Here is a 72089-nt window from a genome sequence, read left to right as displayed (position 1 = left end):
TCTAAAGCACCCGAGAGCGTTTTTTTCCATGCCAACCTAACCAGAGTGACGGGAGCGGCACAATTCAGAAAAAGTGCTCAGCTCGCCGAGAAAATGCGATTTAAGCAATAAAATTAAAAATGCTTATAAAACATAAACCAAACGTTGGAGGTGGTAATTTCTTCATGCGCAGTGATAAACTCGGCACTCTAAAGCACCCGAGAGCGTTTTATTCGATGCCAACCTAACCAGAGTGACGGGAGCGGCACAATTCAGAAAAAGCGCTCAGCTCGCCGAGAAAATGCGATTTAAGCAATAAAATTAAAAATGCTTATAAAACATAAACCAAACGTTGGAGGTGGTCATTTCTTCATGCGCAGTGATAAACTCGGCACTCTAAAGCACCCGAGAGCGTTTTTTTCGATGCCAACCTAACCAGAGTGACGGGAGCGGCACAATTCAGAAAAAGTGCTCAGCTCGCCGAGAAAATGCGATTTAAGCAATACAATTAAAAATGCTTATAAAACATAAACCAAACGTTGTAGATGGTCATTTCTTATTACGCAGTAATAAACTCGGCACTCTAAAGCACCCGAGAGCGTTTTTTTCCATGCCAACCTAACCAGAGTGACGGGAGCGGCACAATTCAGAAAAAGTGCTCAGCTCGCCGAGAAAATGCGATTTAAGCAATAAAATTAAAAATGCTTATAAAACATAAACCAAACGTTGGAGGTGGCCATTTCTTCATGCGCAGTGATAAACTCGGCACTCTAAAGCACCCGAGAGCGTTTTTTTCCATGCCAACCTAACCAGAGTGACGGGAGCGGCACAATTCAGAAAAATAGCTCAGCTCGCCGAGAAAATGCGATTTAAGCAATAAAATTAAAAATGCTTATAAAACATAAACCAAACGTTGGAGGTGGCCATTTCTTCATGCGCAGTGATAAACTCGGCACTCTAAAGCACCCGAGAGCGTTTTTTTCCATGCCAACCTAACCAGAGTGACGGGAGCGGCACAATTCAGAAAAAGTGCTCAGCTCGCCGAGAAAATGCGATTTAAGCAATAAAATTAAAAATGCTTATAAAACATAAACCAAACGTTGGAGGTGGTCATTTCTTCATGCGCAGTGATAAACTCGGCACTCTAAAGCACCCGAGAGCGTTTTTTTCCATGCCAACCTAACCAGAGTGACGGGAGCGGCACAATTCAGAAAAAGTGCTCAGCTCGCCGAGAAAATGCGATTTAAGCAATAAAATTAAAAATGCTTATAAAACATAAACCAAACGTTGGAGGTGGTCATTTCTTCATGCGCAGTGATAAACTCGGCACTCTAAAGCACCCGAGAGCGTTTTTTTCCATGCCAACCTAACCAGAGTGACGGGAGCGGCACAATTCAGAAAAAGTGCTCAGCTCGCCGAGAAAATGCGATTTAAGCAATAAAATTAAAAATGCTTATAAAACATAAACCAAACGTTGGAGGTGGTCATTTCTTCATGCGCAGTGATAAACTCGGCACTCTAAAGCACCCGAGAGCGTTTTTTTCGATGCCAACCTAACCAGAGTGACGGGAGCGGCACAATTCAGAAAAAGCGCTCAGCTAGCCGAGAAAATGCGATTTAAGCAATAAAATTAAAAATGCTTATAAAACATAAACCAAACGTTGGAGGTGGTCATTTCTTCATGCGCAGTGATAAACTCAGCACTCTAAAGCACCCGAGAGCGTTTTTTTCGATGCCAACCTAACCAGAGTGACGGGAGCGGCACAATTCAGAAAAAGCGCTCAGCTCGCCGAGAAAATGCGATTTAAGCAATAAAATTAAAAATGCTTATAAAACATAAACCAAACGTTGGAGGTGGTCATTTCTTCATGCGCAGTGATAAACTCGGCACTCTAAAGCACCCGAGAGCGTTTTTTTCGATGCCAACCTAACCAGAGTGACGGGAGCGGCACAATTCAGAAAAAGTGCTCAGCTCGCCGAGAAAATGCGATTTAAGCAATAAAATTAAAAATGCTTATAAAACATAAACCAAACGTTGGAGGTGGTCATTTCTTCATGCGCAGTAATAAACTCGGCACTCTAAAGCACCCGAGAGCGTTTTTTTTCCATGCCAACCTAACCAGAGTGACGGGAGCGGCACAATTCAGAAAAAGTGCTCAGCTCGCCGAGAAAATGCGATTTAAGCAATAAAATTAAAAATGCTTATAAAACATAAACCAAACGTTGGAGGTGGTCATTTCTTCATGCGCAGTGATAAACTCGGCACTCTAAAGCACCCGAGAGCGTTTTTTTCGATGCCAACCTAACCAGAGTGACGGGAGCGGCACAATTCAGAAAAAGCGCTCAGCTCGCCGAGAAAATGCGATTTAAGCAATAAAATTAAAAATGCTTATAAAACATAAACCAAACGTTGGAGGTTGTCATTTCTTCATGCGCAGTGATAAACTCGGCACTCTAAAGCACCCGAGAGCGTTTTTTTCCATGCCAACCTAACCAGAGTGACGGGAGCGGCACAATTCAGAAAAAGTGCTCAGCTCGCCGAGAAAATGCGATTTAAGCAATAAAATTAAAAATGCTTATAAAACATAAACCAAACGTTGGAGGTGGTCATTTCTTCATGCGCAGTGATAAACTCGGCACTCTAAAGCACCCGAGAGCGTTTTTTTCCATGCCAACCTAACCAGAGTGACGGGAGCGGCACAATTCAGAAAAAGTGCTCAGCTCGCCGAGAAAATGCGATTTAAGCAATAAAATTAAAAATGCTTATAAAACATAAACCAAACGTTGGAGGTGGCCATTTCTTCATGCGCAGTGATAAACTCGGCACTCTAAAGCACCCGAGAGTGTTTTTTTCCATGCCAACCTAACCAGAGTGACGGGAGCGGCACAATTCAGAAAAAGTGCTCAGCTCGCCGAGAAAATGCGATTTAAGCAACTAAATTAAAAATGCTTATAAAACATAAACCAAACGTTGGAGGTGGCCATTTCTTCATGCGCAGTGATAAACTCGGCACTCTAAAGCACCCGAGAGCGTTTTTTTCCATGCCAACCTAACCAGAGTGACGGGAGCGGCACAATTCAGAAAAAGTGCTCAGCTCGCCGAGAAAATGCGATTTAAGCAATAAAATTAAAAATGCTTATAAAACATAAACCAAACGTTGGAGGTGGTCATTTCTTCATGCGCAGTGATAAACTCGGCACTCTAAAGCACCCGAGAGCGTTTTTTTCGATGCCAACCTAACCAGAGTGACGGGAGCGGCACAATTCAGAAAAAGTGCTCAGCTCGCCGAGAAAATGCGATTTAAGCAATAAAATTAAAAATGCTTCTAAAACATAAACCAAACATTGGAGTTGGTCATTTCTTCATGCGCAGTGATAAACTCGGCACTCTAAAGCACCCGAGAGCGTTTTTTTCGATGCCAACCTAACCAGAGTGACGGGAGCGGCACAATTCAGAAAAAGTGCTCAGCTCGCCGAGAAAATGCGATTTAAGCAATAAAATTAAAAATGCTTATAAAACATAAACCAAACGTTGGAGGTGGTCATTTCTTCATGCGCAGTGATAAACTCGGCACTCTAAAGCACCCAAGAGCGTTTTTTTCGATGCCAACCTAACCAGAGTGACGGGAGCGGCACAATTCAGAAAAAGCGCTCAGCTCGCCGAGAAAATGCGATTTAAGCAATAAAGTTAAAAATGCTTATAAAACATAAACCAAACGTTGGAGGTGGTCATTTCTTCATGCACAGTGATAAACTCGGCACTCTAAAGCACCCGAGAGCGTTTTTTTCGATGCCAACCTAACCAGAGTGACGGGAGCGGCACAATTCAGAAAAAGTGCTCAGCTCGCCGAGAAAATGCGATTTAAGCAATAAAATTAAAAATGCTTATAAAACATAAACCAAACGTTGTAGATGGTCATTTCTTATTACGCAGTAATAAACTCGGCACTCTAAAGCACCCGAGAGCGTTTTTTTCGATGCCAACCTAACCAGAGTGACGGGAGCGGCACAATTCAGAAAAAGTGCTCAGCTCGCCGAGAAAATGCGATTTAAGCAATAAAATTAAAAATGCTTATAAAACATAAACCAAACGTTGGAGGTGGTCATTTCTTCATGCGCAGTGATAAACTCGGCACTCTAAAGCACCCGAGAACGTTTTTTTCCATGCCAACCTAACCAGAGTGACGGGAGCGGCACAATTCAGAAAAAGTGCTCAGCTCGCCGAGAAAATGCGATTTAAGCAATAAAATTAAAAATGCTTATAAAACATAAACCAAACGTTGGAGGTGGTCATTTCTTCATGCGCAGTGATAAACTCGGCACTCTAAAGCACCCGAGAGCGTTTTTTTCCATGCCAACCTAACCAGAGTGACGGGAGCGGCACAATTCAGAAAAAGTGCTCAGCTCGCCGAGAAAATGCGATTTAAGCAATAAAATTAAAAATGCTTATAAAACATAAACCAAACGTTGTAGATGGTCATTTCTTATTACGCAGTAATAAACTCGGCACTCTAAAGCACCCGAGAGCGTTTTTTTCCATGCCAACCTAACCAGAGTGACGGGAGCGGCACAATTCAGAAAAAGTGCTCAGCTCGCCGAGAAAATGCGATTTAAGCAATAAAATTAAAAATGCTTATAAAACATAAACCAAACGTTGGAGGTGGTCATTTCTTCATGCGCAGTGATAAACTCGGCACTCTAACGCACCCGAGAGCGTTTTATTCGATGCCAACCTAACCAGAGTGACGGGAGCGGCACAATTCAGAAAAAGCGCTCAGCTCGCCGAGAAAATGCGATTTAAGCAATAAAATTAAAAATGCTTATAAAACATAAACCAAACGTTGGAGGTGGTCATTTCTTCATGCGCGGTGATAAACTCGGCACTCTAAAGCACCCGAGAGCGTTTTTTTCCATGCCAACCTAACCAGAGTGACGGGAGCGGCACAATTCAGAAAAAGTGCTCAGCTCGCCGAGAAAATGCGATTTAAGCAATAAAATTAAAAATGCTTATAAAACACAAACCAAACGTTGGAGGTGGTCATTTCTTCATGCGCAGTGATAAACTCGGCACTCTAAAGCACCCGAGATTGTTTTTTTCGATGCCAACCTAACCAGAGTGACGGGAGCGGCACAATTCAGAAAAAGTGCTCAGCTCGCCGAGAAAATGCGATTTAAGCAATAAAATTAAAAATGCTTATAAAACATAAACCAAACGTTGTAGATGGTCATTTCTTCATGCGCAGTGATAAACTCGGCACTCTAAAGCACCCGAGAGCGTTTTTTTCCATGCCAACCTAACCAGAGTGACGGGAGCGGCACAATTCAGAAAAAGTGCTCAGCTCGCCGAGAAAATGCGATTTAAGCAATAAAATTAAAAATGCTTATAAAACATAAACCAAACGTTGGAGGTGGTCATTTCTTCATGCACAGTGATAAACTCGGCACTCTAAAGCACCCGAGAGCGTTTTTTTCGATGCCAACCTAACCAGAGTGACGGGAGCGGCACAATTCAGAAAAAGTGCTCAGCTCGCCGAGAAAATGCGATTTAAGCAATAAAATTAAAAATGCTTATAAAACATAAACCAAACGTTGGAGGTGGTCATTTCTTCATGCGCAGTGATAAACTCGGCACTCTAAAGCACCCGAGAGCGTTTTTTTCGATGCCAACCTAACCAGAGTGACGGGAGCGGCACAATTCAGAAAAAGTGCTCAGCTCGCCGAGAAAATGCGATTTAAGCAATAAAATTAAAAATGCCTATAAAACATAAACCAAACGTTGGAGGTGGTCATTTCTTCATGCGCAGTGATAAACTCGGCACTCTAAAGCACCCGAGAGCGTTTTATTCCATGCCAACCTAACCAGAGTGACGGGAGCGGCACAATTCAGAAAAAGTGCTCAGCTCGCCGAGAAAATGCGATTTAAGCAATAAAATTAAAAATGCTTATAAAACATAAACCAAACGTTGGAGGTGGTCATTTCTTCATGCGCAGTGATAAACTCGGCACTCTAAAGCACCCGAGAGCGTTTTTTTCGATGCCAACCTAACCAGAGTGACGGGAGCGGCACAATTCAGAAAAAGCGCTCAGCTCGCCGAGAAAATGCGATTTAAGCAATAAAATTAAAAATGCTTATAAAACATAAACCAAACGTTGGAGGTGGTCATTTCTTCATGCGCGGTGATAAACTCGGCACTCTAAAGCACCCGAGAGCGTTTTTTTCGATGCCAACCTAACCAGAGTGACGGGAGCGGCACAATTCAGAAAAAGTGCTCAGCTCGCCGAGAAAATGCGATTTAAGCAATAAAATTAAAAATGCTTGTAAAACATAAACCAAACGTTGGAGTTGGTCATTTCTTCATGCGCAGTGATAAACTCGGCACTCTAAAGCACCCGAGAGCGTTTTTTTCGATCCCAACCTAACCAGAGTGACGGGAGCGGCACAATTCAGAAAAAGTGCTCAGCTCGCCGAGAAAATGCGATTTAAGCAATAAAATTAAAAATGCTTATAAAACATAAACCAAACGTTGGAGGTGGTCATTTCTTCATGCGCAGTGATAAACTCGGCACTCTAAAGCACCCGAGAGCGTTTTTTTCGATGCCAACCTAACCAGAGTGACGGGAGCGGCACAATTCAGAAAAAGTGCTCAGCTCGCCGAGAAAATGCGATTTAAGCAATAAAATTAAAAATGCTTATAAAACATAAACCAAACGTTGGAGGTGGTCATTTCTTCATGCGCAGTGATAAACTCGGCACTCTAAAGCACCCGAGAGCGTTTTTTTCGATGCCAACCTAACCAGAGTGACGGGAGCGGCACAATTCAGAAAAAGTGCTCAGCTCGCCGAGAAAATGCGATTTAAGCAGTAAAATTTAAAATGCTTATAAAACATAAACCAAACGTTGTAGATGGTCATTTCTTATTACGCAGTAATAAACTCGGCACTCTAAAGTACCCGAGAGCGTTTTTTTCCATGCCAACCTAACCAGAGTGACGGGAGCGGCACAATTCAGAAAAAGTGCTCAGCTCGCCGAGAAAATGCGATTTAAGCAATAAAATTAAAAATGCTTATAAAACATAAACCAAACGTTGGAGGTGGTCATTTCTTCATGCGCAGTGATAAACTCGGCACTCTAAAGCACCCGAGAGCGTTTTTTTCCATGCCAACCTAACCAGAGTGACGGGAGCGGCACAATTCAGAAAAAGTGCTCAGCTCGCCGAGAAAATGCGATTTAAGAAATAAAATTAAAAATGCTTATAAAACATAAACCAAACGTTGGAGGTGGTCATTTCTTCATGCGCAGTGATAAACTCGGCACTCTAAAGCACCCGAGAGCGTTTTTTTCGATGCCAACCTAACCAGAGTGACGGGAGCGGCACAATTCAGAAAAAGTGCTCAGCTCGCCGAGAAAATGCGATTTAAGCAATAAAATTAAAAATGCTTATAAAACATAAACCAAACGTTGGAGGTGGTCATTTCTTCATGCGCAGTGATAAACTCGGCACTCTAAAGCACCCGAGAGAGTTTTATTTGATGCCAACCTAACCAGGGTGACGGGAGCGGCACAATTCAGAAAAAGTGCTCAGCTCGCCGAGAAAATGCGATTTAAGCAATAAAATTAAAAATGCTTATAAAACATAAACCAAACGTTGGAGGTGGTCATTTCTTCATGCGCAGTGATAAACTCGGCACTCTAAAGCACCCGAGAGCGTTTTTTTCCATGCCAACCTAACCAGAGTGACGGGAGCGGCACAATTCAGAAAAAGTGCTCAGCTCGCCGAGAAAATGCGATTTAAGCAATAAAATTAAAAATGCTTATAAAACATAAACCAAACGTTGGAGGTGGCCATTTCTTCATGCGCAGTGATAAACTCGGCACTCTAAAGCACCCGAGAGCGTTTTTTTCCATGCCAACCTAACCAGAGTGACGGGAGCGGCACAATTCAGAAAAAGTGCTCAGCTCGCCGAGAAAATGCGATTTAAGCAACTAAATTAAAAATGCTTATAAAACATAAACCAAACGTTGGAGGTGGCCATTTCTTCATGCGCAGTGATAAACTCGGCACTCTAAAGCACCCGAGAGCGTTTTTTTCCATGCCAACCTAACCAGAGTGACGGGAGCGGCACAATTCAGAAAAAGTGCTCAGCTCGCCGAGAAAATGCGATTTAAGCAATAAAATTAAAAATGCTTATAAAACATAAACCAAACGTTGGAGGTGGTCATTTCTTCATGCGCAGTGATAAACTCGGCACTCTAAAGCACCCGAGAGCGTTTTTTTCCATGCCAACCTAACCAGAGTGACAGGAGCGGCACAATTCAGAAAAAGTGCTCAGCTCGCCGAGAAAATGCGATTTAAGCAATAAAATTAAAAATGCTTATAAAACATAAACCAAACGTTGGAGGTGGTCTTTTCTTCATGCGCAGTGATAAACTCGGCACTCTAAAGCACCCGAGAGCGTTTTTTTCCATGCCAACCTAAACAGAGTGACGGGAGCGGCACAATTCAGAAAAAGTGCTCAGCTCGCCGAGAAAATGCGATTTAAGCAATAAAATTAAAAATGCTTATAAAACATAAACCAAACGTTGTAGATGGTCATTTCTTATTACGCAGTAATAAACTCGGCACTCTAAAGCACCCGAGAGCGTTTTTTTCCATGCCAACCTAACCAGAGTGACGGGAGCGGCACAATTCAGAAAAAGTGCTCAGCTCGCCGAGAAAATGCGATTTAAGCAATAAAATTAAAAATGCTTATAAAACATAAACCAAACGTTGGAGGTGGTCATTTCTTCATGCGCAGTGATAAACTCGGCACTCTAAAGCACCCGAGAGCGTTTTTTTCGATGCCAACCTAACCAGAGTGACGGGAGCGGCACAATTCAGAAAAAGTGCTCAGCTCGCCGAGAAAATGCGATTTAAGCAATAAAATTAAAAATGCTTATAAAACATAAACCAAACGTTGGAGGTGGCCATTTCTTCATGCGCAGTGATAAACTCGGCACTCTAAAGCACCCTAGAGCGTTTTTTTCCATGCCAACCTAACCAGAGTGACGGGAGCGGCACAATTCAGAAAAAGTGCTCAGCTCGCCGAGAAAATGCGATTTAAGCAATAAAATTAAAAATGCTTATAAAACATAAACCAAACGTTGGAGGTGGTCATTTCTTCATGCGCAGTGATAAACTCGGCACTCTAAAGCACCCGAGAGCGTTTTTTTCCATGCCAACCTAACCAGAGTGACGGGAGCGGCACAATTCAGAAAAAGTGCTCAGCTCGCCGAGAAAATGCGATTTAAGCAATAAAATTAAAAATGCTTATAAAACATAAACCAAACGTTGGAGGTGGCCATTTCTTCATGCGCAGTGATAAACTCGGCACTCTAAAGCACCCGAGAGCGTTTTTTTGCATGCCAACCTAACCAGAGTGACGGGAGCGGCACAATTCAGAAAAAGTGCTCAGCTCGCCGAGAAAATGCGATTTAAGCAATAAAATTAAAAATGCTTATAAAACATAAACCAAACGTTGGAGGTGGCCATTTCTTCATGCGCAGTGATAAACTCGGCACTCTAAAGCACCCGAGAGCGTTTTTTTGCATGCCAACCTAACCAGAGTGACGGGAGCGGCACAATTCAGAAAAAGTGCTCAGCTCGCCGAGAAAATGCGATTTAACTAATAAAATTAAAAATGCTTATAAAACATAAACCAAACGTTGGAGGTGGTCATTTCTTCATGCGCAGTGATAAACTCGGCACTCTAAAGCACCCGAGAGCGTTTTTTTCCATGCCAACCTAACCAGAGTGACAGGAGCGGCACAATTCAGAAAAAGTGCTCAACTCGCCGAGAAAATGCGATTTAAGCAATAAACTTAAAAATGCTTATAAAACATAAACCAAACGTTGGAGGTGGTCTTTTCTTCATGCGCAGTGATAAACTCGGCACTCTAAAGCACCCGAGAGCGTTTTTTTCCATGCCAACCTAAACAGAGTGACGGGAGCGGCACTATTCAGAAAAAGTGCTCAGCTCGCCGAGAAAATGCGATTTAAGCAATAAAATTAAAAATGCTTATAAAACATAAACCAAACGTTGGAGGTGGCCATTTCTTCATGCGCAGTGATAAACTCGGCACTCTAAAGCACCCGAGAGCGTTTTTTTCCATGCCAACCTAACCAGAGTGACGGGAGCGGCACAATTCAGAAAAAGTGCTCAGCTCGCCGAGAAAATGCGATTCAAGCAATAAAATTAAAAATGCTTATAAAACATAAACCAAACGTTGGAGGTGGCCATTTCTTCATGCGCAGTGATAAACTCGGCACTCTAAAGCACCCGAGAGCGTTTTTTTCCATGCCAACCTAACCAGAGTGACGGGAGCGGCACAATTCAGAAAAAGTGCTCAGCTCGCCGAGAAAATGCGATTTAAGCAATAAAATTAAAAATGCTTATAAAACATAAACCAAACGTTGGAGGTGGTCATTTCTTCATGCGCAGTGATAAACTCGGCACTCTAAAGCACCCGAGAGCGTTTTTTTCCATGCCAACCTAACCAGAGTGACGGGAGCGGCACAATTCAGAAAAAGTGCTCAGCTCGCCGAGAAAATGCGATTTAAGCAATAAAATTAAAAATGCTTATAAAACATAAACCAAACGTTGTAGATGGTCATTTCTTATTACGCAGTAATAAACTCGGCACTCTAAAGCACCCGAGAGCGTTTTTTTCCATGCCAACCTAACCAGAGTGACGGGAGCGGCACAATTCAGAAAAAGTGCTCAGCTCGCCGAGAAAATGCGATTTAAGCAATAAAATTAAAAATGCTTATAAAACATAAACCAAACGTTGGAGGTGGTAATTTCTTCATGCGCAGTGATAAACTCGGCACTCTAAAGCACCCGAGAGCGTTTTATTCGATGCCAACCTAACCAGAGTGACGGGAGCGGCACAATTCAGAAAAAGCGCTCAGCTCGCCGAGAAAATGCGATTTAAGCAATAAAATTAAAAATGCTTATAAAACATAAACCAAACGTTGGAGGTGGTCATTTCTTCATGCGCAGTGATAAACTCGGCACTCTAAAGCACCCGAGAGCGTTTTTTTCGATGCCAACCTAACCAGAGTGACGGGAGCGGCACAATTCAGAAAAAGTGCTCAGCTCGCCGAGAAAATGCGATTTAAGCAATAAAATTAAAAATGCTTATAAAACATAAACCAAACGTTGTAGATGGTCATTTCTTATTACGCAGTAATAAACTCGGCACTCTAAAGCACCCGAGAGCGTTTTTTTCCATGCCAACCTAACCAGAGTGACGGGAGCGGCACAATTCAGAAAAAGTGCTCAGCTCGCCGAGAAAATGCGATTTAAGCAATAAAATTAAAAATGCTTATAAAACATAAACCAAACGTTGGAGGTGGCCATTTCTTCATGCGCAGTGATAAACTCGGCACTCTAAAGCACCCGAGAGCGTTTTTTTCCATGCCAACCTAACCAGAGTGACGGGAGCGGCACAATTCAGAAAAATAGCTCAGCTCGCCGAGAAAATGCGATTTAAGCAATAAAATTAAAAATGCTTATAAAACATAAACCAAACGTTGGAGGTGGCCATTTCTTCATGCGCAGTGATAAACTCGGCACTCTAAAGCACCCGAGAGCGTTTTTTTCCATGCCAACCTAACCAGAGTGACGGGAGCGGCACAATTCAGAAAAAGTGCTCAGCTCGCCGAGAAAATGCGATTTAAGCAATAAAATTAAAAATGCTTATAAAACATAAACCAAACGTTGGAGGTGGTCATTTCTTCATGCGCAGTGATAAACTCGGCACTCTAAAGCACCCGAGAGCGTTTTTTTCCATGCCAACCTAACCAGAGTGACGGGAGCGGCACAATTCAGAAAAAGTGCTCAGCTCGCCGAGAAAATGCGATTTAAGCAATAAAATTAAAAATGCTTATAAAACATAAACCAAACGTTGGAGGTGGTCATTTCTTCATGCGCAGTGATAAACTCGGCACTCTAAAGCACCCGAGAGCGTTTTTTTCGATGTCAACCTAACCAGAGTGACGGGAGCGGCACAATTCAGAAAAAGCGCTCAGCTCGCCGAGAAAATGCGATTTAAGCAATAAAATTAAAAATGCTTATAAAACATAAACCAAACGTTGGGAGGTGGTCATTTCTTCATGCGCAGTGATAAACTCGGCACTCTAAAGCACCCGAGAGCGTTTTTTTCGATGCCAACCTAACCAGAGTGACGGGAGCGGCACAATTCAGAAAAAGTGCTCAGCTCGCCGAGAAAATGCGATTTAAGCAATAAAATTAAAAATGCTTATAAAACATAAACCAAACGTTGGAGGTGGTCATTTCTTCATGCGCAGTGATAAACTCGGCACTATAAAGCACCCGAGAGCGTTTTTTTCGATGCCAACCTAACCAGAGTGACGGGAGCGGCACAATTCAGAAAAAGCGCTCAGCTCGCCGAGAAAATGCGATTTAAGCAATAAAATTTAAAATGCTTATAAAACATAAACCAAACGTTGTAGATGGTCATTTCTTATTACGCAGTAATAAACTCGGCACTCTAAAGCACCCGAGAGCGTTTTTTTCCATGCCAACCTAACCAGAGTGACGGGAGCGGCACAATTCAGAAAAAGTGCTCAGCTCGCCGAGAAAATGCGATTTAAGCAATAAAATTAAAAATGCTTATAAAACATAAACCAAACGTTGTAGATGGTAATTTCTTATTACGCAGTAATAAACTCGGCACTCTAAAGCACCCGAGAGCGTTTTTTTCCATGCCAACCTAACCAGAGTGACGGGAGCGGCACAATTCAGAAAAAGTGCTCAGCTCGCCGAGAAAATGCGATTTAAGCAATAAAATTAAAAATGCTTATAAAACATAAACCAAACGTTGGAGGTGGTCATTTCTTCATGCGCAGTGATAAACTCGGCACTCTAAAGCACCCGAGAGCGTTTTTTTCGATGCCAACCTAACCAGAGTGACGGGAGCGGGACAATTCAGAAAAAGTGCTCAGCTCGCCGAGAAAATGCGATTTAAGCAATAAAATTAAAAATGCTTATAAAACATAAACCAAACGTTGGAGGTGGTCATTTCTTCATGCGCAGTGATAAACTCGGCACTCTAAAGCACCCGAGAGCGTTTTTTTCGATGCCAACCTAACCAGAGTGACGGGAGCGGCACAATTCAGAAAAAGCGCTCAGCTCGCCGAGAAAATGCGATTTAAGCAATAAAATTAAAAATGCTTATAAAACATAAACCAAACGTTGGAGGTTGTCATTTCTTCATGCGCAGTGATAAACTCGGCACTCTAAAGCACCCGAGAGCGTTTTTTTCCATGCCAACCTAACCAGAGTGACGGGAGCGGCACAATTCAGAAAAAGTGCTCAGCTCGCCGAGAAAATGCGATTTAAGCAATAAAATTAAAAATGCTTATAAAACATAAACCAAACGTTGGAGGTGGTCATTTCTTCATGCGCAGTGATAAACTCGGCACTCTAAAGCACCCGAGAGCGTTTTTTTCCATGCCAACCTAACCAGAGTGACGGGAGCGGCACAATTCAGAAAAAGTGCTCAGCTCGCCGAGAAAATGCGATTTAAGCAATAAAATTAAAAATGCTTATAAAACATAAACCAAACGTTGGAGGTGGCCATTTCTTCATGCGCAGTGATAAACTCGGCACTCTAAAGCACCCGAGAGCGTTTTTTTCCATGCCAACCTAACCAGAGTGACGGGAGCGGCACAATTCAGAAAAAGTGCTCAGCTCGCCGAGAAAATGCGATTTAAGCAACTAAATTAAAAATGCTTATAAAACATAAACCAAACGTTGGAGGTGGCCATTTCTTCATGCGCAGTGATAAACTCGGCACTCTAAAGCACCCGAGAGCGTTTTTTTCCATGCCAACCTAACCAGAGTGACGGGAGCGGCACAATTCAGAAAAAGTGCTCAGCTCGCCGAGAAAATGCGATTTAAGCAATAAAATTAAAAATGCTTATAAAACATAAACCAAACGTTGGAGGTGGTCATTTCTTCATGCGCAGTGATAAACTCGGCACTCTAAAGCACCCGAGAGCGTTTTTTTCCATGCCAACCTAACCAGAGTGACAGGAGCGGCACAATTCAGAAAAAGTGCTCAGCTCGCCGAGAAAATGCGATTTAAGCAATAAAATTAAAAATGCTTATAAAACATAAACCAAACGTTGGAGGTGGTCTTTTCTTCATGCGCAGTGATAAACTCGGCACTCTAAAGCACCCGAGAGCGTTTTTTTCCATGCCAACCTAAACAGAGTGACGGGAGCGGCACAATTCAGAAAAAGTGCTCAGCTCGCCGAGAAAATGCGATTTAAGCAATAAAATTAAAAATGCTTATAAAACATAAACCAAACGTTGTAGATGGTCATTTCTTATTACGCAGTAATAAACTCGGCACTCTAAAGCACCCGAGAGCGTTTTTTTCCATGCCAACCTAACCAGAGTGACGGGAGCGGCACAATTCAGAAAAAGTGCTCAGCTCGCCGAGAAAATGCGATTTAAGCAATAAAATTAAAAATGCTTATAAAACATAAACCAAACGTTGGAGGTGGTCATTTCTTCATGCGCAGTGATAAACTCGGCACTCTAAAGCACCCGAGAGCGTTTTTTTCGATGCCAACCTAACCAGAGTGACGGGAGCGGCACAATTCAGAAAAAGTGCTCAGCTCGCCGAGAAAATGCGATTTAAGCAATAAAATTAAAAATGCTTATTAAACATAAACCAAACGTTGGAGGTGGCCATTTCTTCATGCGCAGTGATAAACTCGGCACTCTAAAGCACCCGAGAGCGTTTTTTTCCATGCCAACCTAACCAGAGTGACGGGAGCGGCACAATTCAGAAAAAGTGCTCAGCTCGCCGAGAAAATGCGATTTAAGCAATAAAATTAAAAATGCTTATAAAACATAAACCAAACGTTGGAGGTGGTCATTTCTTCATGCGCAGTGATAAACTCGGCACTCTAAAGCACCCGAGAGCGTTTTTTTCCATGCCAACCTAACCAGAGTGACGGGAGCGGCACAATTCAGAAAAAGTGCTCAGCTCGCCGAGAAAATGCGATTTAAGCAATAAAATTAAAAATGCTTATAAAACATAAACCAAACGTTGGAGGTGGCCATTTCTTCATGCGCAGTGATAAACTCGGCACTCTAAAGCACCCGAGAGCGTTTTTTTGCATGCCAACCTAACCAGAGTGACGGGAGCGGCACAATTCAGAAAAAGTGCTCAGCTCGCCGAGAAAATGCGATTTAAGCAATAAAATTAAAAATGCTTATAAAACATAAACCAAACGTTGGAGGTGGCCATTTCTTCATGCGCAGTGATAAACTCGGCACTCTAAAGCACCCGAGAGCGTTTTTTTCCATGCCAACCTAACCAGAGTGACGGGAGCGGCACAATTCAGAAAAAGTGCTCAGCTCGCCGAGAAAATGCGATTTAAGCAATAAAATTAAAAATGCTTATAAAACATAAACCAAACGTTGGAGGTGGTCATTTCTTCATGCGCAGTGATAAACTCGGCACTCTAAAGCACCCGAGAGCGTTTTTTTCCATGCCAACCTAACCAGAGTGACAGGAGCGGCACAATTCAGAAAAAGTGCTCAGCTCGCCGAGAAAATGCGATTTAAGCAATAAACTTAAAAATGCTTATAAAACATAAACCAAACGTTGGAGGTGGTCTTTTCTTCATGCGCAGTGATAAACTCGGCACTCTAAAGCACCCGAGAGCGTTTTTTTCCATGCCAACCTAAACAGAGTGACGGGAGCGGCACTATTCAGAAAAAGTGCTCAGCTCGCCGAGAAAATGCGATTTAAGCAATAAAATTAAAAATGCTTATAAAACATAAACCAAACGTTGGAGGTGGCCATTTCTTCATGCGCAGTGATAAACTCGGCCCTCTAAAGCACCCGAGAGCGTTTTTTTCCATGCCAACCTAACCAGAGTGACGGGAGCGGCACAATTCAGAAAAAGTGCTCAGCTCGCCGAGAAAATGCGATTCAAGCAATAAAATTAAAAATGCTTATAAAACATAAACCAAACGTTGGAGGTGGCCATTTCTTCATGCGCAGTGATAAACTCGGCACTCTAAAGCACCCGAGAGCGTTTTTTTCCATGCCAACCTAACCAGAGTGACGGGAGCGGCACAATTCAGAAAAAGTGCTCAGCTCGCCGAGAAAATGCGATTTAAGCAATAAAATTAAAAATGCTTATAAAACATAAACCAAACGTTGGAGGTGGTCATTTCTTCATGCGCAGTGATAAACTCGGCACTCTAAAGCACCCGAGAGCGTTTTTTTCCATGCCAACCTAACCAGAGTGACGGGAGCGGCACAATTCAGAAAAAGTGCTCAGCTCGCCGAGAAAATGCGATTTAAGCAATAAAATTAAAAATGCTTATAAAACATAAACCAAACGTTGTAGATGGTCATTTCTTATTACGCAGTAATAAACTCGGCACTCTAAAGCACCCGAGAGCGTTTTTTTCCATGCCAACCTAACCAGAGTGACGGGAGCGGCACAATTCAGAAAAAGTGCTCAGCTCGCCGAGAAAATGCGATTTAAGCAATAAAATTAAAAATGCTTATAAAACATAAACCAAACGTTGGAGGTGGTAATTTCTTCATGCGCAGTGATAAACTCGGCACTCTAAAGCACCCGAGAGCGTTTTATTCGATGCCAACCTAACCAGAGTGACGGGAGCGGCACAATTCAGAAAAAGCGCTCAGCTCGCCGAGAAAATGCGATTTAGGCAATAAAATTAAAAATGCTTATAAAACATAAACCAAACGTTGGAGGTGGTCATTTCTTCATGCGCAGTGATAAACTCGGCACTCTAAAGCACCCGAGAGCGTTTTTTTCGATGCCAACCTAACCAGAGTGACGGGAGCGGCACAATTCAGAAAAAGTGCTCAGCTCGCCGAGAAAATGCGATTTAAGCAATAAAATTAAAAATGCTTATAAAACATAAACCAAACGTTGTAGATGGTCATTTCTTATTACGCAGTAATAAACTCGGCACTCTAAAGCACCCGAGAGCGTTTTTTTCCATGCCAACCTAACCAGAGTGACGGGAGCGGCACAATTCAGAAAAAGTGCTCAGCTCGCCGAGAAAATGCGATTTAAGCAATAAAATTAAAAATGCTTATAAAACATAAACCAAACGTTGGAGGTGGCCATTTCTTCATGCGCAGTGATAAACTCGGCACTTTAAAGCACCCGAGAGCGTTTTTTTCCATGCCAACCTAACCAGAGTGACGGGAGCGGCACAATTCAGAAAAATAGCTCAGCTCGCCGAGAAAATGCGATTTAAGCAATAAAATTAAAAATGCTTATAAAACATAAACCAAACGTTGGAGGTGGCCATTTCTTCATGCGCAGTGATAAACTCGGCACTCTAAAGCACCCGAGAGCGTTTTTTTCCATGCCAACCTAACCAGAGTGACGGGAGCGGCACAATTCAGAAAAAGTGCTCAGCTCGCCGAGAAAATGCGATTTAAGCAATAAAATTAAAAATGCTTATAAAACATAAACCAAACGTTGGAGGTGGTCATTTCTTCATGCGCAGTGATAAACTCGGCACTCTAAAGCACCCGAGAGCGTTTTTTTCCATGCCAACCTAACCAGAGTGACGGGAGCGGCACAATTCAGAAAAAGTGCTCAGCTCAACGAGAAAATGCGATTTAAGCAATAAAATTAAAAATGCTTATAAAACATAAACCAAACGTTGGAGGTGGTCATTTCTTCATGCGCAGTGATAAACTCGGCACTCTAAAGCACCCGAGAGCGTTTTTTTCCATGCCAACCTAACCAGAGTGACGGGAGCGGCACAATTCAGAAAAAGTGCTCAGCTCGCCGAGAAAATGCGATTTAAGCAATAAAATTAAAAATGCTTATAAAACATAAACCAAACGTTGGAGGTGGTCATTTCTTCATGCGCAGTGATAAACTCGGCACTCTAAAGCACCCGAGAGCGTTTTTTTCGATGCCAACCTAACCAGAGTGACGGGAGCGGCACAATTCAGAAAAAGCGCTCAGCTAGCCGAGAAAATGCGATTTAAGCAATAAAATTAAAAATGCTTATAAAACATAAACCAAACGTTGGAGGTGGTCATTTCTTCATGCGCAGTGATAAACTCAGCACTCTAAAGCACCCGAGAGCGTTTTTTTCGATGCCAACCTAACCAGAGTGACGGGAGCGGCACAATTCAGAAAAAGCGCTCAGCTCGCCGAGAAAATGCGATTTAAGCAATAAAATTAAAAATGCTTATAAAACATAAACCAAACGTTGGAGGTGGTCATTTCTTCATGCGCAGTGATAAACTCGGCACTCTAAAGCACCCGAGAGCGTTTTTTTCGATGCCAACCTAACCAGAGTGACGGGAGCGGCACAATTCAGAAAAAGTGCTCAGCTCGCCGAGAAAATGCGATTTAAGCAATAAAATTAAAAATGCTTATAAAACATAAACCAAACGTTGGAGGTGGTCATTTCTTCATGCGCAGTAATAAACTCGGCACTCTAAAGCACCCGAGAGCGTTTTTTTTCCATGCCAACCTAACCAGAGTGACGGGAGCGGCACAATTCAGAAAAAGTGCTCAGCTCGCCGAGAAAATGCGATTTAAGCAATAAAATTAAAAATGCTTATAAAACATAAACCAAACGTTGGAGGTGGCCATTTCTTCATGCGCAGTGATAAACTCGGCACTCTAAAGCACCCGAGAGCGTTTTTTTCGATGCCAACCTAACCAGAGTGACGGGAGCGGCACAATTCAGAAAAAGTGCTCAGCTCGCCGAGAAAATGCGATTTAAGCAATAAAATTAAAAATGCTTATAAAACATAAACCAAACGTTGGAGGTGGTCATTTCTTCATGCGCAGTGATAAACTCGGCACTCTAAAGCACCCGAGAGCGTTTTTTTCCATGCCAACCTAACCAGAGTGACGGGAGCGGCACAATTCAGAAAAAGTGCTCAGCTCGCCGAGAAAATGCGATTTAAGCAATAAAATTAAAAATGCTTATAAAACATAAACCAAACGTTGGAGGTGGTCATTTCTTCATGCGCAGTGATAAACTCGGCACTCTAAAGCACCCGAGAGCGTTTTTTTCCATGCCAACCTAACCAGAGTGACGGGAGCGGCACAATTCAGAAAAAGTGCTCAGCTCGCCGAGAAAATGCGATTTAAGCAATAAAATTAAAAATGCTTATAAAACATAAACCAAACGTTGGAGGTGGTCATTTCTTCATGCGCAGTGATAAACTCGGCACTCTAAAGCACCCGAGAGCGTTTTTTTTCGATGCCAACCTAACCAGAGTGACGGGAGCGGCACAATTCAGAAAAAGCGCTCAGCTCGCCGAGAAAATGCGATTTAAGCAATAAAATTAAAAATGCTTATAAAACATAAACCAAACGTTGGAGGTGGTCATTTCTTCATGCGCAGTGATAAACTCGGCACTCTAAAGCACCCGAGAGCGTTTTTTTCGATGTCAACCTAACCAGAGTGACGGGAGCGGCACAATTCAGAAAAAGCGCTCAGATCGCCGAGAAAATGCGATTTAAGCAATAAAATTAAAAATGCTTATAAAACATAAACCAAACGTTGTAGATGGTCATTTCTTATTACGCAGTAATAAACTCGGCACTCTAAAGCACCCGAGAGCGTTTTTTTCGACGCCAACCTAACCAGAGTGACGGGAGCGGCACAATTCAGAAAAAGCGCTCAGCTCGCCGAGAAAATGCGATTTAAGCAATAAAATTAAAAATGCTTATAAAACATAAACCAAACGTTGGAGGTGGTCATTTCTTCATGCACAGTGATAAACTCGGCACTCTAAAGCACCCGAGAGCGTTTTTTTCGATGCCAACCTAACCAGAGTGACGGGAGCGGCACAATTCAGAAAAAGTGCTCAGCTCGCCGAGAAAATGCGATTTAAGCAATAAAATTAAAAATGCTTATAAAACATAAACCAAACGTTGGAGGTGGTCATTTCTTCATGCGCAGTGATAAACTCGGCACTCTAAAGCACCCGAGAGCGTTTTTTTCGATGCCAACCTAACCAGAGTGACGGGAGCGGCACAATTCAGAAAAAGTGCTCAGCTCGCAGAGAAAATGCGATTTAAGCAATAAAATTAAAAATGCTTATAAAACATAAACCAAACGTTGTAGATGGTCATTTCTTATTACGCAGTAATAAACTCGGCACTCTAAAGCACCCGAGAGCGTTTTTTTCGATGCCAACCTAACCAGAGTGACGGGAGCGGCACAATTCAGAAAAAGCGCTCAGCTCGCCGAGAAAATGCGATTTAAGCAATAAAATTAAAAATGCTTATAAAACATAAACCAAACGTTGGAGGTGGTCATTTCTTCATGCACAGTGATAAACTCGGCACTCTAAAGCACCCGAGAGCGTTTTTTTCGATGCCAACCTAACCAGAGTGACGGGAGCGGCACAATTCAGAAAAAGTGCTCAGCTCGCCGAGAAAATGCGATTTAAGCAATAAAATTAAAAATGCTTATAAAACATAAACCAAACGTTGTAAATGGTCATTTCTTATTACGCAGTAATAAACTCGGCACTCTAAAGCACCCGAGAGCGTTTTTTTCGATGCCAACCTAACCAGAGTGACGGGAGCGGCACAATACAGAAAAAGCGCTCAGCTCGCCGAGAAAATGCGATTTAAGCAATAAAATTAAAAATGCTTATAAAACATAAACCAAACGTTGGAGGTGGTCTTTTCTTCATGCGCAGTGATAAACTCGGCACTCTAAAGCACCCGAGAGCGTTTTTTTCCATGCCAACCTAAACAGAGTGACGGGAGCGGCACAATTCAGAAAAAGTGCTCAGCTCGCCGAGAAAATGCGATTTAAGCAATAAAATTAAAAATGCTTATAAAACATAAACCAAACGTTGTAGATGGTCATTTCTTATTACGCAGTAATTAAATCGGCACTCTAAAGCACCCGAGAGCGTTTTTTTCCATGCCAACCTAACCAGAGTGACGGGAGCGGCACAATTCAGAAAAAGTGCTCAGCTCGCCGAGAAAATGCGATTTAAGCAATAAAATTAAAAATGCTTATAAAACATAAACCAAACGTTGGAGGTGGTCATTTCTTCATGCGCAGTGATAAACTCGGCACTCTAAAGCACCCGAGAGCGTTTTTTTCGATGCCAACCTAACCAGAGTGACGGGAGCGGCACAATTCAGAAAAAGTGCTCAGCTCGCCGAGAAAATGCGATTTAAGCAATAAAATTAAAAATGCTTATAAAACATAAACCAAACGTTGGAGGTGGTCATTTCTTCATGCACAGTGATAAACTCGGCACTCTAAAGCACCCGAGAGCGTTTTTTTCCATGCCAACCTAACCAGAGTGACGGGAGCGGCACAATTCAGAAAAAGTGCTCAGCTCGCCGAGAAAATGCGATTTAAGCAATAAAATTAAAAATGCTTATAAAACATAAACCAAACGTTGGAGGAGGTCATTTCTTCATGCGCAGTGATAAACTCGGCACTCTAAAGCACCCGAGAGCGTTTTTTTCGATGCCAACCTAACCAGAGTGACGGGAGCGGCACAATTCAGAAAAAGTGCTCAGCTCGCCGAGAAAATGCGATTTAAGCAATAAAATTAAAAATGCTTATAAAACATAAACCAAACGTTGGAGGTGGTCATTTCTTCATGCGCAGTGATAAACTCGGCACTCTAAAGCACCCGAGAGCGTTTTTTTCCATGCCAACCTAACCAGAGTGACGGGAGCGGCACAATTCAGAAAAAGTGCTCAGCTCGCCGAGAAAATGCGATTTAAGCAATAAAATTAAAAATGCTTATAAAACATAAACCAAACGTTGGAGGTGGTCATTTCTTCATGCGCAGTGATAAACTCGGCACTCTAAAGCACCCGAGAGCATTTTTTTCCATGCCAACCTAACCAGAGTGACGGGAGCGGCACAATTCAGAAAAAGTGCTCAGCTCGCCGAGAAAATGCGATTTAAGCAATAAAATTAAAAATGCTTATAAAACATAAACCAAACGTTGTAGATGGTCATTTCTTATTACGCAGTAATAAACTCGGCACTCTAAAGCACCCGAGAGCGTTTTTTTCCATGCCAACCTAACCAGAGTGACGGGAGCGGCACAATTCAGAAAAAGTGCTCAGCTCGCCGAGAAAATGCGATTTAAGCAATAAAATTAAAAATGCTTATAAAACATAAACCAAACGTTGGAGGTGGTCATTTCTTCATGCGCAGTGATAAACTCGGCACTCTAAAGCACCCGAGAGCGTTTTATTCGATGCCAACCTAACCAGAGTGACGGGAGCGGCACAATTCAGAAAAAGCGCTCAGCTCGCCGAGAAAATGCGATTTAAGCAATAAAATTAAAAATGCTTATAAAACATAAACCAAACGTTGGAGGTGGTCATTTCTTCATGCGCGGTGATAAACTCGGCACTCTAAAGCACCCGAGAGCGTTTTTTTCCATGCCAACCTAACCAGAGTGACGGGAGCGGCACAATTCAGAAAAAGTGCTCAGCTCGCCGAGAAAATGCGATTTAAGCAATAAAATTAAAAATGCTTATAAAACATAAACCAAACGTTGGAGGTGGTCATTTCTTCATGCGCAGTGATAAACTCGGCACTCTAAAGCACCCGAGAGCGTTTTTTTCGATGCCAACCTAACCAGAGTGACGGGAGCGGCACAATTCAGAAAAAGTGCTCAGCTCGCCGAGAAAATGCGATTTAAGCAATAAAATTAAAAATGCTTATAAAACATAAACCAAACGTTGTAGATGGTCATTTCTTATTACGCAGTAATAAACTCGGCACTCTAAAGCACCCGAGAGCGTTTTTTTCCATGCCAACCTAACCAGAGTGACGGGAGCGGCACAATTCAGAAAAAGTGCTCAGCTCGCCGAGAAAATGCGATTTAAGCAATACAATTAAAAATGCTTATAAAACATAAACCAAACGTTGGAGGTGGTCATTTCTTCATGTGCAGTGATAAACTCGGCACTCTAAAGCACCCGAGAGCGTTTTTTTCCATGCCAACCTAACCAGAGTGACGGGAGCGGCACAATTCAGAAAAAGTGCTCAGCTCGCCGAGAAAATGCGATTTAAGCAATAAAATTAAAAATGCTTATAAAACATAAACCAAACGTTGGAGGTGGTCATTTCTTCATGCGCAGTGATAAACTCGGCACTCTAAAGCACCCGAGAGCGTTTTTTTCGATGCCAACCTAACCAGAGTGACGGGAGCGGCACAATTCAGAAAAAGTGCTCAGCTCGCCGAGAAAATGCAATTTAAGCAATAAAATTTAAAATGCTTATAAAACATAAACCAAACGTTGTAGATGGTCATTTCTTATTACGCAGTAATAAACTCGGCACTCTAAAGCACCCGAGAGCGTTTTTTTCCATGCCAACCTAACCAGAGTGACGGGAGCGGCACAATTCAGAAAAAGTGCTCAGCTCGCCGAGAAAATGCGATTTAAGCAATAAAATTAAAAATGCTTATAAAACATAAACCAAACGTTGGAGGTGGTCATTTCTTCATGCGCAGTGATAAACTCGGCACTCTAAAGCACCCGAGAGCGTTTTTTTCCATGCCAACCTAACCAGAGTGACGGGAGCGGCACAATTCAGAAAAAGTGCTCAGCTCGCCGAGAAAATGCGATTTAAGCAATAAAATTAAAAATGCTTATAAAACATAAACCAAACGTTGGAGGTGGTCATTTCTTCATGCGCAGTGATAAACTCGGCACTCTAAAGCACCCGAGAGCGTTTTTTTCGATGCCAACCTAACCAGAGTGACGGGAGCGGCACAATTCAGAAAAAGCGCTCAGCTCACCGAGAAAATGCGATTTAAGCAATAAAATTAAAAATGCTTATAAAACATAAACCAAACGTTGGAGGTGGTCATTTCTTCATGCACAGTGATAAACTCGGCACTCTAAAGCACCCGAGAGCGTTTTTTTCGATGCCAACCTAACCAGAGTGACGGGAGCGACACAATTCAGAAAAAGTGCTCAGCTCGCCGAGAAAATGCGATTTAAGCAATAAAATTAAAAATGCTTATAAAACATAAACCAAACGTTGTAAATGGTCATTTCTTATTACGCAGTAATAAACTCGGCACTCTAAAGCACCCGAGAGCGTTTTTTCGATGCCAACCTAACCAGAGTGACGGGAGCGGCACAATACAGAAAAAGCGCTCAGCTCGCCGAGAAAATGCGATTTAAGCAATAAAATTAAAAATGCTTATAAAACATAAACCAAACGTTGGAGGTGGTCTTTTCTTCATGCGCAGTGATAAACTCGGCACTCTAAAGCACCCGAGAGCGTTTTTTTCCATGCCAACCTAAACAGAGTGACGGGAGCTGCACAATTCAGAAAAAGTGCTCAGCTCGCCGAGAAAATGCGATTTAAGCAATAAAATTAAAAATGCTTATAAAACATAAACCAAACGTTGTAGATGGTCATTTCTTATTACGCAGTAATAAACTCGGCACTCTAAAGCACCCGAGAGCGTTTTTTTCCATGCCAACCTAACCAGAGTGACGGGAGCGGCACAATTCAGAAAAAGTGCTCAGCTCGCCGAGAAAATGCGATTTAAGCAATAAAATTAAAAATGCTTATAAAACATAAACCAAACGTTGGAGGTGGTCATTTCTTCATGCGCAGTGATAAACTCGGCACTCTAAAGCACCCGAGAGCGTTTTTTTCGATGCCAACCTAACCAGAGTGACGGGAGCGGCACAATTCAGAAAAAGTGCTCAGCTCGCCGAGAAAATGCGATTTAAGCAATAAAATTAAAAATGCTTATAAAACATAAACCAAACGTTGGAGGTGGTCATTTCTTCATGCACAGTGATAAACTCGGCACTCTAAAGCACCCGAGAGCGTTTTTTTCCATGCCAACCTAACCAGAGTGACGGGAGCGGCACAATTCAGAAAAAGTGCTCAGCTCGCCGAGAAAATGCGATTTAAGCAATAAAATTAAAAATGCTTATAAAACATAAACCAAACGTTGGAGGTGGTCATTTCTTCATGCGCAGTGATAAACTCGGCACTCTAAAGCACCCGAGAGCGTTTTTTTCCATGCCAACCTAACCAGAGTGACGGGAGCGGCACAATTCAGAAAAAGTGCTCAGCTCGCCGAGAAAATGCGATTTAAGCAATAAAATTAAAAATGCTTATAAAACATAAACCAAACGTTGGAGGTGGTCATTTCTTCATGCACAGTGATAAACTCGGCACTCTAAAGCACCCGAGAGCGTTTTTTTCGATGCCAACCTAACCAGAGTGACGGGAGCGGCACAATTCAGAAAAAGTGCTCAGCTCGCCGAGAAAATGCGATTTAAGCAATAAAATTAAAAATGCTTATAAAACCTAAACCAAACGTTGGAGGTGGTCATTTCTTCATGCGCAGTGATAAACTCGGCACTCTAAAGCACCCGAGAGCGTTTTTTTGGATGCCAACCTAACCAGAGTGACGGGAGCGGCACAATTCAGAAAAAGTGCTCAGCTCGCCGAGAAAATGCGATTTAAGCAATAAAATTAAAAATGCTTATAAAACATAAACCAAACGTTGGAGGTGGTCATTTCTTCATGCGCAGTGATAAACTCGGCACTCTAAAGCACCCGAGAGCGTTTTATTCGATGCCAACCTAACCAGAGTGACGGGAGCGGCACAATTCAGAAAAAGTGCTCAGCTCGCCGAGAAAATGCGATTTAAGCAATAAAATTAAAAATGCTTATAAAACATAAACCAAACGTTGGAGGTGGTCATTTCTTCATGCGCAGTGATAAACTCGGCACTCTAAAGCACCCGAGAGCGTTTTTTTCGATGCCAACCTAACCAGAGTGACGGGAGCGGCACAATTCAGAAAAAGTGCTCAGCTCGCCGAGAAAATGCGATTTAAGCAATAAAATTAAAAATGCTTATAAAACATAAACCAAACGTTGGAGTTGGTCATTTCTTCATGCGCAGTGATAAACTCGGCACTCTAAAGCACCCGAGAGCGTTTTTTTCGATGCCAACCTAACCAGAGTGACGGGAGCGGCACAATTCAGAAAAAGTGCTCAGCTCGCCGAGAAAATGCGATTTAAGCAATAAAATTAAAAATGCTTATAAAACATAAACCAAACGTTGGAGGTGGTCATTTCTTCATGCGCAGTGATAAACTCGGCACTCTAAAGCACCCAAGAGCGTTTTTTTCGATGCCAACCTAACCAGAGTGACGGGAGCGGCACAATTCAGAAAAAGCGCTCAGCTCGCCGAGAAAATGCGATTTAAGCAATAAAATTAAAAATGCTTATAAAACATAAACCAAACGTTGGAGGTGGTCATTTCTTCATGCACAGTGATAAACTCGGCACTCTAAAGCACCCGAGAGCATTTTTTTCGATGCCAACCTAACCAGAGTGACGGGAGCGGCACAATTCAGAAAAAGTGCTCAGCTCGCCGAGAAAATGCGATTTAAGCAATAAAATTAAAAATGCTTATAAAACATAAACCAAACGTTGTAGATGGTCATTTCTTATTACGCAGTAATAAACTCGGCACTCTAAAGCACCCGAGAGCGTTTTTTTCGATGCCAACCTAACCAGAGTGACGGGAGCGGCACAATTCAGAAAAAGCGCTCAGCTCGCCGAGAAAATGCGATTTAAGCAATAAAATTAAAAATGCTTATAAAACATAAACCAAACGTTGGAGGTGGTCATTTCTTCATGCACAGTGATAAACTCGGCACTCTAAAGCACCCGAGAGCGTTTTTTTCGATGCCAACCTAACCAGAGTGACGGGAGCGGCACAATTCAGAAAAAGTGCTCAGCTCGCCGAGAAAATGCGATTTAAGCAATAAAATTAAAAATGCTTATAAAACATAAACCAAACGTTGTAAATGGTCATTTCTTATTACGCAGTAATAAACTCGGCACTCTAAAGCACCCGAGAGCGTTTTTTTCGATGCCAACCTAACCAGAGTGACGGGAGCGGCACAATTCAGAAAAAGCGCTCAGTTCGCCGAGAAAATGCGATTTAAGCAATAAAATTAAAAATGCTTATAAAACATAAACCAAACGTTGGAGGTGGTCTTTTCTTCATGTGCAGTGATAAACTCGGCACTCTAAAGACCCCGAGAGCGTTTTTTTCCATGCCAACCTAAACAGAGTGACGGGAGCGGCACAATTCAGAAAAAGTGCTCAGCTCGCCGAGAAAATGCGATTTAAGCAATAAAATTAAAAATGCTTATAAAACATAAACCAAACGTTGTAGATGGTCATTTCTTATTACGCAGTAATAAACTCGGCACTCTAAAGCACCCGAGAGCGTTTTTTTCCATGCCAACCTAACCAGAGTGACGGGAGCGGCACAATTCAGAAAAAGTGCTCAGCTCGCCGAGAAAATGCGATTTAAGCAATAAAATTAAAAATGCTTATAAAACATAAACCAAACGTTGGAGGTGGTCATTTCTTCATGCGCAGTGATAAACTCGGTACTCTAAAGCACCCGAGAGCGTTTTTTTCGATGCCAACCTAACCAGAGTGACGGGAGCGGCACAATTCAGAAAAAGTGCTCAGCTCGCCGAGAAAATGCGATTTAAGCAATAAAATTAAAAATGCTTATAAAACATAAACCAAACGTTGGAGGTGGTCATTTCTTCATGCGCAGTGATAAACTCGGCACTCTAAAGCACCCGAGAGCGTTTTTTTCGATGCCAACCTAACCAGAGTGACGGGAGCGGCACAATTCAGAAAGAGTGCTCAGCTCGCCGAGAAAATGCGATTTAAGCAATAAAATTAAAAATGCTTATAAAACATAAACCAAACGTTGGAGGTGGTCATTTCTTCATGCGCAGTGATAAACTCGGCACTCTAAAGCACCCGAGAGCGTTTTTTTCGATGCCAACCTAACCAGAGTGACGGGAGCGGCACAATTCAGAAAAAGTGCTCAGCTCGCCGAGAAAATGCGATTTAAGCAATAAAATTAAAAATGCTTATAAAACATAAACCAAACGTTGTAAATGGTCATTTCTTATTACGCAGTAATAAACTCGGCACTCTAAAGCACCCGAGAGCGTTTTTTTCGATGCCAACCTAACCAGAGTGACGGGAGCGGCACAATTCAGAAAAAGCGCTCAGCTCGCCGAGAAAATGCGATTTAAGCAATAAAATTAAAAATGCTTATAAAACATAAACCAAACGTTGGAGGTGGTCTTTTCTTCATGTGCAGTGATAAACTCGGCACTCTAAAGCACCCGAGAGCGTTTTTTTCCATGCCAACCTAAACAGAGTGACGGGAGCGGCACAATTCAGAAAAAGTGCTCAGCTCGCCGAGAAAATGCGATTTAAGCAATAAAATTAAAAATGCTTATAAAACATAAACCAAACGTTGTAGAGTGTCATTTCTTATTACGCAGTAATAAACTCGGCACTCTAAAGCACCCGAGAGCGTTTTTTTCCATGCCAACCTAACCAGAGTGACGGGAGCGGCACAATTCAGAAAAAGTGCTCAGCTCGCCGAGAAAATGCGATTTAAGCAATAAAATTAAAAATGCTTATAAAACATAAACCAAACGTTGGAGGTGGTCATTTCTTCATGCGCAGTGATAAACTCGGCACTCTAAAGCACCCGAGAGCGTTTTTTTCGATGCCAACCTAACCAGAGTGACGGGAGCGGCACAATTCAGAAAAAGTGCTCAGCTCGCCGAGAAAATGCGATTTAAGCAATAAAATTAAAAATGCTTATAAAACATAAACCAAACGTTGTAGATGGTCATTTCTTATTACGCAGTGATAAACTCGGCACTCTAAAGCACCCGAGAGCGTTTTTTTTCATGCCAACCTAACCAGAGTGACGGGAGCGGCACAATTCAGAAAAAGTGCTCAGCTCGCCGAGAAAATGCGATTTAAGCAATAAAATTAAAAATGCTTATAAAACATAAACCAAACGTTGGAGGTGGTCATTTCTTCATGCGCAGTGATAAACTCGGCACTCTAAAGCACCCGAGAGCGTTTTTTTCCATGCCAACCTAACCAGAGTGACGGGAGCGGCACAATTCAGAAAAAGTGCTCAGCTCGCCGAGAAAATGCGATTTAAGCAATAAAATTAAAAATGCTTATAAAACATAAACCAAACGTTGGAGGTGGTCATTTCTTCATGCGCAGTGATTAACTCGGCACTCTAAAGCACCCGAGAGCGTTTTTTTCCATGCCAACCTAACCAGAGTGACGGGAGCGGCACAATTCAGAAAAAGTGCTCAGCTCGCCGAGAAAATGCGATTTAAGCAATAAAATTAAAAATGCTTATAAAACATAAACCAAACGTTGTAGATGGTCATTTCTTATTACGCAGTAATAAACTCGGCACTCTAAAGCACCCGAGAGCGTTTTTTTCCATGCCAACCTAACCAGAGTGACGGGAGCGGCACAATTCAGAAAAAGTGCTCAGCTCGCCGAGAAAATGCGATTTAAGCAATAAAATTAAAAATGCTTATAAAACATAAACCAAACGTTGGAGGTGGTCATTTCTTCATGCGCAGTGATAAACTCGGCACTCTAAAGCACCCGAGAGCGTTTTATTCGATGCCAACCTAACCAGAGTGACGGGAGCGGCACAATTCAGAAAAAGCGCTCAGCTCGCCGAGAAAATGCGATTTAAGCAATAAAATTAAAAATGCTTATAAAACATAAACCAAACGTTGGAGGTGGTCATTTCTTCATGCGCGGTGATAAACTCGGCACTCTAAAGCACCCGAGAGCGTTTTTTTCCATGCCAACCTAACCAGAGTGACGGGAGCGGCACAATTCAGAAAAAGTGCTCAGCTCGCCGAGAAAATGCGATTTAAGCAATAAAATTAAAAATGCTTATAAAACATAAACCAAACGTTGGAGGTGGTCATTTCTTCATGCGCAGTGATAAACTCGGCACTCTAAAGCACCCGAGAGCGTTTTTTTCGATGCCAACCTAACCAGAGTGACGGGAGCGGCACAATTCAGAAAAAGTGCTCAGCTCGCCGAGTAAATGCGATTTAAGCAATAAAATTAAAAATGCTTATAAAACATAAACCAAACGTTGGAGGTGGTCATTTCTTCATGCGCAGTGATAAACTCGGCACTCTAAAGCACCCGAGAGCGTTTTTTTCGATGCCAACCTAACCAGAGTGACGGGAGCGGCACAATTCAGAAAAAGTGCTCAGCTCGCCGAGAAAATGCGATTTAAGCAATAAAATTAAAAATGCTTATAAAACATAAACCAAACGTTGGAGGTGGTCATTTCTTCATGCGCAGTGATAAACTCGGCACTCTAAAGCACCCGAGAGCGTTTTTTTCCATGCCAACCTAACCAGAGTGACGGGAGCGGCACAATTCAGAAAAAGCGCTCAGCTCGCCGAGAAAATCCGATTTAAGCAATTTAATTAAAAATGCTTATAAAACATAAACCAAACGTTGGAGGTGGTCATTTCTTCATGCACAGTGATAAACTCGGCACTCTAAAGCACCCGAGAGCGTTTTTTTCGATGCCAACCTAACCAGAGTGACGGGAGCGGCACAATTCAGAAAAAGTGCTCAGCTCGCCGAGAAAATGCGATTTAAGCAATAAAATTAAAAATGCTTATAAAACATAAACCAAACGTTGGAGGTGGTCATTTCTTCATGCGCAGTGATAAACTCGGCACTCTAAAGCACCCGAGAGCGTTTTTTTCGATGCCAACCTAACCAGAGTGACGGGAGCGGCACAATTCAGAAAAAGTGCTCAGCTCGCCGAGAAAATGCGATTTAAGCAATAAAATTAAAAATGCTTATAAAACATAAACCAAACGTTGGAGGTGGTCATTTCTTCATGCGCAGTGATAAACTCGGGACTCTAAAGCACCCGAGAGCGTTTTATTCGATGCCAACCTAACCAGAGTGACGGGAGCGGCACAATTCAGAAAAAGTGCTCAGCTCGCCGAGAAAATGCGATTTAAGCAATAAAATTAAAAATGCTTATAAAACATAAACCAAACGTTGGAGGTGGTCATTTCTTCATGCGCAGTGATAAACTCGGCACTCTAAAGCACCCGAGAGCGTTTTTTTCGATGCCAACCTAACCAGAGTGACGGGAGCGGCACAATTCAGAAAAAGCGCTCAGCTCGCCGAGAAAATGCGATTTAAGCAATAAAATTAAAAATGCTTATAAAACATAAACCAAACGTTGGAGGTGGTCATTTCTTCATGCGCAGTGATAAACTCGGCACTCTAAAGCACCCGAGAGCGTTTTTTTCGATGCCAACCTAACCAGAGTGACGGGAGCGGCACAATTCAGAAAAAGCGCTCAGCTCGCCGAGAAAATGCGATTTAAGCAATAAAATTAAAAATGCTTATAAAACATAAACCAAACGTTGGAGGTGGTCATTTCTTCATGCGCAGTGATAAACTCGGCACTCTAAAGCACCCGAGAGCGTTTTTTTCGATGCCAACCTAACCAGAGTGACGGGAGCGGCACAATTCAGAAAAAGTGCTCAGCTCGCCGAGAAAATGCGATTTAAGCAATAAAATTAAAAATGCTTATAAAACATAAACCAAACGTTGGAGGTGGTCATTTCTTCATGCGCAGTGATAAACTCGGCACTCTAAAGCACCCGAGAGCGTTTTTTTCGATGCCAACCTAACCAGAGTGACGGGAGCGGCACAATTCAGAAAAAGTGCTCAGCTCGCCGAGAAAATGCAATTTAAGCAATAAAATTTAAAATGCTTATAAAACATAAACCAAACGTTGTAGATGGTCATTTCTTATTACGCAGTAATAAACTCGGCACTCTAAAGCACCCGAGAGCGTTTTTTTCCATGCCAACCTAACCAGAGTGACGGGAGCGGCACAATTCAGAAAAAGTGCTCAGCTCGCCGAGAAAATGCGATTTAAGCAATAAAATTAAAAATGCTTATAAAACATAAACCAAACGTTGGAGGTGGTCATTTCTTCATGCGCAGTGATAAACTCGGCACTCTAAAGCACCCGAGAGCGTTTTTTTCCATGCCAACCTAACCAGAGTGACGGGAGCGGCACAATTCAGAAAAAGTGCTCAGCTCGCCGAGAAAATGCAATTTAAGCAATAAAATTAAAAATGCTTATAAAACATAAACCAAACGTTGTAAATGGTCATTTCTTATTACGCAGTAATAAACTCGGCACTCTAAAGCACCCGAGAGCGTTTTTTCGATGCCAACCTAACCAGAGTGACGGGAGCGGCACAATACAGAAAAAGCGCTCAGCTCGCCGAGAAAATGCGATTTAAGCAATAAAATTAAAAATGCTTATAAAACATAAACCAAACGTTGGAGGTGGTCTTTTCTTCATGCGCAGTGATAAACTCGGCACTCTAAAGCACCCGAGAGCGTTTTTTTCCATGCCAACCTAAACAGAGTGACGGGAGCGGCACAATTCAGAAAAAGTGCTCAGCTCGCCGAGAAAATGCGATTTAAGCAATAAAATTAAAAATGCTTATAAAACATAAACCAAACGTTGTAGATGGTCATTTCTTATTACGCAGTAATAAACTCGGCACTCTAAAGCACCCGAGAGCGTTTTTTTCCATGCCAACCTAACCAGAGTGACGGGAGCGGCACAATTCAGAAAAAGTGCTCAGCTCGCCGAGAAAATGCGATTTAAGCAATAAAATTAAAAATGCTTATAAAACATAAACCAAACGTTGGAGGTGGTCATTTCTTCATGCGCAGTGATAAACTCGGCACTCTAAAGCACCCGAGAGCGTTTTTTTCGATGCCAACCTAACCAGAGTGACGGGAGCGGCACAATTCAGAAAAAGTGCTCAGCTCGCCGAGAAAATGCGATTTAAGCAATAAAATTAAAAATGCTTATAAAACATAAACCAAACGTTGTAGATGGTCATTTCTTATTACGCAGTAATAAACTCGGCACTCTAAAGCACCCGAGAGCGTTTTTTTCCATGCCAACCTAACCAGAGTGACGGGAGCGGCACAATTCAGAAAAAGTGCTCAGCTCGCCGAGAAAATGCGATTTAAGCAATAAAATTAAAAATGCTTATAAAACATAAACCAAACGTTGGAGGTGGTCATTTCTTCATGCGCAGTGATAAACTCGGCACTCTAAAGCACCCGAGAGCGTTTTTTTCGATGCCAACCTAACCAGAGTGACGGGAGCGGCACAATTCAGAAAAAGTGCTCAGCTCGCCGAGAAAATGCGATTTAAGCAATAAAATTAAAAATGCTTATAAAACATAAACCAAACGTTGGAGGTGGTCATTTCTTCATGCACAGTGATAAACTCGGCACTCTAAAGCACCCGAGAGCGTTTTTTTCCATGCCAACCTAACCAGAGTGACGGGAGCGGCACAATTCAGAAAAAGTGCTCAGCTCGCCGAGAAAATGCGATTTAAGCAATAAAATTAAAAATGCTTATAAAACATAAACCAAACGTTGGAGGTGGTCATTTCTTCATGCGCAGTGATAAACTCGGCACTCTAAAGCACCCGAGAGCGTTTTTTTCCATGCCAACCTAACCAGAGTGACGGGAGCGGCACAATTCAGAAAAAGTGCTCAGCTCGCCGAGAAAATGCGATTTAAGCAATAAAATTAAAAATGCTTATAAAACATAAACCAAACGTTGGAGGTGGTCATTTCTTCATGCACAGTGATAAACTCGGCACTCTAAAGCACCCGAGAGCGTTTTTTTCGATGCCAACCTAACCAGAGTGACGGGAGCGGCACAATTCAGAAAAAGTGCTCAGCTCGCCGAGAAAATGCGATTTAAGCAATAAAATTAAAAATGCTTATAAAACCTAAACCAAACGTTGGAGGTGGTCATTTCTTCATGCGCAGTGATAAACTCGGCACTCTAAAGCACCCGAGAGCGTTTTTTTGGATGCCAACCTAACCAGAGTGACGGGAGCGGCACAATTCAGAAAAAGTGCTCAGCTCGCCGAGAAAATGCGATTTAAGCAATAAAATTAAAAATGCTTATAAAACATAAACCAAACGTTGGAGGTGGTCATTTCTTCATGCGCAGTGATAAACTCGGCACTCTAAAGCACCCGAGAGCGTTTTATTCGATGCCAACCTAACCAGAGTGACGGGAGCGGCACAATTCAGAAAAAGTGCTCAGCTCGCCGAGAAAATGCGATTTAAGCAATAAAATTAAAAATGCTTATAAAACATAAACCAAACGTTGGAGGTGGTCATTTCTTCATGCGCAGTGATAAACTCGGCACTCTAAAGCACCCGAGAGCGTTTTTTTCGATGCCAACCTAACCAGAGTGACGGGAGCGGCACAATTCAGAAAAAGTGCTCAGCTCGCCGAGAAAATGCGATTTAAGCAATAAAATTAAAAATGCTTATAAAACATAAACCAAACGTTGGAGTTGGTCATTTCTTCATGCGCAGTGATAAACTCGGCACTCTAAAGCACCCGAGAGCGTTTTTTTCGATGCCAACCTAACCAGAGTGACGGGAGCGGCACAATTCAGAAAAAGTGCTCAGCTCGCCGAGAAAATGCGATTTAAGCAATAAAATTAAAAATGCTTATAAAACATAAACCAAACGTTGGAGGTGGTCATTTCTTCATGCGCAGTGATAAACTCGGCACTCTAAAGCACCCAAGAGCGTTTTTTTCGATGCCAACCTAACCAGAGTGACGGGAGCGGCACAATTCAGAAAAAGCGCTCAGCTCGCCGAGAAAATGCGATTTAAGCAATAAAATTAAAAATGCTTATAAAACATAAACCAAACGTTGGAGGTGGTCATTTCTTCATGCACAGTGATAAACTCGGCACTCTAAAGCACCCGAGAGCATTTTTTTCGATGCCAACCTAACCAGAGTGACGGGAGCGGCACAATTCAGAAAAAGTGCTCAGCTCGCCGAGAAAATGCGATTTAAGCAATAAAATTAAAAATGCTTATAAAACATAAACCAAACGTTGTAGATGGTCATTTCTTATTACGCAGTAATAAACTCGGCACTCTAAAGCACCCGAGAGCGTTTTTTTCGATGCCAACCTAACCAGAGTGACGGGAGCGGCACAATTCAGAAAAAGCGCTCAGCTCGCCGAGAAAATGCGATTTAAGCAATAAAATTAAAAATGCTTATAAAACATAAACCAAACGTTGGAGGTGGTCATTTCTTCATGCACAGTGATAAACTCGGCACTCTAAAGCACCCGAGAGCGTTTTTTTCGATGCCAACCTAACCAGAGTGACGGGAGCGGCACAATTCAGAAAAAGTGCTCAGCTCGCCGAGAAAATGCGATTTAAGCAATAAAATTAAAAATGCTTATAAAACATAAACCAAACGTTGTAAATGGTCATTTCTTATTACGCAGTAATAAACTCGGCACTCTAAAGCACCCGAGAGCGTTTTTTTCGATGCCAACCTAACCAGAGTGACGGGAGCGGCACAATTCAGAAAAAGCGCTCAGCTCGCCGAGAAAATGCGATTTAAGCAATAAAATTAAAAATGCTTATAAAACATAAACCAAACGTTGGAGGTGGTCTTTTCTTCATGTGCAGTGATAAACTCGGCACTCTAAAGACCCCGAGAGCGTTTTTTTCCATGCCAACCTAAACAGAGTGACGGGAGCGGCACAATTCAGAAAAAGTGCTCAGCTCGCCGAGAAAATGCGATTTAAGCAATAAAATTAAAAATGCTTATAAAACATAAACCAAACGTTGTAGATGGTCATTTCTTATTACGCAGTAATAAACTCGGCACTCTAAAGCACCCGAGAGCGTTTTTTTCCATGCCAACCTAACCAGAGTGACGGGAGCGGCACAATTCAGAAAAAGTGCTCAGCTCGCCGAGAAAATGCGATTTAAGCAATAAAATTAAAAATGCTTATAAAACATAAACCAAACGTTGGAGGTGGTCATTTCTTCATGCGCAGTGATAAACTCGGTACTCTAAAGCACCCGAGAGCGTTTTTTTCGATGCCAACCTAACCAGAGTGACGGGAGCGGCACAATTCAGAAAAAGTGCTCAGCTCGCCGAGAAAATGCGATTTAAGCAATAAAATTAAAAATGCTTATAAAACATAAACCAAACGTTGGAGGTGGTCATTTCTTCATGCGCAGTGATAAACTCGGCACTCTAAAGCACCCGAGAGCGTTTTTTTCGATGCCAACCTAACCAGAGTGACGGGAGCGGCACAATTCAGAAAAAGTGCTCAGCTCGCCGAGAAAATGCGATTTAAGCAATAAAATTAAAAATGCTTATAAAACATAAACCAAACGTTGGAGGTGGTCATTTCTTCATGCGCAGTGATAAACTCGGCACTCTAAAGCACCCGAGAGCGTTTTTTTCGATGCCAACCTAACCAGAGTGACGGGAGCGGCACAATTCAGAAAAAGTGCTCAGCTCGCCGAGAAAATGCGATTTAAGCAATAAAATTAAAAATGCTTATAAAACATAAACCAAACGTTGTAAATGGTCATTTCTTATTACGCAGTAATAAACTCGGCACTCTAAAGCACCCGAGAGCGTTTTTTTCGATGCCAACCTAACCAGAGTGACGGGAGCGGCACAATTCAGAAAAAGCGCTCAGCTCGCCGAGAAAATGCGATTTAAGCAATAAAATTAAAAATGCTTATAAAACATAAACCAAACGTTGGAGGTGGTCTTTTCTTCATGTGCAGTGATAAACTCGGCACTCTAAAGCACCCGAGAGCGTTTTTTTCCATGCCAACCTAAACAGAGTGACGGGAGCGGCACAATTCAGAAAAAGTGCTCAGCTCGCCGAGAAAATGCGATTTAAGCAATAAAATTAAAAATGCTTATAAAACATAAACCAAACGTTGTAGATGGTCATTTCTTATTACGCAGTAATAAACTCGGCACTCTAAAGCACCCGAGAGCGTTTTTTTCCATGCCAACCTAACCAGAGTGACGGGAGCGGCACAATTCAGAAAAAGTGCTCAGCTCGCCGAGAAAATGCGATTTAAGCAATAAAATTAAAAATGCTTATAAAACATAAACCAAACGTTGGAGGTGGTCATTTCTTCATGCGCAGTGATAAACTCGGCACTCTAAAGCACCCGAGAGCGTTTTTTTCGATGCCAACCTAACCAGAGTGACGGGAGCGGCACAATTCAGAAAAAGTGCTCAGCTCGCCGAGAAAATGCGATTTAAGCAATAAAATTAAAAATGCTTATAAAACATAAACCAAACGTTGGAGGTGGTCATTTCTTCATGCGCAGTGATAAACTCGGCACTCTAAAGCACCCGAGAGCGTTTTTTTCCATGCCAACCTAACCAGAGTGACGGGAGCGGCACAATTCAGAAAAAGTGCTCAGCTCGCCGAGAAAATGCGATTTAAGCAATAAAATTAAAAATGCTTATAAAACATAAACCAAACGTTGTAGATGGTCATTTCTTATTACGCAGTAATAAACTCGGCACTCTAAAGCACCCGAGAGCGTTTTTTTCCATGCCAACCTAACCAGAGTGACGGGAGCGGCACAATTCAGAAAAAGTGCTCAGCTCGCCGAGAAAATGCGATTTAAGCAATAAAATTAAAAATGCTTATAAAACATAAACCAAACGTTGGAGGTGGTCATTTCTTCATGCGCAGTGATAAACTCGGCACTCTAAAGCACCCGAGAGCGTTTTTTTCGATGCCAACCTAACCAGAGTGACGGGAGCGGCACAATTCAGAAAAAGTGCTCAGCTCGCCGAGAAAATGCGATTTAAGCAATAAAATTAAAAATGCTTATAAAACATAAACCAAACGTTGGAGGTGGTCATTTCTTCATGCGCAGTGATAAACTCGGCACTCTAAAGCACCCGAGAGCGTTTTTTTCCATGCCAACCTAACCAGAGTGACGGGAGCGGCACAATTCAGAAAAAGCGCTCAGCTCGCCGAGAAAATGCGATTTAAGCAATTTAATTAAAAATGCTTATAAAACATAAACCAAACGTTGGAGGTGGTCATTTCTTCATGCACAGTGATAAACTCGGCACTCTAAAGCACCCGAGAGCGTTTTTTTCGATGCCAACCTAACCAGAGTGACGGGAGCGGCACAATTCAGAAAAAGTGCTCAGCTCGCCGAGAAAATGCGATTTAAGCAATAAAATTAAAAATGCTTATAAAACATAAACCAAACGTTGGAGGTGGTCATTTCTTCATGCGCAGTGATAAACTCGGCACTCTAAAGCACCCGAGAGCGTTTTTTTCGATGCCAACCTAACCAGAGTGACGGGAGCGGCACAATTCAGAAAAAGTGCTCAGCTCGCCGAGAAAATGCGATTTAAGCAATAAAATTAAAAATGCTTATAAAACATAAACCAAACGTTGGAGGTGGTCATTTCTTCATGCGCAGTGATAAACTCGGGACTCTAAAGCACCCGAGAGCGTTTTATTCGATGCCAACCTAACCAGAGTGACGGGAGCGGCACAATTCAGAAAAAGTGCTCAGCTCGCCGAGAAAATGCGATTTAAGCAATAAAATTAAAAATGCTTATAAAACATAAACCAAACGTTGGAGGTGGTCATTTCTTCATGCGCAGTGATAAACTCGGCACTCTAAAGCACCCGAGAGCGTTTTTTTCGATGCCAACCTAACCAGAGTGACGGGAGCGGCACAATTCAGAAAAAGCGCTCAGCTCGCCGAGAAAATGCGATTTAAGCAATAAAATTAAAAATGCTTATAAAACATAAACCAAACGTTGGAGGTGGTCATTTCTTCATGCGCAGTGATAAACTCGGCACTCTAAAGCACCCGAGAGCGTTTTTTTCGATGCCAACCTAACCAGAGTGACGGGAGCGGCACAATTCAGAAAAAGCGCTCAGCTCGCCGAGAAAATGCGATTTAAGCAATAAAATTAAAAATGCTTATAAAACATAAACCAAACGTTGGAGGTGGTCATTTCTTCATGCGCAGTGATAAACTCGGCACTCTAAAGCACCCGAGAGCGTTTTTTTCGATGCCAACCTAACCAGAGTGACGGGAGCGGCACAATTCAGAAAAAGTGCTCAGCTCGCCGAGAAAATGCGATTTAAGCAATAAAATTAAAAATGCTTATAAAACATAAACCAAACGTTGGAGGTGGTCATTTCTTCATGCGCAGTGATAAACTCGGCACTCTAAAGCACCCGAGAGCGTTTTTTTCGATGCCAACCTAACCAGAGTGACGGGAGCGGCACAATTCAGAAAAAGTGCTCAGCTCGCCGAGAAAATGCAATTTAAGCAATAAAATTTAAAATGCTTATAAAACATAAACCAAACGTTGTAGATGGTCATTTCTTATTACGCAGTAATAAACTCGGCACTCTAAAGCACCCGAGAGCGTTTTTTTCCATGCCAACCTAACCAGAGTGACGGGAGCGGCACAATTCAGAAAAAGTGCTCAGCTCGCCGAGAAAATGCGATTTAAGCAATAAAATTAAAAATGCTTATAAAACATAAACCAAACGTTGGAGGTGGTCATTTCTTCATGCGCAGTGATAAACTCGGCACTCTAAAGCACCCGAGAGCGTTTTTTTCCATGCCAACCTAACCAGAGTGACGGGAGCGGCACAATTCAGAAAAAGTGCTCAGCTCGCCGAGAAAATGCGATTTAAGCAATAAAATTAAAAATGCTTATAAAACATAAACCAAACGTTGGAGGTGGTCATTTCTTCATGCGCAGTGATAAACTCGGCACTCTAAAGCACCCGAGAGCGTTTTATTTGATGCCAACCTAACCAGAGTGACGGGAGCGGCACAATTCAGAAAAAGTGCTCAGCTCGCCGAGAAAATGCGATTTAAGCAATAAAATTAAAAATGCTTATAAAACATAAACCAAACGTTGGAGGTGGTCATTTCTTCATGCGCAGTGATAAACTCGGCACTCTAAAGCACCCGAGAGCGTTTTTTTCGATGCCAACCTAACCAGAGTGACGGGAGCGGCACAATTCAGAAAAAGCGCTCAGCTCGCCGAGAAAATGCGATTTAAGCAATAAAATTAAAAATGCTTATAAAACATAAACCAAACGTTGGAGGTGGTCATTTCTTCATGCACAGTGATAAACTCGGCACTCTAAAGCACCCGAGAGCGTTTTTTTCGATGCCAACCTAACCAGAGTGACGGGAGCGGCACAATTCAGAAAAAGTGCTCAGCTCGCCGAGAAAATGCGATTTAAGCAATAAAATTAAAAATGCTTATAAAACATAAACCAAACGTTGTAAATGGTCATTTCTTATTACGCAGTAATAAACTCGGCACTCTAAAGCACCCGAGAGCGTTTTTTCGATGCCAACCTAACCAGAGTGACGGGAGCGGCACAATACAGAAAAAGCGCTCAGCTCGCCGAGAAAATGCGATTTAAGCAATAAAATTAAAAATGCTTATAAAACATAAACCAAACGTTGGAGGTGGTCTTTTCTTCATGCGCAGTGATAAACTCGGCACTCTAAAGCACCCGAGAGCGTTTTTTTCCATGCCAACCTAAACAGAGTGACGGGAGCGGCACAATTCAGAAAAAGTGCTCAGCTCGCCGAGAAAATGCGATTTAAGCAATAAAATTAAAAATGCTTATAAAACATAAACCAAACGTTGTAGATGGTCATTTCTTATTACGCAGTAATAAACTCGGCACTCTAAAGCACCCGAGAGCGTTTTTTTCCATGCCAACCTAACCAGAGTGACGGGAGCGGCACAATTCAGAAAAAGTGCTCAGCTCGCCGAGAAAATGCGATTTAAGCAATAAAATTAAAAATGCTTATAAAACATAAACCAAACGTTGGAGGTGGTCATTTCTTCATGCGCAGTGATAAACTCGGCACTCTAAAGCACCCGAGAGCGTTTTTTTCGATGCCAACCTAACCAGAGTGAGGGGAGCGGCACAATTCAGAAAAAGTGCTCAGCTCGCCGAGAAAATGCGATTTAAGCAATAAAATTAAAAATGCTTATAAAACATAAACCAAAAGTTGGAGGTGGTCATTTCTTCATGCACAGTGATAAACTCGGCACTCTAAAGCACCCGAGAGCGTTTTTTTCCATGCCAACCTAACCAGAGTGACGGGAGCGGCACAATTCAGAAAAAGTGCTCAGCTCGCCGAGAAAATGCGATTTAAGCAATAAAATTAAAAATGCTTATAAAACATAAACCAAACGTTGGAGGTGGTCATTTCTTCATGCGCAGTGATAAACTCGGCACTCTAAAGCACCCGAGAGCGTTTTTTTCCATGCCAACCTAACCAGAGTGACGGGAGCGGCACAATTCAGAAAAAGTGCTCAGCTCGCCGAGAAAATGCGATTTAAGCAATAAAATTAAAAATGCTTATAAAACATAAACCAAACGTTGGAGGTGGTCATTTCTTCATGCACAGTGATAAACTCGGCACTCTAAAGCACCCGAGAGCGTTTTTTTCGATGCCAACCTAACCAGAGTGACGGGAGCGGCACAATTCAGAAAAAGTGCTCAGCTCGCCGAGAAAATGCGATTTAAGCAATAAAATTAAAAATGCTTATAAAACCTAAACCAAACGTTGGAGGTGGTCATTTCTTCATGCGCAGTGATAAACTCGGCACTCTAAAGCACCCGAGAGCGTTTTTTTGGATGCCAACCTAACCAGAGTGACGGGAGCGGCACAATTCAGAAAAAGTGCTCAGCTCGCCGAGAAAATGCGATTTAAGCAATAAAATTAAAAATGCTTATAAAACATAAACCAAACGTTGGAGGTGGTCATTTCTTCATGCGCAGTGATAAACTCGGCACTCTAAAGCACCCGAGAGCGTTTTATTCGATGCCAACCTAACCAGAGTGACGGGAGCGGCACAATTCAGAAAAAGTGCTCAGCTCGCCGAGAAAATGCGATTTAAGCAATAAAATTAAAAATGCTTATAAAACATAAACCAAACGTTGGAGGTGGTCATTTCTTCATGCGCAGTGATAAACTCGGCACTCTAAAGCACCCGAGAGCGTTTTTTTCGATGCCAACCTAACCAGAGTGACGGGAGCGGCACAATTCAGAAAAAGTGCTCAGCTCGCCGAGAAAATGCGATTTAAGCAATAAAATTAAAAATGCTTATAAAACATAAACCAAACGTTGGAGTTGGTCATTTCTTCATGCGCAGTGATAAACTCGGCACTCTAAAGCACCCGAGAGCGTTTTTTTCGATGCCAACCTAACCAGAGTGACGGGAGCGGCACAATTCAGAAAAAGTGCTCAGCTCGCCGAGAAAATGCGATTTAAGCAATAAAATTAAAAATGCTTATAAAACATAAACCAAACGTTGGAGGTGGTCATTTCTTCATGCGCAGTGATAAACTCGGCACTCTAAAGCACCCAAGAGCGTTTTTTTCGATGCCAACCTAACCAGAGTGACGGGAGCGGCACAATTCAGAAAAAGCGCTCAGCTCGCCGAGAAAATGCGATTTAAGCAATAAAATTAAAAATGCTTATAAAACATAAACCAAACGTTGGAGGTGGTCATTTCTTCATGCACAGTGATAAACTCGGCACTCTAAAGCACCCGAGAGCGTTTTTTTCGATGCCAACCTAACCAGAGTGACGGGAGCGGCACAATTCAGAAAAAGTGCTCAGCTCGCCGAGAAAATGCGATTTAAGCAATAAAATTAAAAATGCTTATAAAACATAAACCAAACGTTGTAGATGGTCATTTCTTATTACGCAGTAATAAACTCGGCACTCTAAAGCACCCGAGAGCGTTTTTTTCGATGCCAACCTAACCAGAGTGACGGGAGCGGCACAATTCAGAAAAAGCGCTCAGCTCGCCGAGAAAATGCGATTTAAGCAATAAAATTAAAAATGCTTATAAAACATAAACCAAACGTTGGAGGTGGTCATTTCTTCATGCGCAGTGATAAACTCGGCACTCTAAAGCACCCGAGAGCGTTTTTTTCGATGCCAACCTAACCAGAGTGACGGGAGCGGCACAATTCAGAAAAAGTGCTCAGCTCGCCGAGAAAATGCAATTTAAGCAATAAAATTTAAAATGCTTATAAAACATAAACCAAACGTTGTAGATGGTCATTTCTTATTACGCAGTAATAAACTCGGCACTCTAAAGCACCCGAGAGCGTTTTTTTCCATGCCAACCTACCCAGAGTGACGGGAGCGGCACAATTCAGAAAAAGTGCTCAGCTCGCCGAGAAAATGCGATTTAAGCAATAAAATTAAAAATGCTTATAAAACATAAACCAAACGTTGGAGGTGGTCATTTCTTCATGCGCAGTGATAAACTCGGCACTCTAAAGCACCCGAGAGCGTTTTTTTCCATGCCAACCTAACCAGAGTGACGGGAGCGGCACAATTCAGAAAAAGTGCTCAGCTCGCCGAGAAAATGCGATTTAAGCAATAAAATTAAAAATGCTTATAAAACATAAACCAAAAGTTGGAGGTGGTCATTTCTTCATGCACAGTGATAAACTCGGCACTCTAAAGCACCCGAGAGCGTTTTTTTCCATGCCAACCTAACCAGAGTGACGGGAGCGGCACAATTCAGAAAAAGTGCTCAGCTCGCCGAGAAAATGCGATTTAAGCAATAAAATTAAAAATGCTTATAAAACATAAACCAAACGTTGGAGGTGGTCATTTCTTCATGCGCAGTGATAAACTCGGCACTCTAAAGCACCCGAGAGCGTTTTTTTCCATGCCAACCTAACCAGAGTGACGGGAGCGGCACAATTCAGAAAAAGTGCTCAGCTCGCCGAGAAAATGCGATTTAAGCAATAAAATTAAAAATGCTTATAAAACATAAACCAAACGTTGGAGGTGGTCATTTCTTCATGCACAGTGATAAACTCGGCACTCTAAAGCACCCGAGAGCGTTTTTTTCGATGCCAACCTAACCAGAGTGACGGGAGCGGCACAATTCAGAAAAAGTGCTCAGCTCGCCGAGAAAATGCGATTTAAGCAATAAAATTAAAAATGCTTATAAAACCTAAACCAAACGTTGGAGGTGGTCATTTCTTCATGCGCAGTGATAAACTCGGCACTCTAAAGCACCCGAGAGCGTTTTTTTGGATGCCAACCTAACCAGAGTGACGGGAGCGGCACAATTCAGAAAAAGTGCTCAGCTCGCCGAGAAAATGCGATTTAAGCAATAAAATTAAAAATGCTTATAAAACATAAACCAAACGTTGGAGGTGGTCATTTCTTCATGCGCAGTGATAAACTCGGCACTCTAAAGCACCCGAGAGCGTTTTATTCGATGCCAACCTAACCAGAGTGACGGGAGCGGCACAATTCAGAAAAAGTGCTCAGCTCGCCGAGAAAATGCGATTTAAGCAATAAAATTAAAAATGCTTATAAAACATAAACCAAACGTTGGAGGTGGTCATTTCTTCATGCGCAGTGATAAACTCGGCACTCTAAAGCACCCGAGAGCGTTTTTTTCGATGCCAACCTAACCAGAGTGACGGGAGCGGCACAATTCAGAAAAAGTGCTCAGCTCGCCGAGAAAATGCGATTTAAGCAATAAAATTAAAAATGCTTATAAAACATAAACCAAACGTTGGAGTTGGTCATTTCTTCATGCGCAGTGATAAACTCGGCACTCTAAAGCACCCGAGAGCGTTTTTTTCGATGCCAACCTAACCAGAGTGACGGGAGCGGCACAATTCAGAAAAAGTGCTCAGCTCGCCGAGAAAATGCGATTTAAGCAATAAAATTAAAAATGCTTATAAAACATAAACCAAACGTTGGAGGTGGTCATTTCTTCATGCGCAGTGATAAACTCGGCACTCTAAAGCACCCAAGAGCGTTTTTTTCGATGCCAACCTAACCAGAGTGACGGGAGCGGCACAATTCAGAAAAAGCGCTCAGCTCGCCGAGAAAATGCGATTTAAGCAATAAAATTAAAAATGCTTATAAAACATAAACCAAACGTTGGAGGTGGTCATTTCTTCATGCACAGTGATAAACTCGGCACTCTAAAGCACCCGAGAGCGTTTTTTTCGATGCCAACCTAACCAGAGTGACGGGAGCGGCACAATTCAGAAAAAGTGCTCAGCTCGCCGAGAAAATGCGATTTAAGCAATAAAATTAAAAATGCTTATAAAACATAAACCAAACGTTGTAGATGGTCATTTCTTATTACGCAGTGATAAACTCGGCACTCTAAAGCACCCGAGAGCGTTTTTTTCGATGCCAACCTAACCAGAGTGACGGGAGCGGCACAATTCAGAAAAAGTGCTCAGCTCGCCGAGAAAATGCGATTTAAGCAATAAAATTAAAAATGCTTATAAAACATAAACCAAACGTTGTAGATGGTCATTTCTTATTACGCAGTAATAAACTCGGCACTCTAAAGCACCCGAGAGCGTTTTTTTCGATGCCAACCTAACCAGAGTGACGGGAGCGGCACAATTCAGAAAAAGTGCTCAGCTCGCCGAGAAAATGCGATTTAAGCAATAAAATTAAAAATGCTTATAAAACATAAACCAAACGTTGGAGGTGGTCATTTCTTCATGCGCAGTGATAAACTCGGCACTCTAAAGCACCCGAGAGCGTTTTTTTCCATGCCAACCTAACCAGAGTGACGGGAGCGGCACAATTCAGAAAAAGTGCTCAGCTCGCCGAGAAAATGCGATTTAAGCAATAAAATTAAAAATGCTTATAAAACATAAACCAAACGTTGGAGGTGGTCATTTCTTCATGCGCAGTGATAAACTCGGCACTCTAAAGCACCCGAGAGCGTTTTTTTCCATGCCAACCTAACCAGAGTGACGGGAGCGGCACAATTCAGAAAAAGTGCTCAGCTCGCCGAGAAAATGCGATTTAAGCAATAAAATTAAAAATGCTTATAAAACATAAACCAAACGTTGTAGATGGTCATTTCTTATTACGCAGTAATAAACTCGGCACTCTAAAGCACCCGAGAGCGTTTTTTTCCATGCCAACCTAACCAGAGTGACGGGAGCGGCACAATTCAGAAAAAGTGCTCAGCTCGCCGAGAAAATGCGATTTAAGCAATAAAATTAAAAATGCTTATAAAACATAAACCAAACGTTGGAGGTGGTCATTTCTTCATGCGCAGTGATAAACTCGGCACTCTAAAGCACCCGAGAGCGTTTTTTTCGATGCCAACCTAACCAGAGTGACGGGAGCGGCACAATTCAGAAAAAGTGCTCAGCTCGCCGAGAAAATGCGATTTAAGCAATAAAATTAAAAATGCTTATAAAACATAAACCAAACGTTGGAGGTGGTCATTTCTTCATGCGCAGTGATAAACTCGGCACTCTAAAGCACCCGAGAGCGTTTTTTTCGATGCCAACCTAACCAGAGTGACGGGAGCGGCACAATTCAGAAAAAGTGCTCAGCTCGCCGAGAAAATGCGATTTAAGCAATAAAATTAAAAATGCTTATAAAACATAAACCAAACGTTGTAAATGGTCATTTCTTATTACGCAGTAATAAACTCGGCACTCTAAAGCACCCGAGAGCGTTTTTTTCGATGCCAACCTAACCAGAGTGACGGGAGCGGCACAATTCAGAAAAAGCGCTCAGCTCGCCGAGAAAATGCGATTTAAGCAATAAAATTAAAAATGCTTATAAAACATAAACCAAACGTTGGAGGTGGTCTTTTCTTCATGTGCAGTGATAAACTCGGCACTCTAAAGCACCCGAGAGCGTTTCTTTCCATGCCAACCTAAACAGAGTGACGGGAGCGGCACAATTCAGAAAAAGTGCTCAGCTCGCCGAGAAAATGCGATTTAAGCAATAAAATTAAAAATGCTTATAAAACATAAACCAAACGTTGTAGATGGTCATTTCTTATTACGCAGTAATAAACTCGGCACTCTAAAGCACCCGAGAGCGTTTTTTTCCATGCCAACCTAACCAGAGTGACGGGAGCGGCACAATTCAGAAAAAGTGCTCAGCTCGCCGAGAAAATGCGATTTAAGCAATAAAATTAAAAATGCTTATAAAACATAAACCAAACGTTGGAGGTGGTCATTTCTTCATGCGCAGTGATAAACTCGGCACTCTAAAGCACCCGAGAGCGTTTTTTTCGATGCCAACCTAACCAGAGTGACGGGAGCGGCACAATTCAGAAAAAGTGCTCAGCTCGCCGAGAAAATGCGATTTAAGCAATAAAATTAAAAATGCTTATAAAACATAAACCAAACGTTGTAGATGGTCATTTCTTATTACGCAGTAATAAACTCGGCACTCTAAAGCACCCGAGAGCGTTTTTTTCCATGCCAACCTAACCAGAGTGACGGGAGCGGCACAATTCAGAAAAAGTGCTCAGCTCGCCGAGAAAATGCGATTTAAGCAATAAAATTAAAAATGCTTATAAAACATAAACCAAACGTTGGAGGTGGTCATTTCTTCATGCGCAGTGATAAACTCGGCACTCTAAAGCACCCGAGAGCGTTTTTTTCCATGCCAACCTAACCAGAGTGACGGGAGCGGCACAATTCAGAAAAAGTGCTCAGCTCGCCGAGAAAATGCGATTTAAGCAATAAAATTAAAAATGCTTATAAAACATAAACCAAACGTTGGAGGTGGTCATTTCTTCATGCGCAGTGATAAACTCGGCACTCTAAAGCACCCGAGAGCGTTTTTTTCCATGCCAACCTAACCAGAGTGACGGGAGCGGCACAATTCAGAAAAAGTGCTCAGCTCGCCGAGAAAATGCGATTTAAGCAATAAAATTAAAAATGCTTATAAAACATAAACCAAACGTTGTAGATGGTCATTTCTTATTACGCAGTAATAAACTCGGCACTCTAAAGCACCCGAGAGCGTTTTTTTCCATGCCAACCTAACCAGAGTGACGGGAGCGGCACAATTCAGAAAAAGTGCTCAGCTCGCCGAGAAAATGCGATTTAAGCAATAAAATTAAAAATGCTTATAAAACATAAACCAAACGTTGGAGGTGGTCATTTCTTCATGCGCAGTGATAAACTCGGCACTCTAAAGCACCCGAGAGCGTTTTTTTCGATGCCAACCTAACCAGAGTGACGGGAGCGGCACAATTCAGAAAAAGTGCTCAGCTCGCCGAGAAAATGCGATTTAAGCAATAAAATTAAAAATGCTTATAAAACATAAACCAAACGTTGGAGGTGGTCATTTCTTCATGCGCAGTGATAAACTCGGCACTCTAAAGCACCCGAGAGCGTTTTTTTCGATGCCAACCTAACCAGAGTGACGGGAGCGGCACAATTCAGAAAAAGTGCTCAGCTCGCCGAGAAAATGCGATTTAAGCAATAAAATTAAAAATGCTTATAAAACATAAACCAAACGTTGGAGGTGGTCATTTCTTCATGCGCAGTGATAAACTCGGCACTCTAAAGCACCCGAGAGCGTTTTTTTCGATGCCAACCTAACCAGAGTGACGGGAGCGGCACAATTCAGAAAAAGTGCTCAGCTCGCCGAGAAAATGCGATTTAAGCAATAAAATTAAAAATGCTTATAAAACATAAACCAAACGTTGTAAATGGTCATTTCTTATTACGCAGTAATAAACTCGGCACTCTAAAGCACCCGAGAGCGTTTTTTTCGATGCCAACCTAACCAGAGTGACGGGAGCGGCACAATTCAGAAAAAGCGCTCAGCTCGCCGAGAAAATGCGATTTAAGCAATAAAATTAAAAATGCTTATAAAACATAAACCAAACGTTGGAGGTGGTCTTTTCTTCATGTGCAGTGATAAACTCGGCACTCTAAAGCACCCGAGAGCGTTTCTTTCCATGCCAACCTAAACAGAGTGACGGGAGCGGCACAATTCAGAAAAAGTGCTCAGCTCGCCGAGAAAATGCGATTTAAGCAATAAAATTAAAAATGCTTATAAAACATAAACCAAACGTTGTAGATGGTCATTTCTTATTACGCAGTAATAAACTCGGCACTCTAAAGCACCCGAGAGCGTTTTTTTCCATGCCAACCTAACCAGAGTGACGGGAGCGGCACAATTCAGAAAAAGTGCTCAGCTCGCCGAGAAAATGCGATTTAAGCAATAAAATTAAAAATGCTTATAAAACATAAACCAAACGTTGGAGGTGGTCATTTCTTCATGCGCAGTGATAAACTCGGCACTCTAAAGCACCCGAGAGCGTTTTTTTCGATGCCAACCTAACCAGAGTGACGGGAGCGGCACAATTCAGAAAAAGTGCTCAGCTCGCCGAGAAAATGCGATTTAAGCAATAAAATTAAAAATGCTTATAAAACATAAACCAAACGTTGTAGATGGTCATTTCTTATTACGCAGTAATAAACTCGGCACTCTAAAGCACCCGAGAGCGTTTTTTTCCATGCCAACCTAACCAGAGTGACGGGAGCGGCACAATTCAGAAAAAGTGCTCAGCTCGCCGAGAAAATGCGATTTAAGCAATAAAATTAAAAATGCTTATAAAACATAAACCAAACGTTGGAGGTGGTCATTTCTTCATGCGCAGTGATAAACTCGGCACTCTAAAGCACCCGAGAGCGTTTTTTTCCATGCCAACCTAACCAGAGTGACGGGAGCGGCACAATTCAGAAAAAGTGCTCAGCTCGCCGAGAAAATGCGATTTAAGCAATAAAATTAAAAATGCTTATAAAACATAAACCAAACGTTGGAGGTGGTCATTTCTTCATGCGCAGTGATAAACTCGGCACTCTAAAGCACCCGAGAGCGTTTTTTTCCATGCCAACCTAACCAGAGTGACGGGAGCGGCACAATTCAGAAAAAGTGCTCAGCTCGCCGAGAAAATGCGATTTAAGCAATAAAATTAAAAATGCTTATAAAACATAAACCAAACGTTGTAGATGGTCATTTCTTATTACGCAGTAATAAACTCGGCACTCTAAAGCACCCGAGAGCGTTTTTTTCCATGCCAACCTAACCAGAGTGACGGGAGCGGCACAATTCAGAAAAAGTGCTCAGCTCGCCGAGAAAATGCGATTTAAGCAATAAAATTAAAAATGCTTATAAAACATAAACCAAACGTTGGAGGTGGTCATTTCTTCATGCGCAGTGATAAACTCGGCACTCTAAAGCACCCGAGAGCGTTTTATTCGATGCCAACCTAACCAGAGTGACGGGAGCGGCACAATTCAGAAAAAGCGCTCAGCTCGCCGAGAAAATGCGATTTAAGCAATAAAATTAAAAATGCTTATAAAACATAAACCAAACGTTGGAGGTGGTCATTTCTTCATGCGCGGTGATAAACTCGGCACTCTAAAGCACCCGAGAGCGTTTTTTTCCATGCCAACCTAACCAGAGTGACGGGAGCGGCACAATTCAGAAAAAGTGCTCAGCTCGCCGAGAAAATGCGATTTAAGCAATAAAATTAAAAATGCTTATAAAACATAAACCAAACGTTGGAGGTGGTCATTTCTTCATGCGCAGTGATAAACTCGGCACTCTAAAGCACCCGAGAGCGTTTTTTTCGATGCCAACCTAACCAGAGTGACGGGAGCGGCACAATTCAGAAAAAGTGCTCAGCTCGCCGAGTAAATGCGATTTAAGCAATAAAATTAAAAATGCTTATAAAACATAAACCAAACGTTGGAGGTGGTCATTTCTTCATGCGCAGTGATAAACTCGGCACTCTAAAGCACCCGAGAGCGTTTTTTTCGATGCCAACCTAACCAGAGTGACGGGAGCGGCACAATTCAGAAAAAGCGCTCAGCTCGCCGAGAAAATGCGATTTAAGCAATAAAATTAAAAATGCTTATAAAACATAAACCAAACGTTGGAGGTGGTCATTTCTTCATGCACAGTGATAAACTCGGCACTCTAAAGCACCCGAGAGCGTTTTTTTCGATGCCAACCTAACCAGAGTGACGGGAGCGGCACAATTCAGAAAAAGTGCTCAGCTCGCCGAGAAAATGCGATTTAAGCAATAAAATTAAAAATGCTTATAAAACATAAACCAAACGTTGGAGGTGGTCATTTCTTCATGCGCAGTGATAAACTCGGCACTCTAAAGCACCCGAGAGCGTTTTTTTCGATGCCAACCTAACCAGAGTGACGGGAGCGGCACAATTCAGAAAAAGTGCTCAGCTCGCCGAGAAAATGCGATTTAAGCAATAAAATTAAAAATGCTTATAAAACATAAACCAAACGTTGGAGGTGGTCATTTCTTCATGCGCAGTGATAAACTCGGGACTCTAAAGCACCCGAGAGCGTTTTATTCGATGCCAACCTAACCAGAGTGACGGGAGCGGCACAATTCAGAAAAAGTGCTCAGCTCGCCGAGAAAATGCGATTAAAGCAATAAAATTAAAAATGCTTATAAAACATAAACCAAACGTTGGAGGTGGTCATTTCTTCATGCGCAGTGATAAACTCGGCACTCTAAAGCACCCGAGAGCGTTTTTTTCGATGCCAACCTAACCAGAGTGACGGGAGCGGCACAATTCAGAAAAAGCGCTCAGCTCGCCGAGAAAATGCGATTTAAGCAATAAAATTAAAAATGCTTATAAAACATAAACCAAACGTTGGAGGTGGTCATTTCTTCATGCGCAGTGATAAACTCGGCACTCTAAAGCACCCGAGAGCGTTTTTTTCGATGCCAACCTAACCAGAGTGACGGGAGCGGCACAATTCAGAAAAAGCGCTCAGCTCGCCGAGAAAATGCGATTTAAGCAATAAAATTAAAAATGCTTATAAAACATAAACCAAACGTTGGAGGTGGTCATTTCTTCATGCGCAGTGATAAACTCGGCACTCTAAAGCACCCGAGAGCGTTTTTTTCGATGCCAACCTAACCAGAGTGACGGGAGCGGCACAATTCAGAAAAAGTGCTCAGCTCGCCGAGAAAATGCGATTTAAGCAATAAAATTAAAAATGCTTATAAAACATAAACCAAACGTTGGAGGTGGTCATTTCTTCATGTGCAGTGATAAACTCGGCACTCTAAAGCACCCGAGAGCGTTTTTTTCGATGCCAACCTAACCAGAGTGACGGGAGCGGCACAATTCAGAAAAAGCGCTCAGCTCGCCGAGAAAATGCGATTTAAGCAATAAAATTAAAAATGCTTATAAAACATAAACCAAACGTTGGAGGTGGTCATTTCTTCATGCACAGTGATAAACTCGGCACTCTAAAGCACCCGAGAGCGTTTTTTTCGATGCCAACCTAACCAGAGTGACGGGAGCGGCACAATTCAGAAAAAGTGCTCAGCTCGCCGAGAAAATGCGATTTAAGCAATAAAATTAAAAATGCTTATAAAACATAAACCAAACGTTGGAGGTGGTCATTTCTTCATGCGCAGTGATAAACTCGGCACTCTAAAGCACCCGAGAGCGTTTTTTTCGATGCCAACCTAACCAGAGTGACGGGAGCGGCACAATTCAGAAAAAGCGCTCAGCTCGCCGAGAAAATGCGATTTAAGCAATAAAATTAAAAATGCTTATAAAACATAAACCAAACGTTGGAGGTGGTCATTTCTTCATGCGCAGTGATAAACTCGGCACTCTAAAGCACCCGAGAGAATTTTTTTCCATGCCAACCTAACCAGAGTGACGGGAGCGGCACAATTCAGAAAAAGCGCTCAGCTCGCCGAGAAAATGCGATTTAAGCAATAAAATTAAAAATGCTTATAAAACATAAACCAAACGTTGGAGGTGGTCATTTCTTCATGCACAGTGATAAACTCGGCACTCTAAAGCACCCGAGAGCGTTTTTTTCGATGCCAACCTAACCAGAGTGACGGGAGCGGCACAATTCAGAAAAAGTGCTCAGCTCGCCGAGAAAATGCGATTTAAGCAATAAAATTAAAAATGCTTATAAAACATAAACCAAACGTTGGAGGTGGTCATTTCTTCATGCGCAGTGATAAACTCGGCACTCTAAAGCACCCGAGAGCGTTTTTTTCGATGCCAACCTAACCAGAGTGACGGGAGCGGCACAATTCAGAAAAAGTGCTCAGCTCGCCGAGAAAATGCGATTTAAGCAATAAAATTAAAAATGCTTATAAAACATAAACCAAACGTTGGAGGTGGTCATTTCTTCATGCGCAGTGATAAACTCGGGACTCTAAAGCACCCGAGAGCGTTTTATTCGATGCCAACCTAACCAGAGTGACGGGAGCGGCACAATTCAGAAAAAGTGCTCAGCTCGCCGAGAAAATGCGATTTAAGCAATAAAATTAAAAATGCTTATAAAACATAAACCAAACGTTGGAGGTGGTCATTTCTTCATGCGCAGTGATAAACTCGGCACTCTAAAGCACCCGAGAGCGTTTTTTTCGATGCCAACCTAACCAGAGTGACGGGAGCGGCACAATTCAGAAAAAGCGCTCAGCTCGCCGAGAAAATGCGATTTAAGCAATAAAATTAAAAATGCTTATAAAACATAAACCAAACGTTGGAGGTGGTCATTTCTTCATGCGCAGTGATAAACTCGGCACTCTAAAGCACCCGAGAGCGTTTTTTTCGATGCCAACCTAACCAGAGTGACGGGAGCGGCACAATTCAGAAAAAGCGCTCAGCTCGCCGAGAAAATGCGATTTAAGCAATAAAATTAAAAATGCTTATAAAACATAAACCAAACGTTGGAGGTGGTCATTTCTTCATGCGCAGTGATAAACTCGGCACTCTAAAGCACCCGAGAGCGTTTTTTTCGATGCCAACCTAACCAGAGTGACGGGAGCGGCACAATTCAGAAAAAGTGCTCAGCTCGCCGAGAAAATGCGATTTAAGCAATAAAATTAAAAATGCTTATAAAACATAAACCAAACGTTGGAGGTGGTCATTTCTTCATGCGCAGTGATAAACTCGGCACTCTAAAGCACCCGAGAGCGTTTTTTTCGATGCCAACCTAACCAGAGTGACGGGAGCGGCACAATTCAGAAAAAGCGCTCAGCTCGCCGAGAAAATGCGATTTAAGCAATAAAATTAAAAATGCTTATAAAACATAAACCAAACGTTGGAGGTGGTCATTTCTTCATGCGCAGTGATAAACTCGGCACTCTAAAGCACCCGAGAGCGTTTTTTTCGATGCCAACCTAACCAGAGTGACGGGAGCGGCACAATTCAGAAAAAGTGCTCAGCTCGCCGAGAAAATGCGATTTAAGCAATAAAATTTAAAATGCTTATAAAACATAAACCAAACGTTGTAGATGGTCATTTCTTATTACCCAGTAATAAACTCGGCACTCTAAAGCACCCGAGAGCGTTTTTTTCCATGCCAACCTAACCAGAGTGACGGGAGCGGCACAATTCAGAAAAAGTGCTCAGCTCGCCGAGAAAATGCGATTTAAGCAATAAAATTAAAAATGCTTATAAAACATAAACCAAACGTTGGAGGTGGTCATTTCTTCATGCGCAGTGATAAACTCGGCACTCTAAAGCACCCAAGAGCGTTTTTTTTCGATGCCAACCTAACCAGAGTGACGGGAGCGGCACAATTCAGAAAAAGCGCTCAGCTCGCCGAGAAAATGCGATTTAAGCAATAAAATTAAAAATGCTTATAAAACATAAACCAAACGTTGGAGGTGGTCATTTCTTCATGCGCGGTGATAAACTCGGCACTCTAAAGCACCCGAGAGCGTTTTTTTCGATGCCAACCTAACCAGAGTGACGGGAGCGGCACAATTCAGAAAAAGTGCTCAGCTCGCCGAGAAAATGCAATTTAAGCAATAAAATTAAAAATGCTTATAAAACATAAACCAAACGTTGGAGGTGGTCATTTCTTCATGCGCAGTGATAAACTCGGCACTCTAAAGCACCCGAGAGCGTTTTTTTCGATGCCAACCTAACCAGAGTGACGGGAGCGGCACAATTCAGAAAAAGTGCTCAGCTCGCCGAGAAAATGCGATTTAAGCAATAAAATTAAAAATGCTTATAAAACATAAACCAAACGTTGGAGGTGGTCATTTCTTCATGCGCAGTGATAAACTCGGCACTCTAAAGCACCCGAGAGCGTTTTTTTCGATGCCAACCTAACCAGAGTGACGGGAGCGGCACAATTCAGAAAAAGTGCTCAGCTCGCCGAGAAAATGCGATTTAAGCAATAAAATTAAAAATGCTTATAAAACATAAACCAAACGTTGGAGGTGGCCATTTCTTCATGCGCAGTGATAAACTCGGCACTCTAAAGCACCCGAGAGCGTTTTTTTCCATGCCAACCTAACCAGAGTGACGGGAGCGGCACAATTCAGAAAAAGTGCTCAGCTCGCCGAGAAAATGCGATTTAAGCAATAAAATTAAAAATGCTTATAAAACATAAACCAAACGTTGGAGGTGGTCATTTCTTCATGCGCAGTGATAAACTCGGCACTCTAAAGCACCCGAGAGCGTTTTTTTTCCATGCCAACCTAACCAGAGTGACGGGAGCGGCACAATTCAGAAAAAGTGCTCAGCTCGCCGAGAAAATGCGATTTAAGCAATAAAATTAGAAATGCTTATAAAACATAAACCAAACGTTGGAGGTGGCCATTTCTTCATGCGCAGTGATAAACTCGGCACTCTAAAGCACCCGAGAGCGTTTTTTTCCATGCCAACCTAACCAGAGTGACGGGAGCGGCACAATTCAGAAAAAGTGCTCAGCTCGCCGAGAAAATGCGATTTAAGCAATAAAATTAAAAATGCTTATAAAACATAAACCAAACGTTGGAGGTGGCCATTTCTTCATGCGCAGTGATAAACTCGGCACTCTAAAGCACCCGAGAGCGTTTTTTTCCATGCCTAACCAGAGTGACGGGAGCGGCACAATTCAGAAAAAGTGCTCAGCTCGCCGAGAAAATGCGATTTAAGCAATAAAATTAAAAATGCTTATAAAACATAAACCAAACGTTGGAGGTGGTCATTTCTTCATGCGCAGTGATAAACTCGGCACTCTAAAGCACCCGAGAGCGTTTTTTTCCATGCCAACCTAACCAGAGTGACAGGAGCGGCACAATTCAGAAAAAGTGCTCAGCTCGCCGAGAAAATGCGATTTAAGCAATAAAATTAAAAATGCTTATAAAACATAAACCAAACGTTGGAGGTGGTCTTTTCTTCATGCGCAGTGATAAACTCGGCACTCTAAAGCACCCGAGAGCGTTTTTTTCCATGCCAACCTAAACAGAGTGACGGGAGCGGCACAATTCAGAAAAAGTGCTCAGCTCGCCGAGAAAATGCGATTTAAGCAATAAAATTAAAAATGCTTATAAAACATAAACCAAACGTTGTAGATGGTCATTTCTTATTACGCAGTAATAAACTCGGCACTCTAAAGCACCCGAGAGCGTTTTTTTCCATGCCAACCTAACCAGAGTGACGGGAGCGGCACAATTCAGAAAAAGTGCTCAGCTCGCCGAGAAAATGCGATTTAAGCAATAAAATTAAAAATGCTTATAAAACATAAACCAAACGTTGGAGGTGGTCATTTCTTCATGCACAGTGATAAACTCGGCACTCTAAAGCACCCGAGAGCGTTTTTTTCGATGCCAACCTAACCAGAGTGACGGGAGCGGCACAATTCAGAAAAAGTGCTCAGCTCGCCGAGAAAATGCGATTTAAGCAATAAAATTAAAAATGCTTATAAAACATAAACCAAACGTTGGAGGTGGTCATTTCTTCATGCGCAGTGATAAACTCGGCACTCTAAAGCACCCGAGAGCGTTTTTTTCCATGCCAACCTAACCAGAGTGACGGGAGCGGCACAATTCAGAAAAAGTGCTCAGCTCGCCGAGAAAATGCAATTTAAGCAATAAAATTTAAAATGCTTATAAAACATAAACCAAACGTTGTAGATGGTCATTTCTTATTACGCAGTAATAAACTCGGCACTCTAAAGCACCCGAGAGCGTTTTTTTCCATGCCAACCTAACCAGAGTGACGGGAGCGGCACAATTCAGAAAAAGTGCTCAGCTCGCCGAGAAAATGCGATTTAAGCAATAAAATTAAAAATGCTTATAAAACATAAACCAAACGTTGGAGGTGGTCATTTCTTCATGCGCAGTGATAAACTCGGCACTCTAAAGCACCCGAGAGCGTTTTTTTCCATGCCAACCTAACCAGAGTGACGGGAGCGGCACAATTCAGAAAAAGTGCTCAGCTCGCCGAGAAAATGCGATTTAAGCAATAAAATTAAAAATGCTTATAAAACATAAACCAAACGTTGGAGGTGGTCATTTCTTCATGCGCAGTGATAAACTCGGCACTCTAAAGCACCCGAGAGCGTTTTATTTGATGCCAACCTAACCAGAGTGACGGGAGCGGCACAATTCAGAAAAAGTGCTCAGCTCGCCGAGAAAATGCGATTTAAGCAATAAAATTAAAAATGCTTATAAAACATAAACCAAACGTTGGAGGTGGTCATTTCTTCATGCGCAGTGATAAACTCGGCACTCTAAAGCACCCGAGAGCGTTTTTTTCGATGCCAACCTAACCAGAGTGACGGGAGCGGCACAATTCAGAAAAAGCGCTCAGCTCGCCGAGAAAATGCGATTTAAGCAATAAAATTAAAAATGCTTATAAAACATAAACCAAACGTTGGAGGTGGTCATTTCTTCATGCGCAGTGATAAACTCGGCACTCTAAAGCACCCGAGAGCGTTTTTTTCGATGCCAACCTAACCAGAGTGACGGGAGCGGCACAATTCAGAAAAAGTGCTCAGCTCGCCGAGAAAATGCGATTTAAGCAATAAAATTAAAAATGCTTATAAAACATAAACCAAACGTTGGAGGTGGTCATTTCTTCATGCGCAGTGATAAACTCGGCTCTCTAAAGCACCCGAGAGCGTTTTTTTCGATGCCAACCTAACCAGAGTGACGGGAGCGGCACAATTCAGAAAAAGCGCTCAGCTCGCCGAGAAAATGCGATTTAAGCAATAAAATTAAAAATGCTTATAAAACATAAACCAAACGTTGGAGGTGGTCATTTCTTCATGCGCAGTGATAAACTCGGCACTCTAAAGCACCCGAGAGCGTTTTTTTCGATGCCAACCTAACCAGAGTGACGGGAGCGGCACAATTCAGAAAAAGCGCTCAGCTCGCCGAGAAAATGCGATTTAAGCAATAAAATTAAAAATGCTTATAAAACATAAACCAAACGTTGGAGGTGGTCATTTCTTCATGCGCAGTGATAAACTCGGCACTCTAAAGCACCCAAGAGCGTTTTTTTCGATGCCAACCTAACCAGAGTGACGGGAGCGGCACAATTCAGAAAAAGCGCTCAGCTCGCCGAGAAAATGCGATTTAAGCAATAAAATTAAAAATGCTTATAAAACATAAACCAAACGTTGGAGGTGGTCATTTCTTCATGCACAGTGATAAACTCGGCACTCTAAAGCACCCGAGAGCGTTTTTTTCGATGCCAACCTAACCAGAGTGACGGGAGCGGCACAATTCAGAAAAAGTGCTCAGCTCGCCGAGAAAATGCGATTTAAGCAATAAAATTAAAAATGCTTATAAAACATAAACCAAACGTTGTAGATGGTCATTTCTTATTACGCAGTAATAAACTCGGCACTCTAAAGCACCCGAGAGCGTTTTTTTCGATGCCAACCTAACCAGAGTGACGGGAGCGGCACAATTCAGAAAAAGCGCTCAGCTCGCCGAGAAAATGCGATTTAAGCAATAAAATTAAAAATGCTTATAAAACATAAACCAAACGTTGGAGGTGGTCATTTCTTCATGCACAGTGATAAACTCGGCACTCTAAAGCACCCGAGAGCGTTTTTTTCGATGCCAACCTAACCAGAGTGACGGGAGCGGCACAATTCAGAAAAAGTGCTCAGCTCGCCGAGAAAATGCGATTTAAGCAATAAAATTAAAAATGCTTATAAAACATAAACCAAACGTTGTAAATGGTCATTTCTTATTACGCAGTAATAAACTCGGCACTCTAAAGCACCCGAGAGCGTTTTTTTCGATGCCAACCTAACCAGAGTGACGGGAGGGCACAATTCAGAAAAAGCGCTCAGCTCGCCGAGAAAATGCGATTTAAGCAATAAAATTAAAAATGCTTATAAAACATAAACCAAACGTTGGAGGTGGTCTTTTCTTCATGCGCAGTGATAAACTCGGCACTCTAAAGCACCCGAGAGCGTTTTTTTTCATGCCAACCTAAACAGAGTGACGGGAGCGGCACAATTCAGAAAAAGTGCTCAGCTCGCCGAGAAAATGCGATTTAAGCAATAAAATTAAAAATGCTTATAAAACATAAACCAAACGTTGTAGATGGTCATTTCTTATTACGCAGTAATAAACTCGGCACTCTAAAGCACCCGAGAGCGTTTTTTTCCATGCCAACCTAACCAGAGTGACGGGAGCGGCACAATTCAGAAAAAGTGCTCAGCTCGCCGAGAAAATGCGATTTAAGCAATAAAATTAAAAATGCTTATAAAACATAAACCAAACGTTGGAGGTGGTCATTTCTTCATGCGCAGTGATAAACTCGGCACTCTAAAGCACCCGAGAGCGTTTTTTTCCATGCCAACCTAACCAGAGTGACGGGAGCGGCACAATTCAGAAAAAGTGCTCAGCTCGCCGAGAAAATGCGATTTAAGCAATAAAATTAAAAATGCTTATAAAACATAAACCAAACGTTGTAGATGGTCATTTCTTATACGCAGTAATAAACTCGGCACTCTAAAGCACCCGAGAGCGTTTTTTTCCATGCCAACCTAACCAGAGTGACGGGAGCGGCACAATTCAGAAAAAGTGCTCAGCTCGCCGAGAAAATGCGATTTAAGCAATAAAATTAAAAATGCTTATAAAACATAAACCAAACGTTGGAGGTGGTCATTTCTTCATGCGCAGTGATAAACTCGGCACTCTAAAGCACCCGAGAGCGTTTTATTCGATGCCAACCTAACCAGAGTGACGGGAGCGGCACAATTCAGACAAAGCGCTCAGCTCGCCGAGAAAATGCGATTTAAGCAATAAAATTAAAAATGCTTATAAAACATAAACCAAACGTTGGAGGTGGTCATTTCTTCATGCGCGGTGATAAACTCGGCACTCTAAAGCACCCGAGAGCGTTTTTTTCCATGCCAACCTAACCAGAGTGACGGGAGCGGCACAATTCAGAAAAAGTGCTCAGCTCGCCGAGAAAATGCGATTTAAGCAATACAATTAAAAATGCTTATAAAACATAAACCAAACGTTGGAGGTGGTCATTTCTTCATGCGCAGTGATAAACTCGGCACTCTAAAGCACCCGAGAGCGTTTTTTTCCATGCCAACCTAACCAGAGTGACGGGAGCGGCACAATTCAGAAAAAGTGCTCAGCTCGCCGAGAAAATGCGATCTAAGCAATAAAATTAAAAATGCTTATAAAACATAAACCAAACGTTGTAGATGGTCATTTCTTATTACGCAGTAATAAACTCGGCACTCTAAAGCACCCGAGAGCGTTTTTTTCCATGCCAACCTAACCAGAGTGACGGGAGCGGCACAATTCAGAAAAAGTGCTCAGCTCGCCGAGAAAATGCGATTTAGGAAATAAAATTAAAAATGCTTATAAAACATAAACCAAACGTTGGAGGTGGTCATTTCTTCATGCGCAGTGATAAACTCGGCACTCTAAAGCACCCGAGAGCGTTTTTTTCCATGCCAACCTAACCAGAGTGACGGGAGCGGCACAATTCAGAAAAAGTGCTCAGCTCGCCGAGAAAATGCGATTTAAGCAATAAAATTAAAAATGCTTATAAGACATAAACCAAACGTTGGAGGTGGCCATTTCTTCATGCGCAGTGATAAACTCGGCACTCTAAAGCACCCGAGAGCGTTTTTTTCCATGCCAACCTAACCAGAGTGACGGGAGCGGCACAATTCAGAAAAAGTGCTCAGCTAGCCGAGAAAATGCGATTTAAGCAATAAAATTAAAAATGCTTATAAAACATAAACCAAACGTTGGAGGTGGTCATTTCTTCATGCGCAGTGATAAACTCGGCACTCTAAAGCACTCGAGAGCGTTTTTTTCCATGCCAACCTAACCAGAGTGACGGGAGCGGCACAATTCAGAAAAAGTGCTCAGCTCGCCGAGAAAATGCGATTTAAGCAATAAAATTAAAAATGCTTATAAAACATAAACCAAACGTTGGAGGTGGTCATTTCTTCATGCACAGTGATAAACTCGGCACTCTAAAGCACCCGAGAGCGTTTTTTTCCATGCCAACCTAACCAGAGTGACGGGAGCGGCACAATTCAGAAAAAGTGCTCAGCTCGCCGAGAAAATGCGATTTAAGCAATAAAATTAAAAATGCTTATAAAACATAAACCAAACGTTGGAGGTGGTCATTTCTTCATGCGCAGTGATAAACTCGGCACTCTAAAGCACCCGAGAGCGTTTTTTTCGATGCCAACCTAACCAGAGTGACGGGAGCGGCACAATTCAGAAAAAGTGCTCAGCTCGCCGAGAAAATGCGATTTAAGCAATAAAATTAAAAATGCTTATAAAACATAAACCAAACGTTGGAGGTGGTCATTTCTTCATGCGCAGTGATAAACTCGGCACTCTAAAGCACCCGAGAGCGTTTTTTTCCATGCCAACCTAACCAGAGTGACGGGAGCGGCACAATTCAGAAAAAGTGCTCAGCTCGCCGAGAAAATGCGATTTAAGCAATAAAATTAAAAATGCTTATAAAACATAAACCAAACGTTGGAGGTGGTCATTTCTTCATGCGCAGTGATAAACTCGGCACTCTAAAGCACCCGAGAGCGTTTTTTTCCATGCCAACCTAACCAGAGTGACGGGAGCGGCACAATTCAGAAAAAGTGCTCAGCTCGCCGAGAAAATGCGATTTAAGCAATAAAATTAAAAATGCTTATAAAACATAAACCAAACGTTGTAGATGGTCATTTCTTATTACGCAGTAATAAACTCGGCACTCTAAAGCACCCGAGAGCGTTTTTTTCCATGCCAACCTAACCAGAGTGACGGGAGCGGCACAATTCAGAAAAAGTGCTCAGCTCGCCGAGAAAATGCGATTTAAGCAATAAAATTAAAAATGCTTATAAAACATAAACCAAACGTTGGAGGTGGTCATTTCTTCATGCGCAGTGATAAACTCGGCACTCTAAAGCACCCGAGAGCGTTTTATTCGATGCCAACCTAACCAGAGTGACGGGAGCGGCACAATTCAGAAAAAGCGCTCAGCTCGCCGAGAAAATGCGATTTAAGCAATAAAATTAAACATGCTTATAAAACATAAACCAAACGTTGGAGGTGGCCATTTCTTCATGCGCAGTGATAAACTCGGCACTCTAAAGCACCCGAGAGCGTTTTTTTCCATGCCAACCTAACCAGAGTGACGGGAGCGGCACAATTCAGAAAAAGTGCTCAGCTCGCCGAGAAAATGCGATTTAAGCAATAAAATTAAAAATGCTTATAAAACATAAACCAAACGTTGGAGGTGGTCATTTCTTCATGCGCAGTGATAAACTCGGCACTCTAAAGCACCCGAGAGCGTTTTTTTCCATGCCAACCTAACCAGAGTGACGGGAGCGGCACAATTCAGAAAAAGTGCTCAGCTCGCCGAGAAAATGCGATTTAAGCAATAAAATTAAAAATGCTTATAAAACATAAACCAAACGTTGGAGGTGGCCATTTCTTCATGCGCAGTGATAAACTCGGCACTCTAAAGCACCCGAGAGCGTTTTTTTCCATGCCAACCTAACCAGAGTGACGGGAGCGGCACAATTCAGAAAAAGTGCTCAGTTCGCCGAGAAAATGCGATTTAAGCAATACAATTAAAAATGCTTATAAAACATAAACCAAACGTTGGAGGTGGTCATTTCTTCATGTGCAGTGATAAACTCGGCACTCTAAAGCACCCGAGAGCGTTTTTTTCCATGCCAACCTAACCAGAGTGACGGGAGCGGCACAATTCAGAAAAAGTGCTCAGCTCGCCGAGAAAATGCGATTTAAGCAATAAAATTAAAAATGCTTATAAAACATAAACCAAACGTTGGAGGTGGTCATTTCTTCATGCGCAGTGATAAACTCGGCACTCTAAAGCACCCGAGAGCGTTTTTTTCGATGCCAACCTAACCAGAGTGACGGGAGCGGCACAATTCAGAAAAAGCGCTCAGCTCGCCGAGAAAATGCGATTTAAGCAATAAAATTAAAAATGCTTATAAAACATAAACCAAACGTTGGAGGTGGTCATTTCTTCATGCACAGTGATAAACTCGGCACTCTAAAGCACCCGAGAGCGTTTTTTTCGATGCCAACCTAACCAGAGTGACGGGAGCGGCACAATTCAGAAAAAGTGCTCAGCTCGCCGAGAAAATGCAATTTAAGCAATAAAATTTAAAATGCTTATAAAACATAAACCAAACGTTGTAGATGGTCATTTCTTATTACGCAGTAATAAACTCGGCACTCTAAAGCACCCGAGAGCGTTTTTTTCCATGCCAACCTAACCAGAGTGACGGGAGCGGCACAATTCAGAAAAAGTGCTCAGCTCGCCGAGAAAATGCGATTTAAGCAATAAAATTAAAAATGCTTATAAAACATAAACCAAACGTTGGAGGTGGTCATTTCTTCATGCACAGTGATAAACTCGGCACTCTAAAGCACCCGAGAGCGTTTTATTCGATGCCAACCTAACCAGAGTGACGGGAGCGGCACAATTCAGAAAAAGTGCTCAGCTCGCCGAGAAAATGCGATTTAAGCAATAAAATTAAAAATCCTTATAAAACATAAACCAAACGTTGTAAATGGTCATTTCTTATTACGCAGTAATAAACTCGGCACTCTAAAGCACCCGAGAGCGTTTTTTTCGATGCCAACCTAACCAGAGTGACGGGAGCGGCACAATTCAGAAAAAGCGCTCAGCTCGCCGAGAAAATGCGATTTAAGCAATAAAATTAAAAATGCTTATAAAACATAAACCAAACGTTGGAGGTGGTCTTTTCTTCATGCGCAGTGATAAACTCGGCACTCTAAAGCACCCGAGAGCGTTTTTTTCCATGCCAACCTAAACAGAGTGACGGGAGCGGCACAATTCAGAAAAAGTGCTCGGCTCGCCGAGAAAATGCGATTTAAGCAATAAAATTAAAAATGCTTATAAAACATAAACCAAACGTTGTAGATGGTCATTTCTTATTACGCAGTAATAAACTCGGCACTCTAAAGCACCCGAGAGCGTTTTTTTCCATGCCAACCTAACCAGAGTGACGGGAGCGGCACAATTCAGAAAAAGTGCTCAGCTCGCCGAGAAAATGCGATTTAAGCAATAAAATTAAAAATGCTTATAAAACATAAACCAAACGTTGGAGGTGGTCATTTCTTCATGCGCAGTGATAAACTCGGCACTCTAAAGCACCCGAGAGCGTTTTTTTCCATGCCAACCTAACCAGAGTGACGGGAGCGGCACAATTCAGAAAAAGTGCTCAGCTCGCCGAGAAAATGCGATTTAAGCAATAAAATTAAAAATGCTTATAAAACATAAACCAAACGTTGGAGGTGGTCATTTCTTCATGCGCAGTGATAAACTCGGCACTCTAAAGCACCCGAGAGCGTTTTTTTCCATGCCAACCTAACCAGAGTGACGGGAGCGGCACAATTCAGAAAAAGTGCTCAGCTCGCCGAGAAAATGCGATTTAAGCAATAAAATTAAAAATGCTTATAAAACATAAACCAAACGTTGTAGATGGTCATTTCTTATTACGCAGTAATAAACTCGGCACTCTAAAGCACCCGAGAGCGTTTTTTTCCATGCCAACCTAACCAGAGTGACGGGAGCGGCACAATTCAGAAAAAGTGCTCAGCTCGCCGAGAAAATGCGATTTAAGCAATAAAATTAAAAATGCTTATAAAACATAAACCAAACGTTGGAGGTGGTCATTTCTTCATGCGCAGTGATAAACTCGGCACTCTAAAGCACCCGAGAGCGTTTTATTCGATGCCAACCTAACCAGAGTGACGGGAGCGGCACAATTCAGAAAAAGCGCTCAGCTCGCCGAGAAAATGCGATTTAAGCAATAAAATTAAAAATGCTTATAAAACATAAACCAAACGTTGGAGGTGGCCATTTCTTCATGCGCAGTGATAAACTCGGCACTCTAAAGCACCCGAGAGCGTTTTTTTCCATGCCAACCTAACCAGAGTGACGGGAGCGGCACAATTCAGAAAAAGTGCTCAGCTCGCCGAGAAAATGCGATTTAAGCAATAAAATTAAAAATGCTTATAAAACATAAACCAAACGTTGGAGGTGGTCATTTCTTCATGCGCAGTGATAAACTCGGCACTCTAAAGCACCCGAGAGCGTTTTTTTCCATGCCAACCTAACCAGAGTGACGGGAGCGGCACAATTCAGAAAAAGTGCTCAGCTCGCCGAGAAAATGCGATTTAAGCAATAAAATTAAAAATGCTTATAAAACATAAACCAAACGTTGGAGGTGGCCATTTCTTCATGCGCAGTGATAAACTCGGCACTCTAAAGCACCCGAGAGCGTTTTTTTCCATGCCAACCTAACCAGAGTGACGGGAGCGGCACAATTCAGAAAAAGTGCTCAGTTCGCCGAGAAAATGCGATTTAAGCAATACAATTAAAAATGCTTATAAAACATAAACCAAACGTTGGAGGTGGTCATTTCTTCATGTGCAGTGATAAACTCGGCACTCTAAAGCACCCGAGAGCGTTTTTTTCCATGCCAACCTAACCAGAGTGACGGGAGCGGCACAATTCAGAAAAAGTGCTCAGCTCGCCGAGAAAATGCGATTTAAGCAATAAAATTAAAAATGCTTATAAAACATAAACCAAACGTTGGAGGTGGTCATTTCTTCATGCGCAGTGATAAACTCGGCACTCTAAAGCACCCGAGAGCGTTTTTTTCGATGCCAACCTAACCAGAGTGACGGGAGCGGCACAATTCAGAAAAAGCGCTCAGCTCGCCGAGAAAATGCGATTTAAGCAATAAAATTAAAAATGCTTATAAAACATAAACCAAACGTTGGAGGTGGTCATTTCTTCATGCACAGTGATAAACTCGGCACTCTAAAGCACCCGAGAGCGTTTTTTTCGATGCCAACCTAACCAGAGTGACGGGAGCGGCACAATTCAGAAAAAGTGCTCAGCTCGCCGAGAAAATGCAATTTAAGCAATAAAATTTAAAATGCTTATAAAACATAAACCAAACGTTGTAGATGGTCATTTCTTATTACGCAGTAATAAACTCGGCACTCTAAAGCACCCGAGAGCGTTTTTTTCCATGCCAACCTAACCAGAGTGACGGGAGCGGCACAATTCAGAAAAAGTGCTCAGCTCGCCGAGAAAATGCGATTTAAGCAATAAAATTAAAAATGCTTATAAAACATAAACCAAACGTTGGAGGTGGTCATTTCTTCATGCACAGTGATAAACTCGGCACTCTAAAGCACCCGAGAGCGTTTTATTCGATGCCAACCTAACCAGAGTGACGGGAGCGGCACAATTCAGAAAAAGTGCTCAGCTCGCCGAGAAAATGCGATTTAAGCAATAAAATTAAAAATCCTTATAAAACATAAACCAAACGTTGTAAATGGTCATTTCTTATTACGCAGTAATAAACTCGGCACTCTAAAGCACCCGAGAGCGTTTTTTTCGATGCCAACCTAACCAGAGTGACGGGAGCGGCACAATTCAGAAAAAGCGCTCAGCTCGCCGAGAAAATGCGATTTAAGCAATAAAATTAAAAATGCTTATAAAACATAAACCAAACGTTGGAGTTGGTCATTTCTTCATGCGCAGTGATAAACTCGGCACTCTAAAGCACCCGAGAGCGTTTTTTTCGATGCCAACCTAACCAGAGTGACGGGAGCGGCACAATTCAGAAAAAGTGCTCAGCTCGCCGAGAAAATGCGATTTAAGCAATAAAATTAAAAATGCTTATAAAACATAAACCAAACGTTGGAGGTGGTCATTTCTTCATGCGCAGTGATAAACTCGGCACTCTAAAGCACCCAAGAGCGTTTTTTTCGATGCCAACCTAACCAGAGTGACGGGAGCGGCACAATTCAGAAAAAGTGCTCAGCTCGCCGAGAAAATGCGATTTAAGCAATAAAATTAAAAATGCTTATAAAACATAAACCAAACGTTGGAGGTGGTCATTTCTTCATGCGCAGTGATAAACTCGGCACTCTAAAGCACCCGAGAGCGTTTTTTTCGATGCCAACCTAACCAGAGTGACGGGAGCGGCACAATTCAGAAAAAGTGCTCAGCTCGCCGAGAAAATGCGATTTAAGCAATAAAATTAAAAATGCTTATAAAACATAAACCAAACGTTGGAGGTGGTCATTTCTTCATGCGCAGTGATAAACTCGGCACTCTAAAGCACCCGAGAGCGTTTTATTTGATGCCAACCTAACCAGAGTGACGGGAGCGGCACAATTCAGAAAAAGTGCTCAGCTCGCCGAGAAAATGCGATTTAAGCAATAAAATTAAACATGCTTATAAAACATAAACCAAACGTTGGAGGTGGTCATTTCTTCATGCGCAGTGATAAACTCGGCACTCTAAAGCACCCAAGAGCGTTTTTTTCGATGCCAACCTAACCAGAGTGACGGGAGCGGCACAATTCAGAAAAAGCGCTCAGCTCGCCGAGAAAATGCGATTTAAGCAATAAAATTAAAAATGCTTATAAAACATAAACCAAACGTTGGAGGTGGTCATTTCTTCATGCGCGGTGATAAACTCGGCACTCTAAAGCACCCGAGAGCGTTTTTTTCGATGCCAACCTAACCAGAGTGACGGGAGCGGCACAATTCAGAAAAAGTGCTCAGCTCGCCGAGAAAATGCGATTTAAGCAATAAAATTAAAAATGCTTATAAAACATAAACCAAACGTTGGAGGTGGTCATTTCTTCATGCGCAGTGATAAAATCGGCACTCTAAAGCACCCGAGAGCGTTTTTTTCGATGCCAACCTAACCAGAGTGACGGGAGCGGCACAATTCAGAAAAAGTGCTCAGCTTGCCGAGAAAATGCGATTTAAGCAATAAAATTAAAAATGCTTATAAAACATAAACCAAACGTTGGAGGTGGTCATTTCTTCATGCGCAGTGATAAACTCGGCACTCTAAAGCACCCGAGAGCGTTTTTTTCGATGCCAACCTAACCAGAGTGACGGGAGCGGCACAATTCAGAAAAAGCGCTCAGCTCGCCGAGAAAATGCGATTTAAGCAATAAAATTAAAAATGCTTATAAAACATAAACCAAACGTTGGAGGTGGTCATTTCTTCATGCGCAGTGATAAACTCGGCACTCTAAAGCACCCGAGAGCGTTTTTTTCGATGCCAACCTAACCAGAGTGACGGGAGCGGCACAATTCAGAAAAAGCGCTCAGCTCGCCGAGAAAATGCGATTTAAGCAATAAAATTAAAAATGCTTATAAAACATAAACCAAACGTTGGAGGTGGTCATTTCTTCATGCGCAGTGATAAATTCGGCACTCTAAAGCACCCGAGAGCGTTTTTTTCGATGCCAACCTAACCAGAGTGACGGGAGCGGCACAATTCAGAAAAAGTGCTCAGCTCGCCGAGAAAATGCGATTTAAGCAATAAAATTAAAAATGCTTATAAAACATAAACCAAACGTTGGAGGTGGTCATTTCTTCATGCGCAGTGATAAACTCGGCACTCTAAAGCACCCGAGAGCGTTTTTTTCGATGCCAACCTAACCAGAGTGACGGGAGCGGCACAATTCAGAAAAAGTGCTCAGCTCGCCGAGAAAATGCGATTTAAGCAATAAAATTAAAAATGCTTATAAAACATAAACCAAACGTTGGAGTTGGTCATTTCTTCATGCGCAGTGATAAACTCGGCACTCTAAAGCACCCGAGAGCGTTTTTTTCGATGCCAACCTAACCAGAGTGACGGGAGCGGCACAATTCAGAAAAAGCGCTCAGCTCGCCGAGAAAATGCGATTTAAGCAATAAAATTAAAAATGCTTATAAAACATAAACCAAACGTTGGAGGTGGTCATTTCTTCATGCACAGTGATAAACTCGGCACTCTAAAGCACCCGAGAGCGTTTTTTTCGATGCCAACCTAACCAGAGTGACGGGAGCGGCACAATTCAGAAAAAGTGCTCAGCTCGCCGAGAAAATGCGATTTAAGCAATAAAATTAAAAATGCTTATAAAACATAAACCAAACGTTGTAAATGGTCATTTCTTATTACGCAGTAATAAACTCGGCACTCTAAAGCACCCGAGAGCGTTTTTTTCGATGCCAACCTAACCAGAGTGACGGGAGCGGCACAATTCAGAAAAAGCGCTCAGCTCGCCGAGAAAATGCGATTTAAGCAATAAAATTAAAAATGCTTATAAAACATAAACCAAACGTTGGAGGTGGTCATTTCTTCATGCACAGTGATAAACTCGGCACTCTAAAGCACCCGAGAGCGTTTTATTCGATGCCAACCTAACCAGAGTGACGGGAGCGGCACAATTCAGAAAAAGTGCTCAGCTCGCCGAGAAAATGCGATTTAAGCAATAAAATTAAAAATCCTTATAAAACATAAACCAAACGTTGTAAATGGTCATTTCTTATTACGCAGTAATAAACTCGGCACTCTAAAGCACCCGAGAGCGTTTTTTTCGATGCCAACCTAACCAGAGTGACGGGAGCGGCACAATTCAGAAAAAGTGCTCAGCTCGCCGAGAAAATGCGATTTAAGCAATAAAATTAAAAATGCTTATAAAACATAAACCAAACGTTGGAGGTGGTCATTTCTTCATGCGCAGTGATAAACTCGGCACTCTAAAGCACCCAAGAGCGTTTTTTTCGATGCCAACCTAACCAGAGTGACGGGAGCAGCACAATTCAGAAAAAGTGCTCAGCTCGCCGAGAAAATGCGATTTAAGCAATAAAATTAAAAATGCTTATAAAACATAAACCAAACGTTGGAGGTGGTCATTTCTTCATGCGCAGTGAAAAACTCGGCACTCTAAAGCACCCAAGAGCGTTTTTTTCGATGCCAACCTAACCAGAGTGAAGGGAGCGGCACAATTCAGAAAAAGCGCTCAGCTCGCCGAGAAAATGCGATTTAAGCAATAAAATTAAAAATGCTTATAAAACATAAACCAAACGTTGGAGGTGGTCTTTTCTTCATGCGCAGTGATAAACTCGGCACTCTAAAGCACCCGAGAGCGTTTTTTTTCATGCCAACCTAAACAGAGTGACGGGAGCGGCACAATTCAGAAAAAGTGCTCAGCTCGCCGAGAAAATGCGATTTAAGCAATAAAATTAAAAATGCTTATAAAACATAAACCAAACGTTGTAGATGGTCATTTCTTATTACGCAGTAATAAACTCGGCACTCTAAAGCACCCGAGAGCGTTTTTTTCCATGCCAACCTAACCAGAGTGACGGGAGCGGCACAATTCAGAAAAAGTGCTCAGCTCGCCGAGAAAATGCGATTTAAGCAATAAAATTAAAAATGCTTATAAAACATAAACCAAACGTTGGAGGTGGTCATTTCTTCATGCGCAGTGATAAACTCGGCACTCTAAAGCACCCGAGAGCGTTTTATTCGATGCCAACCTAACCAGAGTGACGGGAGCGGCACAATTCAGAAAAAGCGCTCAGCTCGCCGAGAAAATGCGATTTAAGCAATAAAATTAAAAATGCTTATAAAACATAAACCAAACGTTGGAGGTGGTCATTTCTTCATGCGCGGTGATAAACTCGGCACTCTAAAGCACCCGAGAGCGTTTTTTTCCATGATAACCTAACCAGAGTGACGGGAGCGGCACAATTCAGAAAAAGTGCTCAGCTCGCCGAGAAAATGCGATTAAAGCAATACAATTAAAAATGCTTATAAAACATAAACCAAACGTTGGAGGTGGTCATTTCTTCATGCGCAGTGATAAACTCGGCACTCTAAAGCACCCGAGAGCGTTTTTTTCCATGCCAACCTAACCAGAGTGACGGGAGCGGCACAATTCAGAAAAAGTGCTCAGCTCGCCGAGAAAATGCGATCTAAGCAATAAAATTAAAAATGCTTATAAAACATAAACCAAACGTTGTAGATGGTCATTTCTTATTACGCAGTAATAAACTCGGCACTCTAAAGCACCCGAGAGCGTTTTTTTCCATGCCAACCTAACCAGAGTGACGGGAGCGGCACAATTCAGAAAAAGTGCTCAGCTCGCCGAGAAAATGCGATCTAAGCAATAAAATTAAAAATGCTTATAAAACATAAACCAAACGTTGTAGATGGTCATTTCTTATTACGCAGTAATAAACTCGGCACTCTAAAGCACCCGAGAGCGTTTTTTTCCATGCCAACCTAACCAGAGTGACGGGAGCGGCACAATTCAGAAAAAGTGCTCAGCTCGCCGAGAAAATGCGATTTAGGAAATAAAATTAAAAATGCTTATAAAACATAAACCAAACGTTGGAGGTGGTCATTTCTTCATGCGCAGTGATAAACTCGGCACTCTAAAGCACCCGAGAGCGTTTTTTTCCATGCCAACCTAACCAGAGTGACGGGAGCGGCACAATTCAGAAAAAGTGCTCAGCTCGCCGAGAAAATGCGATTTAAGCAATAAAATTAAAAATGCTTATAAAACATAAACCAAACGTTGGAGGTGGCCATTTCTTCATGCGCAGTGATAAACTCGGCACTCTAAAGCACCCGAGAGCGTTTTTTTCCATGCCAACCTAACCAGAGTGACGGGAGCGGCACAATTCAGAAAAAGTGCTCAGCTAGCCGAGAAAATGCGATTTAAGCAATAAAATTAAAAATGCTTATAAAACATAAACCAAACGTTGGAGGTGGTCATTTCTTCATGCGCAGTGATAAACTCGGCACTCTAAAGCACTCGAGAGCGTTTTTTTCCATGCCAACCTAACCAGAGTGACGGGAGCGGCACAATTCAGAAAAAGTGCTCAGCTCGCCGAGAAAATGCGATTTAAGCAATAAAATTAAAAATGCTTATAAAACATAAACCAAACGTTGTAGATGGTCATTTCTTATTACGCAGTAATAAACTCGGCACTCTAAAGCACCCGAGAGCGTTTTTTTCCATGCCAACCTAACCAGAGTGACGGGAGCGGCACAATTCAGAAAAAGTGCTCAGCTCGCCGAGAAAATGCGATTTAAGCAATAAAATTAAAAATGCTTATAAAACATAAACCAAACGTTGGAGGTGGTCATTTCTTCATGCGCAGTGATAAACTCGGCACTCTAAAGCACCCGAGAGCGTTTTTTTCGATGCCAACCTAACCAGAGTGACGGGAGCGGCACAATTCAGAAAAAGTGCTCAGCTCGCCGAGAAAATGC

This window comes from Syngnathus typhle, unplaced genomic scaffold (genome assembly GCF_033458585.1).
Source record: "Syngnathus typhle isolate RoL2023-S1 ecotype Sweden unplaced genomic scaffold, RoL_Styp_1.0 HiC_scaffold_43, whole genome shotgun sequence".
Classification (NCBI taxonomy): domain Eukaryota; kingdom Metazoa; phylum Chordata; class Actinopteri; order Syngnathiformes; family Syngnathidae; genus Syngnathus; species Syngnathus typhle.
Note: the sequence above shows the minus strand (reverse complement) of the source record.